Source organism: Apium graveolens, chromosome 7 (genome assembly GCF_009905375.1).
Source record: "Apium graveolens cultivar Ventura chromosome 7, ASM990537v1, whole genome shotgun sequence".
NCBI classification, from domain to species: domain Eukaryota; kingdom Viridiplantae; phylum Streptophyta; class Magnoliopsida; order Apiales; family Apiaceae; genus Apium; species Apium graveolens.
The window spans coordinates 12,451,716-12,523,804 of record NC_133653.1 but is presented as its reverse complement, the minus strand read 5'-3'; the positions used below and the strand labels follow the sequence as shown (position 1 = coordinate 12,523,804).

The following is a 72,089-nucleotide window of genomic DNA, read 5'->3' as shown; positions in this document are numbered from 1 at the left end:
AGGTAACTTTGAGTCAACCTTGGTCTTGGATGTAGTTGGTTGAGGTGTAGGGTTAGTCACAGAATCATTTAGCACATTTGGAATATGATAAGGCATGGATTGTGCATACATGTAATTCCACATAGGCATATTGTATGGCATTTGAGGCATACTAAATGCAGCAAGATAAGGATTGTTAAAATATGGCATGTTTGCAAAATGTGCATAAGGATTCTGTTGAGACATAGTAGGCATAGCATGTAGAGATGATGCAGACATGTTAGGCATGGAAGAGGGTACAGTTATGGGGGTTTTCTTAATAGATTTGCAATTAGCAGATAGATGATTGACACTACTACAATGCACACAGCTTTTTCTAGGAGCATACCTATCAGGTGTGTAATTGTTATGTTTGTTAACACCTACCTTCCCATTTCTGTTAGATTTTCTTTTAGTTTCCTTTTTATCCTCAACCATCTTGAGCCTATTATTTAATTGTTCTAAGGTCATGTGCCCTATATTCACCTTACTGACATCTTTGGATGTGCTTGCTTCTTCTTTAACAAAGTTCTTGGAAGTTGAACCAAACTTTTTGTTGAGTTTCTTTAGATTTTCACTATTAGAAACATCTGCCTGTTTTAATTGAGGAACCTTCAACGGATGCTCATTTTCTTCCTTCAACGGATAACCTTCATCATCCGTTGATTCCACATCCGTTGACAGCCCATCAATTAATTCCAGTTTCATTTTGTTTTTATCCCAGGCAGTTTCACAGAATGATTCAATTCCTTGGACCTTGGCAATTTGAGCACTAACATCCCTAGATGTTTTTCAGGCTTTAATCACCTCTTGCTCTCTCTTTAATTGATTAGAAAGTATTTCTACTTTCTTAATAGATTCAGCTAGTTCATTCTCAACAGATATACAATGCAGCTTGGTTTTCTCTAGGTCAATCAACTTATCTTCTAACATAGCATTTCTATTACTTAAAAACAGATTGTTCTCTTTAATCCTACTATTTTCTTTAGCAAGAGATTTAAGAGACACACGCAAATGATACAATTCAGTAGACATGTCATTAAAAGCATCATTGCACTCTTCTTTAGTAAGTTGTGTTACATCAGTTGTGATTACCTGAGTTGTTACCTGATTGCTTGATGAACTAACTTCATTTTCCTCAGAATCAGCCATGAGAGCTAAGTTGACATACTCCACATCTTCATTCTCTTCCTCTCCATCAGCTGCCCAATCTTTTTCTTGAGTAATGAAAGCCCTTTCCTTTTGCTTGAGCAGATCAAAATATTTCTTCTTGTAATCTACTTGGTCAAATTTCTTCTTTTCAGAAGTTGGCTTTCTGCACTCACTTGCAAAGTGTCCACTTATACCACAATTGAAACACTTGAACTTTGATTTGTCCACCATGTTCTTATGAGGTTTAGTGGCTCTAGTGTTTTTCTTAAACTTCATCTTTGCAAATCTCCTGGACAGAAATGCAAGATGCTCATCAACACTATCAGAGTCATCTTGACTGGAGTTGTCTTCATTCTCAGCAACTTGCTCTTTTCCTTTGCTTGATTCCTGATATCTTGTACCATCTTTGGAGTTTGATGTAGATCTCACAGTTTCTTGTCTGCATTCCCTCTCATTTTCAGCTACCAATGCAACTGAACTTCCTTTCTTTCTCCCCTTCTCCAATACCTCATCCTGTTCCAACTCTAGTTCATAAGTCTTCAAGATTCCATATAATCTTTCAAGAGTGAAGTCCTTATAATCTTGAGAGTTTCTTAAGGAGACAGTCATGGGTTTCCATTCCTTTGGCAAGGATCTTAAGAATTTAAGATTTGAATCCTTCACCTGGTACACTCTACCATACAACTTCAATCCATTCAACAGCTTTTGGAATCTGTTAAATGTGTCATTTAAAGATTCATTTTCTTCAAAATGAAAATACTCATACTGTTGAATGAGAAGCTGCATCTTGTTCTCTTTTACTTGTTCTGTACCTTCACACAGCAGCTGAACTGTGTCCCAAACCTCTTTGGCAGTTGAGCAATTTATCACATTATCAAACATATCCTTGTCAAGACCATTAAACAAAATGTTCATAGCCTTCTTATCCTTGTGGACTTCTTCTGTGTCTTCCATTGCCCATTCTGCTCTAGGTTTTGGAATGGGTTGACCAACAGCAATTGTGGCCGTAGCAACTGTGGCTACTTTGTGGGGAATGTGAGGACCATTCTCAATACAGTTTACATAACCTTCATCTTGGGAGAGTAGATGAAGGTGCATTTTCACCTTCCAGTGGTGATAACTATCTCTGTCAAGAACTGGGATTTTTACTCCAATATCCTTCTTACTCATCTTTGTTAGATTCCAAGATCTTTAAACTCTTTGTTTGTCAAGAGCTTGCTCTGATACCAATTGTTATTTCTAGAGAACTAACAATGAGATTTACAGAAGGGGGGTTGAATGTAAATCTCAAAACTTTTTCATGTTTTGAGCAGTTTATAAAGACTGTGTGTTCAAGATGAACAAGTGTGTGAATTGCTTTAAGCTGATACAGACAGATATATATTCAAACACAAATGTAAAGAACACAATAAACCTTTAAAAACTTTTCTGGTGGATTTGTTGTTCCACCAGAGATGGTATTTCAGAAATTCTGTGATCTAAGAATTTGATCACAGCTGCATCCTAGTACAAACTAGATAATTTTTCTCTCAAGATTTTTCTAAACAGCTCTGGAAAAATTCTCTTCTAATTACTAGCTACAACTTGGTTTATATATTACCAAGTTTACAAGTGAAGACAAGGATATATAAAATAATAAAGTAAGATCTCCACTTGTTTCTTCTCCAGTTCACTCCAGTACTTTGTTGACTTAATGTCTCTTTATACTAGAGTAGAACGGCTGCTTTTTCTGATGTTCCTGAAATTAGGCTGCCACATTTCAGTTATCTCTGTTCACCCACGTGCCTCTGTTTGTAGGTACAACTACCACTTATCAACGGTTAATCAACAGAACATCCGTTGAAGCTTTCATCCGTTGATGCACTCATCCGTTGAAGCTTTAGAGACATCCGTTGAAGCTTAGCTTCTCATCCGTTGAAGGTCTTTAAGTCATCCGTTGATACCACTTCATTTATACAAAATTACAAGGCATGAAATATTTACAATTGGCCTTCCTATCTGCATATCTTCTAGTAGTCAACATGACTCATAGTTTCTCTCAACTTCTAAGAATTACATCTTAAATACAGAGACTGAAATATGCTACAACACTAGACTTATTTCTAAGTAAAGCTACACCATCAACGGATAGCCAAAGTGGTCTTATCCGTTGAGGCTACAGACACTGAATTTCTACTTAAGTGTTTTGTTAAACATATCATCAAACTAATGCACATATATTCCTAACATATGTAATATTTATATTGAAAATTTAAGTTAATAATTTTGGTGTTAAATTCAGATTAAAATGACAAATCTTACAAACTTGTCGTTCGTTGCATTGGACATTTCTGGGGAGAATTATCTATCGTGGGTACAAGATGTAAAGTTGCATTTGGGTTCAAAGAAATTAGGCAACACAATAAAGGCAGAAAACACATCCACAATTGAAGAAAATTTTACCTCTATTATTTTCCTTCGACACCACATGCATGAAGATCTAAAATCTGAGTACCTAGAAGTCGAGGATCCCTTTATTTTATGGGAAAATCTAAAGGATAGGTTCGATCATCAGAAACTAGTTTATCTACCTGCAGCTGAAAATGATTGGGCTAATCTAAGGGTTCAAGATTTTAAGAGTGTTCGGGCATATAGCTCAGCACTATTCAAAATAAGTTCTAGGCTCATTATGTGTGGTGAGATTGTTACTGAGAAAAAAAAGATCGACAAAACATTATCCACTTTTCATCCCAATAATATCAACTTAGCCGAGATGTACAGGGAGCGCAAGTTTACCAAGTTTGGGGATCTCCTTTCAACCCTCCTTGTTGCCGAGCAGAATCATGAATTGGTGATTAAGAATCATCAATCCCGTCCAACGGGATCTACCCCTTTACCAGAAGTAAATAACACGACATTCCAGCAGAATGTACGTGGAAAAGGGCATAGAGGTGGACGAGGCCATGGTCGCTACCGTGGACGAGGCCGTGGTCGTGGGCATTTTCGTCCTTATTATAGCTTTGGTCACCAGAAGTGGCAACCTGAAACACAGAGCAAAAGAAAGGCACCACAAGGAGGGAAAACTAACAATTTATGTCACAAGTGTGGAATGGAAGGGCATTGGTCACGTAATTGTTATATCCCACAACATCTTGTTGATTTATATCAGTCATCTAAAAGATCAAAAGGGAAAATGGTGGAAACCAATTTCGCCAACAACTTAGATGATTCTCTTATAATATCAACCGGGGGAATAAGCGTTAATGGTCCTAATGAGACTAACGAAACTCCCATGTGGGAGGCTGAGGATTAGTTTTCATAAAATTATTAGTAACCGGAGGAATGAGCATTAATGGTCCGAATTACTATAGTTACTAGTGCGTACTGTGTGCTTTATTTTATCTATGTAATGTGTTATGTTCTTATCAAATAAATCATGTTTCTTAATTATATACAGAATGGATTCTGAAGATATATGCATTGCTGATTGTGGTACAACTCATACGATTCTACAAAATAAAAAATACTTTACCCATATAACCAAAACTGAAGCTCAAGTTGGAACGATTTCTGGCGTATCTAATATAATCGAAGGTTTTGGAAAAGCTAGTTTCGTCTTACCTAATGGTACACACATACATATTCCAAATGCATTATTTTCTAGTAAGTCCACTAGAAATCTTCTTAGTTTTAAGGATATCAGATTTAACAATTTTCACATCGAAACCACTTCTGAGGCTGGTAAAGAATATCTCCTTATTACTTCTGCTAATTCTAGCAACAAAAAAATCTTAGAAAAGTTTCAGTCACTTTCCTCAGGATTATATATGATGAAAATCAGAACCATTGAGTCACACAATGTCATTGCTTCCAAACTCATAGATCCAAAATCATTTACCCTTTGGCATGAAAGATTAGGTCATCCTGGAGTCTCTATGATGCGTCGTATTATAGAGAATTCTACCGGACATCCTCTTAGAGATTTTAAAGTTCTTTCTAAAAATGACCTTCCATGTTCGGCATGTTCTTTAGGAAAATTGATTACTCGGCCATCTCCTACTAAAGTTAAGCTTGAAAGTCCAAGTTTTCTAGAAAGGATACAGGGCGACATATGTGGACCGATCCACCCATCATCTGGTCCATTTAGGTACTTCATGGTACTAATAGATGTCTCAACTAGATGGTCTCATGTTTGTCTTCTCTCAACTCGTAATGATGCTTTTGCAAAATTACTTGCCCAGATAATCAAGTTGCGAGCTCAATTCCCAGACCATTGTATTAAGTCAATTCGTTTAGATAATGTCGGTGAGTTCACATCTGCAACCTTTTGTTGACTATTGCATGTCTGTAGGAATTTCAGTTGAGCACCCAGTTCCTCATGTACATACACAAAATGGGTTAGCCGAGTCCTTTATCAAAAGACTTCAACTTATTGCAAGACCGTTGTTATTGAAAGCCAAATTACCTACATCTATTTGGGGTCATGCAATACTTCATGCTGCTAATCTTATAAGGATTAGACCAACTGCCTATAATCAACATTCTCCACTACAGATGGTACTTGGTCAAATCCCTAATATTTCTCATTTCAAAATCTTCGGAAGTGCTGTATATGTACCGATTGCTCCACCACAGAGATCGAAGATGGGAGCTCAAAGAAGAATAGGTATCTATGTTGGTTTTGATTCAACATCTATAATTAGATATCTTGAACCACTAACTGGAGACTTATTTACTGCACGATACGCAGATTGTCATTTTGACGAATCTTTGTTTCCTCCCTTAGGGGGAGATAAACATGTGAATAAGATTAATCCTGACATAACATGGAATGCGTCGGGGTTACATTTTCTAGATCCACGTACCGGTAAATGCGAACTTGAAGTTAAAAGAATCATACATATGCAAAATATCGCAAACCAAATGCCTGACGCATTTAACGATTCTAGAAATGTAATTAAATCTCATATACCTGCAGTAAATACTCCAGCTAGAGTAGATATACCAATTCAAAAATCAAGTACAAATGAATTGGTTACAGATTCAAAGCCACGCCTGAAGCGTGGTAGACCGGTCGGTGCGAAAGATGTTGCACCAAGAAAAAGAAAGACAAAGAAAATTGCCCCTGAAGTGGCACATGCTCCAGAAGAAGCAAATACCCCCGAAGTGGTATTATCTCCTGAAGAGATTCCCGTCCCTGAAGATTCGGGATTAAATAATCATGAAATTTCAATAAATTATGTGCATGATATGAAATTATGGGATCGAAGTAAAGCCATAATCGATGATGTATTTGTGTATTCAGCGGCATTGGATGTCGACATAAATTCTGATCCTGAACCACAAAGTGTGGATGAATGCCGTCAAAGAAAAGACTGGCTAAAATGGAAAGACGCAATTCAAACAGAATTAAATTCATTGCGCAAAAGAGAAGTATTTGGACCTGTTGTCCAAACACCAATCGGTGTGAACCCTGTTGGGAATAAATGGGTATTCATAAGAAAAAGAAATGAAAAGAATGAAATTGTGAGATATAAAGCCCGACTTGTAGCACAAGGGTTTTCTCAAAGGCCTGGCATTGATTATCATGAGACATACTCGCCAGTAATGGATGGAATTACTTTTCGTTTTATATTAGGTATGGCATCTAAAGAAAAATTAGAAACACGTCTTATGGACGTTGTTACTGCATACCTATATGGATCACTCGATAGTGATATTTTTATGAAAATCCCAGAAGGATTAAAAATGGATGAGTTCAAGAAACCTCGTCATATATACTCCATTAAACTTCAACGATCATTGTATGGATTGAAACAATCTGGTCGTATGTGGTATAACAGACTTAGTCGTTATTTACAAAAGAATGGGTATATTAGTAATCAAATTTGTCCATGTGTTTTTATCAAAAAATCACAATTTGGTTTTGTGATTATTGCTGTATATGTGGATGATTTAAACCTTGTAGGAACAGCTACAGAGGTTGATGAAGCTGTCATATATCTAAAGACAGAGTTTGAAATGAAAGATCTTGGGAAGACAAAATATTGTCTTGGTATACAAGTCGAGCACTTGTCATCAGGAATTTTCCTCCACCAATCTACATATACAGAAAAGGTTTTGAGCAGATTTTACATGGATAAATCTCATCCGTTGACTACTCCAATGGTGGTTAGATCTTTAGAACCAGATAAAGATCCATTTCGACCACGAGAAGATGATGAAAAGGTTCTTGGTCCTGAAATCCCATATCTTGGAGCAATTGGTGCACTTATGTATCTTGCGAATAATACAAGGCCAGATATTGCCTTTGCTGTCAATTTATTGGCTAGATTTAGCTCTGCTCCGATGGCCAGACATTGGAATGGGATCAAGCATATATTTCGTTATCTTCGTGGAACCGTTGATTTTGGGTTATTCTCTCCAGAAAACTCGACATCTCAGTTGATTGGATATGCAGACGCTGGATATCTGTCAGATCCTCATTTTGGAAAATCACAAACTGGATATGTATTCACATATTGCGGTACAGCCATTTCATGGAAATCCACGAAGCAAACTACAGTGGCAACCTCAACAAATCACTCAGAACTAATTGCAATTCACGAAGCCAGTAGAGAATGTGTTTGGTTGCGATCTATTATCAAGAACATTCAAGAATCATGTGGATTGCCGGACATCACGAGAAGTCCTACTGTTATGTTTGAGGATAACACTGCATGCATTGATCAACTCAAAGAGGGATACATCAAAGGAGACAGGACGAAGCACATTTCACCAAAATTCTTCTATACTCATGAGCTTCAAAAGAATGGAGAAATTGATGTACAACAAATTCAATCATGTGACAACCTTGCAGATTTATTCACAAAATCATTACCAAATTCAACCTTTGCAAAGCTGCGACATAACATTGGAATGCGTCGACTCAAGAATATGCTGCAACAAAACTCCAGTGATTGATGTTTTCTTCCAAGGGGAGATTGTACTCTTTTTCCTTCGTTAAAGTTTTTATCCCACTGGGTTTTTCTTTGACAAGGTTTTAACGAGGCAATTGATGATCCACACTATCATGACAATTAAAGGGGAGTGTTGTAATATAGTGATTGCCATGCATGTGGTCAATGAATCAAATAGTAGGGCTATGATTTATAGGAGTAGAATTTGTGTATGCATTTAATGTTCTTGGCTTCTTGCAAATTCACATTGGCTATAAATAGCCACACTCGATAATGAAGAAAGATGCACCCGAGCTTTCTTTCTATGCTCAGCTTCTTACCTCCTTCTGTTAAATTTAGTAGCTCTCCGGTTGTTCTTTTATAGCTAGGATATTACAATATATCATAGATTTTTTGGAGTATCTCAAACTCAAATTTACCAAATCAAGAACTTGACCCAAATGGGTGGTTCAGGAAAATGGGTAAAAAATTTGATTGGGCTCAAGAAGCATGATAAAGATGATCAGGTATGCATATTCTTGAATAAAAATCTATCTTTACTTTGTTCTATGTGGTAGCTAAGAAATTTGCGTGTCTGTGTGTGCAAGTAACATTGTGTTTTGGATAAAGATTGCATCTTTATTGTGTCAAGAGTGTAGCTAAGGGGAGAGAGAGAGAGATACACAGAGAGAGGGAGAGATAGATAGATAGATAGATAGATAGAGAGAGAGAGAGAGAGAGAGAGGGAGAGAGGGAGGGGGGACAGAGATGGGGAGAGAGAGAGAGAGTTTTGAATAAAAAGTTAATCTTTGTTTTGTTTTTTTTATATGATAGCTAAGAAGCATGTGTGTACAGCTTTGCGTTTTAAATTAAAATCTCTTCTTGAATGTGTTTAATAAGCTGACTAAAAAGTGTATGTAAATGTGTGTTTTGAATAAAAATGTCAATCTTTTCTATGTTTTATGAGGTAGCTAAAATGTATGTGTAACTGTGTTTTGTGTAGGAAAAAGGTGGGGGAAAGGGCAAGAAATGGAAGCTGTGGAGGAGCTCATCTGGGGATTTAGTGTCTACAGCTTGGGAGGGATTTGCAGGGAATCAACAATATAGATCGATTACTTACTCGGATGGTTCTGATATATCATCAGTAAATAATGGTGATTCTGCTTTCACAGCTGCTGTTGCTACTGTAGTTAGAGCTCCTCCTAGGGATTTCAAGGTTGTGAGGAAAGAATGGGCAGCCATTCGGATTCAAACAGCTTTTCGTGGATTTCTGGTAAGTGTGTTTCTTTAATTGTACAATGTGATTAGTTGTGTGAATGTTATTATGTTGTGGAATCGAATGAAAAGTTGAGTATGCATACATCTACTACTTTTGAGTGAGACATGCCCAGTGTGTTGAATTGTTTTTTTCTGGTTGGTAGAAGTACCCAATAGCTACAGATTTTACCTAAATCAATGATAAAGCATATCTCGGAGCTTCCTAGTTTTATGCATTTGAACTGAACTTCTCCAAAAACGTTTAATTTCTCGTGTGTCTAATTCCTGTAGTGGAGTTTAATGCTAATTCTTCAAATGGGTAAACGTTAGCTGTTAGAATAAAACTTTGGTAGTGCTGCTAATTCTTGTAAGCTACTCAACGTTTTCCATCGCATAGGGGCTACCGTAGTTGCTCCCACAAGGATTGATAAGTTGCATCAATCCGGCCTTCTGCGGAGATAAAAGGAAGAATCTATTTCTTTCAAATATTCTCTTTATTTCCATCTCAAGCTCGGTCATTGGCTATTCTCCTCCTCCAATTGCGCAAGCTCAAATGCTTGCATGAAGCTGGCAGGCCTAAGCAGCAGTACTCCTCCCCAACTCTCGTCCTTCAGTCGTATACGTTATCATGTACTTGGTAGATTAGCTATGATGTTGGTTTTTAAAATTTCACAACTTTTGCTGCATTGTTATATGTTCTATGTTCAGTTTTTGAAACATATTGTTTCTATTTTCACCGGCTACTTGTAGTTTATTTGTTGTAACAGTGCTTTTACTGGTTGATAGTTTAATTTGGTTTTTTAGCTTTCAATTGAACCCAATTTGATAAATGTAGGCAAGGAGGGCTTTAAGGGCCTTAAAAGGAGTAGTTAAGATTCAAGCATTAGTACGAGGCAGACAAGTGAGAAAGCAAGCGGCTGTGACCCTTAAGTGCATGCAGGCTCTTGTTCGCGTTCAAGCAAGAGTCAGAGCTCGTCGTGTGCGTATGTCCATGGAAGGTCAGGCTGTGCAGGATATGCTAAAGGAACGCCGCAGCAAGGCTGAACTCCTAAAAGAGGCCGAGGTATAAATTTTAATTTTTCTTGATTCAATCATTTCAAGTTGCTCCTATAAGCTTGAAGGTTTCTTTATTTCTTTCATAATGTTTGTCAATCTAAATTTTGTTTTCTATTGTCTAACAATTCATTTTAATTCAGGAGGGATGGTGCGATAGTAGAGGCACAATACTAGAAGTGAAAGCAAAGATACAAATGAGGCAAGAGGGAGCGTTTAAGAGAGAAAGAGCCCTTGCATATTCTCATGCTCAAAAGGTATATCAAGTGCAAGATTTGATCGCTAATGTTCTTTTACTTAGTGTTCTATCCCCAAACAATGCTCTAACATCTTCACTTTCTTTCTTTCAGCAGTTGAATTCTATTCAAAGCTCTCACTCCCAGACTAACATTTCGATTGCATCCCGCAAAAATCACTCCCAGACTAACATTTCGATTGCATCCCGCAAAAATGAGTTTAGCAAAGATAGTTTGGGCTGGAGTTGGTTAGAGCGTTGGATGGCGGCAAAACCATGGGAAAACCGATTGATGGAAAAAGTCCACTCTGATCCTTCAGAAATAACTCCACCTCCTAAACCCTATGTAGACGACAGCATCAAAACCAACATTTTTAGATCTTCTGAACCCTCGGTGAAAATTAGAAAAAACAACATAACCACCAGAATTTCAGCTAAACCTTCTCTGATTGGGCAAACCACTCGTTCATCGTCAAGTCCAAGCTCCGAATTTCACTATGACAAGAGTTCTGCATCACCTTCATTCTGCACATCAACTCCTCTTTCCGGATACACAAACATGGCTTCGAGTAGAACAGATGATAACAACAGTGTGAGCAAGCCAACCTATATGAACCTGACTGAAGCGGCTAAGGCTAAGCGAAGAAATATGTCTCATAAAGCACAGCCACAGCCCAAGGATGAGCTAAAGTTTCTTGGAAAAACCAACAACATTTGGTGACAGAAGATTTGAAGTCCGGTCCTGGCGATTTTAGGTTTTGTTGAAATTCTTTCCTGTCTAACGGCTTGTAGTTCCATGTCTGAGATGAGTAGATTATGTTAGGATTTGGCTCTTTTTGTGTGAGTGACTTGATCAGCATTAGTTTAGTTTTATTGTGTTTGCAAGAATTTGGACAATTTTGTGGTGCTTAAAAGTGCTTAAGAACCTGTATGCCCCCTCAAAGGTGAGAACTGTCATTCTTCATTCATCAGAAATGATTATTCCTTAGAAACCAAGGATGCAGCTTCAATCCTCTTTTTGTGTATATCTATTATTAAAGGACCATTTTATAATTTATTCAATTTGGTAAATTTATAAATATGACAGATGCTTCCAACTTCACACAATTCTTTTTAACTACTAATCTCTTATGAAATTTCGGAGTTCAATTCTATCTTCCCTACATTTAAATGCGTGTTACCCATGGAATATGAATATCCAAAAAAGATCACATAGTCTTCATAATCCTTTAAAGAACAAAAGATTCTACTAGAAAATTTGAAGTGGATGTATTCAATTACGATTCTAGAGGATTGATAATATTTCATGAATTATTAAAGATTGTAAAAAACTTCAAATTTACAGATATCGATTTATGTCCAAAAAGAAGGCTAGAAGATAAATAATAAAATGCTCCCAAAATCTTCGTCACATTATAACATGCACTAATGAAACACACCCTTCATATTTTAAGACACTCCTCTACTTGCAACATTACACAAAGACACTCATAAGATACAGAAACCATAGTTGTCTGAACATGAAGTAAGCTTCATATGAGACACTGAGACAGACTCTAACAACATACAAGGACCGTGGCATAGAAATAACCAGAGCCAGGCAAGTAGATCAAGGCTTCCAGACTTTAGTGACAGTACCTTCCTGGTTCCTGCAAAATGCACCAAAAGGAACATAAGCACAGCCACACACACACAATCACAGAATGAAAGAAATCCGAGAGAAACGGAAACTGAAATACAGAAAAGAAAAATTATCATTAATAATCATAAACTATTTTAAGATCCATTCTGATGTCTTCAAGGATGGATTCATGACACATGAGCCTCCATGCAACTTCACCGCCCCCTTCCCTTGCTGTATATGACACAAATTATAAAATTAGCCATGTAATTGAAGTAAAATAAGAAACTAAAAGTATGCATTGATGATTCATACACAAATTAAGGTACAGGGATGAAGTTGCACAGACCAACCAATTTACCGTACCAAAATGCAAACACAAAGTACCACTTCATTCATCTCTATAAAATTTAGCTTTCAAGAATCCGACCTGAGATATTCCAATTGATCAACAAGGTCTTGTAGCCTGTCAATATCCCAACTCGATGATGTTGCCAAATTGTCAACTTTTGATTCAGGTTGATCACCTACTCCAGCTTCTTCCTTCTCTTTGTCCCCAATTCTCAGATCATTATTAAGTAACTCCTCCCACATATTCTCATTGAAAGGATCCAAGTGTTCATCATTTGTAGGTACCTTTGGGGTATTGATATTATCAGTTGACTCGTTATCCGCTGCGGCTGACAAGAATGACTCCACTTCAGTTCCAGCATTTACGGAAGTTTCTTGATGCTGACTTGTATAATCCGAAACCTGGTCTTCAAAATTCTCCAAACTAGGGCTCAGAGTCAACCTTCTCTTCCTTCCAATCTCAATCTTTTTTGAATCCATAATTGTTCCATGCTTCTCCACATACTGCTGGAGGAATAGAGGATTACTAACAGCCTTCGCAAGGAAATTCATCATATAATGTTGCTTAGCCTCTGTTGCCTGAATCCTACTCTCCATTGCTATAATCAGATTCTTGGAATCCTGCTGTTGTTGACGGAGCTTCACAACTTCTGCCATTAACATGTTTTTATCCCTCCTCAATTTTTCAAACTCTCCATCAATGCCATAATGGCCTAATTCAACACAAGGTCCTCCTCCTCTTGATTGCATCCCTCCTCCTCCTCCTCCTCCTCTTGATTGCATCCCCTGCGATACATTCCTTCTCCTTTTTATAGTCTTCAAGAGATGCTTCTGGCCTCCCAAGAAACCTTCATGAGCAAATTCCCATCGATCAGGGTCCACTTTCCTGAAACCCTATATCAATTTACATATTTAACCGAGTCAGAGTTATAATTATTTTGCAGAACAAGGGCAAAACTACAGAACACAACATCTCCGATGCAAAAAAAAACATATGTGCTATTAGTAACCAAAGTACAAACATTTTCAAAGTATGCAATGTTGTACACTTCTTCACATATCATACAGAACCTAGTTAAGTTAAACTATATAGATACCCATATGAAATCAGGTTAGTGACAAAGATCAGCAATCAGACAATCATAAACAAAAGATCAAACGATCTCAAACAATCTTGGAACAGATAGAGAATTTCGTAAAAAAGATGAATCTTTTAGACCAGCCCACATAAAGATAATACATTTCAAGCACATAATGTAAAAAATATGAAAATTTTAAACCAATCCACCTAAACACAACACAATTTAGGCACATAATGTGAAAAAGATGGGATTTTTAGACCTACCCACGAAAAATGATCAGAGAACAAGCACAAATCATGTAAAACAAGTTTTATAAAGAGCATGATCAGAAAGACTCACATAAGTATTGAGCTGACGCACAAAGCTGGGAAAAAATATTATGCTTGAAGAATTTAGCATATAGACACAATTCAAGCACATAAAAAAAGATGAAATTTTTGGACCAACCCACCTATAAATAATACAGTTCAAGCACATAATCTAAAAAAGATCAGAATTTTAGACCTACCCACAAAAAAATGATCAAAAAACAAGCACATAATGTAAAAAAAATGAAATTTTGAGATCAACTCACCAAAAAATAATACAATTCAAGCACATAATGTATACAATTCAAGCACATAATGTAAAAAAGATTAGATTTTTGGACTAACCCAAAAAAATTATCACAAAACAAGCACAAATCATGTAGAAAAAAGCTAAAACACAATGTGAAAAGTACAATTCAAGAACATAATGTGAAGAAGATAAAATTTTTGGACCAACAACCTAAAAACAACACAATTCAAGCACATAATGTGAAAAAGATGAGATTTTTAGACCTACCCACAAAAAATGATAACAAAACAAGCACAAATCATGGAAAAAACCCAAAACTTAAAAAGGGCATGATCAGAAAGACTTACATAAGTATTAAGCTGCCTGACAAAGCTAGAAAAATTATTATGCTTGAAGAATTTAGGAAGCATAGAGACACAAAATGTATGAGAGTCCCAAACAATGAAGCTATTTCTTGCTTGGCTCCAAGAAACCACAGCATCAGTTTTAGGGTCTTCCACCATATCAAAAATCTTGGTTAAAAATGGAGGTGGGCCCACTTCATGTAAACCTTCCATTGGCTGTGGTGGTGAAGAAGATGATGATGAAGATGAAGCAGCAACAGCTTGTTGATTATCATTATTATGTAACATTACACTAGCAGCTTCTTCTTCTTTTATTTTCACTTTCATTTCTTCTATTTTTTGGGTGTAATTTTCCATTTTTTTCAAGATTTTTATATTTGTGATCCGGGTTTTTTTATTATGTTATGAAAGGCATTTAAGTGAAGGGGATATAAGAGGCGGTGTGGAATGTTCTAGAGAAACTAGGATGAGAGAAGGTGTTTTGGTCTGAAATTTTGGGCTTTTGTAAAAATCTTAAAATGTGACGTGTCTCACTGTTTGACTGCACAAGTTAGGCAAGTTATTTGTTGGAGGTCTGTGGAAAGTTCTACAAACTTCTTTGATGATTAGCCCTTCCTCAAAATTTCTTACTTTTCATAAATAAATACACTTGTGATCCAAAATATTTATTTATTAAATGAAATTATTTTTTTATTAAGATTCAAAAATATATTTCGTAAGTATTTAGATAAGAAAAAATTATTTATTGACGAGAATATTAATTTATCAAGTACTATTCATTTATCTAAGTTATGTAAAACCTTTTTTCAAAACACAACATTCTTTAAAAATTCTATACTATATTATAATAGACGAAACATTAAAAGTTTGATAGTCGGTCGGTATCTGCTGAAATTACTTAATTATCCTTACTTAATTGTTCTAATTCTAATTATTGGGTCGATCAATTCTAATTCTAATTGATATCATTTGTTACTTTACCAATTTCAATTCTATTTTATATCGAACTCTATATCATTATAATTTATATTAAATTCAACTTCTTCAACCAATTTATGTTTTAATTCATATTGAATTTTATATTATTCTAATTTGTTACTTCAGACTAAATTAAATTTAAGCAAACTAAATATAATTAAGATTTAGTTGAGACATTATATTTTTACCCTCAATAAAATAATAATTTCTTTATAATAACATTTTCCCCTTACCAATGCTATCCCTTTAAATAAGTTTAAATGTTTTAATAAGTTATGAACATATACATCTACTAATATAATTATTATGAATTCATATCATTTAAAATTTTAAATGAACAAAATGAAGGATCAAATTCATTTTTTTTAAAATAAATATAATATTAAAAAAATATGTGTTATCCGTGCATGGCACGAGTTTTAAGCTAGTATTAATAATGTTAGGTTTCGCCTAAAAGTGTTAACTCCGCGCGGGAAAGTATCATCAAAGCGGTTTATTATATTTTATAAATGTATTTTATTATATGATATAATTAAAATCCATACTCTTTATTAATAAGCGAAACAATAATTTGGTGCTAAAAGTACCAAAGTACCAAATTTGGTACTTACCTCATATAAGTTGACTTCTATTTTCAATTTAGATAGTGTTCATTCAATCGTAATTTTAATCAATAATTAAGTAATATTAAATAAACTATATTGCAAAAGCTAATTATAAGATAATTATCAAATTATATTAACTAATATTAAATTATCTAAAGAACATATACTTTTTTTTGCTAAGCATAAAGAACATATACTTGATTCATAAGATATAGATACAATTCGTTTCACAAAAATAAAACTAATATGTTAGATTTCTATATCAAGTAAAGAAAATGCAAAAATAGAATTAACTGATTCGATTCTTTTTAACCACGTAACTATTTTTTTTTGCAAGTACCAATTTAATATTGATATTAATATATTAATTTTAATTCTTATTTTGCACGGATTATGAATACTTCTCTACAAATATTAATTCAATGTTTTTAGTCTTGACACCTGTGTCACACGGGTTATCAACTATCTATATTAATAAGAAAATCATGTTTGGGTCCTAAATCTTGGTACTCACTAGAAAATTATACAATTATTTTTAAAATTTTATGTAATAAAATCTCGACTAACAAAAATTAACTTTACTCTGAAAATTTTATTTCCCTTCAATTTTTATTTGTTGCTGAATATCCAAGCGTCGGTTTACTTCAAAATAATTGTATTAGTATGTTAACATGTCAGATTTATATAAGTAAATAATTAGGTGCATGCATTACTAGAAGTATATATGAAATTTTAGAGTTATACTTAATTTCAATTTTTTTAACTATATATTTTAACAATATTTTATATATTATATTTAGATATGTATTTTGCATGAATTATGAGTTTCAGTTTTATGCAATTAATAATATGATATTATTATTTTTAATTTCGCTTCCGTACTTCACATGAGTTACCGACTAGTAAATATAATATTAGAAAATGTATTTTTCTTTATGTTTGTGATTGTGACCGCGCGGATTTTTATCTCCAGATCATATAAATATAAAATCCCCTTTTAATTCTTGTCACTATCCGGTCTCCCGTTTACACGAGACAAAATAGTCCAATTCGGATAGATGAGTTCCCATTTATTCATTTAATATTTTCACCTCCCCGTTAAAGAAGCATGTGACATCCATATATATTCTCCGAATTTTTTAGAAAAGGCCTCGTATATCATAAATTTGAGATAAAATGATCATAAATAACGAAGATTTCTATTTTTTTTTGGTTTCCTGATCAAAAATAATTTAAAAACTATCCCACATGTTGGCACATAACAAGCCAATTAAAAATGAATAAGAAGGTACTATTGTTTTATAATAAAAAGTTGATCATGATAACATTTTCCTAAAAATAACATTTCCTAAATAATACTATACAACGTTTTTCAAAAAGTTTTGAACACAATTCGTGTGACACTTTTACCTGTTAAATTTTATTTTTTAATTAATAACTTGACGTGATGTCACATTTTGAGATTGTGATGTTACCTTTCAATCGAAAAAAATTAACTTAAATTTGTATTTTGGGTTTTAAAAATATTTTCGAAAAAAATTAACTTAAATTTGTATTTTGGGTTTTAAAAATATTTATTTTTAATTTATATTTAGAATTTAAGTATGCACTATAATTAGACCTGACAAATCGGATAATTGGATCGGTTTCAGATCGGATCGGTTTCACTTTCAGATTATGATATAACTTGAGGTCATTCGGATCAGATGCGATTCGGTTCGGGTCTAATTCAGATTAAAAGTGGATGAAATTTCAATAGAAATCAGACAAAATTCGGTTCAGATTAAATTCAGTTTAGATATTTTCGGATAATAACTTATTTACTTTTTCCGTTGTGAGACTTAAAAAAATATCTTTATATTAAATTTAGTACTTTTAATATAATATTATATACGTTTACAAAATATTATGATTAAGTATGAATTTTGTTGATTGTTGATTATATTCAATTTGGATAATATATGATTTGGTTTTGTTCGGTTTCAATTTATAGTCGGATCTAATACTTATAGTACTTATGTTCATTTTCAGTTAAATTTTTGGTTCAGTTAATTTTCAGATCAGTTTAATTTAGTTTTTAGATAATTATCGAATTATATGATTCAGATTTCGGGTAGGATCTCGGTTCCATGAATTTTGATTCGGTTTTTTCGGATCTAGACTCATTTTACCAGGTTTAACTATAATTTAACATTTTTTAATATTTTAGGTTAGGCTTTTACAATTTACCATTTAAATTTTTAGAATTATTTAAAAAATTGAAAAAAAACACACACCCATTTTGGGTTTAAGATTGAAGGTATAATATATACTATAGCCTAAACCCTAATTAAATAGATCATAATTTAATAACTCTTAATATTTTACGATTTAAAAAATTTCCAATTGATTTTTAAAAGTATTTAGAAAAATATTAACATAAAACACAAAAATTAGGATTTAGAGCGCTAGATCCTAATTTAGGTTTAGTAACATTGTTTAATCATTAATGTAATTAGGAGGGAAAAAACCTAAAATAATAATAATGAGTAAAACCGAACAACAATGAGGAAAACATTACTTCAGCGACAAGTGGATATAACACACCGATTAATATAGTGTTACTATAATTTTTTGCCTGCTACGTAAAATTTGGGTTATTTTTTTTTAAAAAATAATCCAATAAATTTGATAATGGTTACGTGACAATTTGTGATATTTAAGTATTGTTGTTGATCGGGGAAGTAAATATTTTTTGTTTTTTAAGAGAACAAATAAAATAATAATAAATTGATGATTTACCAGAAATGTAGAAGCCGAAGAATTAATAGTACAATGTACTGGGTCATAATACCATATTAAAATTGGTATTCACTGAAAAATGAGTACAACTATTTTGAAAATAATATCTTCCACCATTAAAAGTATGCAACAAAGATTATGGTACAAATTTATGAGTTATAATGTTATAGTACTAATTTTGGATATTAGCGTGATTGTTGAAGTATAACTTTTTAAAAATAAGATACAAATACAAAAAACTGAAGCACACGTAATGGTAAATAAATTTGGACAAAATTATATTGAAAATTTTGAGAAGAAATAAATGTAATATATACGGAACTCAATTGAAAAGAAAGAGTATCATTAGTAAAAAATTAAAAAATTATAGGATTAAAATAAAGTGACATCAATGTGAAGTTGGTTGGGAGGTTGTATTAGTTGACCAAATTTATTTTTTACTTATGTTTTGTTCAAAATGGGCTCTCTATGTTAAAATGTACAATAAAGATGTAAAATTGTGTAGACTTTTTTAAAATCTCAACACACAACTGTTCATGCACTTGACAGTTTTCCGTAATCGTTAAAAGGTTTAAAATTGGCCTTCTATTTGCAGGTATTACCATTACCATCTGTTAGGTCACACACTGTAGAAGGGGGGTTAAATCCAGTGTATAACACAATCAAATCAAATTCAAAGAACACAAGTAACAGAAAACAAACTTTATTAAACTCTGTTACAATGTGGAACTGTTCTCTCTCAGTGATGAACAAAATATCACGAGAGCTGCTAATGTTACAATAAATATTATTCTCGATAATGATAACACTTATAGTGTAAACCCTATGTCTGTGTTTATATACTACACAGTTACAAGATAATCACTAATTGATATGGAATATAATTCTGTTTCCTAAAATATATCAATCAGATATCTTTTCTTCCAAGTATTCTATTCTTCATAGAATTCCTGCTTCATGCATATCTCTTCTTGCGTTTTTCTTGATCTTCTTTTCTTTCAATCAACCGCCTTCCTTATCTGAAAGTTAAGAAACTTGAAAAGCAATAGTTTCTTTAAACCTATCTTTGACAGAGTTGCTTACATTGAGAAGACCCAAGAGAAGCAATAGTCTCAGATTGATGATATTTTGAAAAATCAAGCTTCTCAGCAATCTCAACTCAATGAAATCCAAGCCTCAGTGGAATTGATTGTCTCTCTTCTCTTACCTGCTGATGCCAAAAAGGGGGAGAAAGTAATTAAGTCCAAATGCAAAACTGATCAGACACTGAAGGGGAAGGATGATGAAAAAGATGACCAGGGAAACTCTGGAATGAGTGGAGGTTATGGTCAAGGTAGAAGGTTCTCATCAAGAAGAACTGAAATTACAAGTCACAGGACAAGTTCTGATGCTGGAAAAAGAATTACTTCTGCTACTGGTAAAATGATAAGTTCTGATGAACTTTTGGATCTTGATGAAGAATTATCAAGACAATTATTTCTTAAGGAGAATCCAGGAATGGACTTTGAGAGTCTGATGGAAGAAGAAGCTAGACTTACGACAGAAAAAGTCAAATCTAAATCTGAAGCTTCTGTTGGTAAAAAGAAACTTCCAAAGACCAAAGGCATTGTGATAAAGGAAAGAACAAATCCTGAAGCAACCAAGGCTAAATCACAACCGCAGATAGATCCAAGGTCCAAGGGCAAAGAGAAATTTGGTGAACCTATCAAGGTTTATGTGCCTCCTGTGGATGAAGAAATTACTATCGAAGATGCTGATCTTGCTCTGACTTCAAGAAAAATTTCTAAGACAACCTCTGACATGGCTCAAGTTGTTCAGAGTAAAGATAGAGTTAGTTCTGATATCTCAAAGAAGCAAGTAACCTCTGACATAGCTCAAGTTAACTTGATATCAAAAGATAAATCAAAGGAAACCTCTGACATTGCTCATGTTAAACCTTCAAAGGTACTCCTACCAGGATTCACCAAAGCCAAACAGACTCAACCTTTGAAGACTGCTGCAAGTGGTTTTGAAGCAAGAGTGGTTACTGGAAAGGAAGCAAGAGATAAAACTGGATTGGGAAGTGCTGATGAAAGAAGAATACAGAACACTACCAATGATCCAACTTCCTTGAGTGAACCAGGTATTGGAGCAACTCCTGAGAGATTGAATCAACTGGAATCTGTACAAATGGTTTACCATACCTACTTGAAAGAACACATCTTGTTGTACTTCATGACAGATGGTAGGGTTTATCATATAAGGCAAAATGCCATTCCATTGAAGTATTTTGAAGAACTGGAGCATGTACTATTCTTACTTCAAGTGAATGACAAAATAACAGAAAGTGCTGCAAACTATTTGAAGAATCAGATTCAGAGACAGAAAAGGCTTTATTCTGTTAAGTCTGACAGCACATATCTTCCAAAGTACAGAGATCACAAGGGTGATATTGTTGACATGAAGCCTAACTCTGTTAAGATTATAACTACCTTTCTGGGTTACAGGGCTGTGGAATTCAATCTTGAGTCTGACAAGGCGTATTTGATCAGACTAGATAAGGACATAAAGAAAGCTAAAATTAATAATCTCAGGGCTGCAATCTTTCAAATTGGTGAAGATTCTGCAGAACTTAAAGATGCTAAAAGGAGGATGATTGATGAACTCAGATATGCTGAGAGATGTTTGTTAAAGAACTATCTCAGAACAACTCCTGACATCAGAGAGATCAGAAGATGAAGCCAAGTCAAGATCTACAACTGCTCAAATTCTGATATGAATACAGAATGAAGTTGTTATCAGAAGTTAAAGTTGGTAAAGCTTTAAGGACTGTAAGTTGTAGTTATCTAGCCAAATTCGCATGCATTTGTACTTAATGTTTTTGACATCATCAAATATCTGTTAACTTGTATATTATGCTAATTTACAAGTTGGGGGAGATTGTTAGATATATTTGATAATGTCATGACTAATGTGATTTATGTTTAGTTTTCAGATCTTACTTAAACATGACAAATCAGTACTTAACTGAAATCAACACTTATACTGAAGTCAGAACTTAAGTCATCAGTACTTAAGGTTCAGGAGATATTTATCAGAAGATAATATCAGGACTTAAAGGAAACATTCAGATAAGGAAGGCAGCTGATTTACAGGAAGAGAAGATTGAGACAAATATAAGAAGAGATATGCATGAAGAAGGAATTCTATGAAGAATAGAATACTTGGAAGAAAAGATACCTGATTGATATATTTTAGGAAGCAGAATTATATTCCATATCAATTAGCGATTATCTTGTAACTGTGTAGTATATAAACACAGACATAGGGTTTACACTATAAGTGTTATCGTTATCGAGAAGATTATTGATTGTAACCCTAGCAGCTCTCGTGATATTTGTTCATCACTGAGAGAGGACAGTTCCATACTGTAACAGAGTTTATTGTTCTGAATAAAGTTTGTTTTCTGTTACTCGAGTTATTAAAGTTCGATTTGATTGTGCTATACATTGTATTCACCCCCTCTACAGTGTGTGTGACCTAACAAACTGCATTGTTGGCTTTACCATTATCTATGTAACCCCAGAAAGGCATCTATTACTTTGTTCTCCGTGTAATCTATGTTCTTCATCTGTAGTTATGTATACAATTCAATATCTTTGTTCTGTACCTTTGTTTTTGCCCCCTTTTCATACACATGATTATTCTGAGTTTGTATACAATAAAGTTATATAGTCTTGTTGAATTAGGTTGCCTTTTTCCTAATTACATTGTCTACATTATTATGTGTTTATTTTCTCACTATTTGTAAATGAATCAGTATGTTGTTGTTCTGTCACGTATTTGAGCAAAAATTGTTACTCTCTCCTTTCTTTTGATTTCTTATCAAAATGATTGGGCACGGAGTTTAAGAAATATGTATAAAGTAGTGAAAAAGAGAAATAAAAGTGGGTGAAGTGGGGTTAAAGTAGTGTGAAAAGGGAGGAATATTGTCAAAATGGTCGGACCTATTGACTATTTTTGGTAAATTTTGAAATGTAAAGAAATGAATGGGACATCCCAAAAAGAAAACTGTAAAGAAATTAAAAGGATGGAGGGATTATGTTTAAGTATAACCGTGTGCATAATGTTTTATTTCAGTGTATTAGGAAATGTAGTAAAATGTTAAATTTGTACATTTGTTCTTAGATATGAAGCCAATTCCACGTTTCACAAAACTGCTCAATGCGACTGACTGTTCTGCAAACCACTTGGTTAGCGTTACGGTCAACAATGTTGTTCATTGTTTACATTTTGAAAATATTGTGTGATTATCAAAATAAATTGTATTATTTTGTTGTGTGATGATATAATTATAACCTTTTAGATCCTGCCATATGCATTAACATTGCAACACGGATCTGATATTCACCGCGGAGTGAAGGTCGCACAATGGTTATACTGCGTGGTTGGATTATAATAGATTGCATGAGAGTTTTGAAGGGATACCATCTTTCTTTCCGTATCTCAATATCCAAGATGGTGAAACATTATTTTTTGAACATTCAGGGGCTTTTGAGTTGAGAGTGATGATATATAACATATTTGGTTGTGAAATTAACTATCCCCAAATGCCTACATCTTATCTAGCTGCAAGGGATGTGTTAGGTCCCGAATTATCATAGAAGGGGGGTTGAATACGATAATCACTAAATTAAAAATTCTTTTGAATCTTTAGCGGATATAGATTTAGTGCTCGATTAGTGTTTTCGTGTTCTTGAGAGGAATAGTGTTTGGAATGATAAAAACAAGGAACACAAGATATTCATGGAACTATATATTCGTATATAAATCCTCGAGGGTGTTTCTACACTCCGGTAAATAAATTAACCGACTACAATCTAAGAACAACAAAGTTCCTAGCTACTACAAAGATTTACAAATCAAATCCTATACAATATTCTAACTTTTGTTTATAATAGGGTTTAATTACAGGATAACGATTATAATGCCCCTAAGAATATAAAAGAGTTAAATCAGACATTATAACGTTACTCCGGTGAGAAATTAAACGGATATTCAAGGTGCCGGAGCATCTCTGTGAATCCCCGCTTATTGTTTTATCAGCTCTCTTTTTGTTGGAGAAGATGATAAACATAATTAATTTAGATCTACTGCAAAGTGTAGACTTTATACACAATAAAATTGTGTGGCTGAGAATTGAGTACTTCTGTGGTGACAGCTTTTCTCTGTGGCGACAAGGAGCTTTGTGACGACAAGGGGGGGAGTTAATCTCTGTGGCGACACCTGCTTATTTACTTGTACATGAATGTACTTAAAACCAAAACTAAACAATTTAAGTTCACCTGTGGCGACCTTATGTCACCCAGGTTATTTTTTCTTTTATTTGATTTTATTTTTCATTTTTATTTTTCATTTTTTGTTTTCCTTTTTGTTTTCTTTTTCCTTTTTCCCTTTTCTATTTTCTTTCTCTCCTTTTCTTTTTTGAATTTTCTTTTTCTCTTTCTCTTTTTTTTGTTTTCTTTTTCTTTTTAAGTTTGAATTGTAATAAAATTAATTTATAAAATAAACTTAAATATAACTTATATAAATAAACTAATTTAGATTTATAAAATAAACTTATTTAAAATTTATAAGATAAATCATTTTAAGTTTATTAAATAAATTATATTAAAGTCCATTAAATAATTTATTTAATTAAACAATTAAACTTTGAGCTTCGCCAGTCCCTTGAGCTTTTTGGCTGTATACCCCGCACAACTCTTCTCGTACTTTAACAGATAAACGTTCAATCCAAGTACGTTCCTCAACTTAACAATTCTTCTATAAATAATACTCAGATTCCTTTCACGAGCTGTCGATGCCTGGTGCAACTGGTCTGATTCACAGACGACTAACCCCGATTCAGGTCTTCGTATTATAGCCTTGATTACATTGTTAAGATTGCTTCAACTTTATTGCTTCGGACACTGACTGTCAATAAACAACTGTACTTTCACTGGAATCCTTTATGGTCCTTTAGACAACATCTTCATTAACCTCTGTCTATACTCTGTCTTCAATTCTTCAAATTTCTATGCTTCGAACACTGTCCATCTTCAATCAATGCCAATACACTGAAATCTTCCGGTGGCACTTGTATACTGAATCTTCAACATTTCTAAAACCCTAAAAGTCATTAACCTTTGTTCTTCACTGAGGCATGATCATATTAATGAACTTCTTTCAGTGACCTGTAGACAGACTTCAGGTTTTCTTCTAATCTTCTGATTCTTTTTATTTGCCTTATCTTTATTCTTCCTGATTTCTTGTGTAGACGTAGTATTATTAACCTGTCATGTTCTAGTGTTGTTATTGTGTTGAGTTATCACGTAACTCTTCATACAGCTAAGTAGTCTCACCAACAATCTCCCCATATTTGATTGTTAAACTTAACAAACAAATTAAATAGAGAGGATAAGTCAACTAACAACTAGAAAAAGTAATGTACCAGGACTTGTAAATAATGCTACTAGTTTTCAGGATCATATACCGCATTTCCAGATTTCTTGAGTAGCTGGAATGAAAGATGCTTGTTCTTCTAGCACTAAACTGATCTTCAAGTAGTTTTATCTTCATTTCCTTGGTTCTTCAAATCTCTGCCAGATTAAACTTCTCAGTCTTGAAGTAATCATCAACAGCTTCTCTTGTACAACCACATTTCCTGTTGAGAAGCGCATATCTCTCTTGCTTCTCCCCCTATGAGAATCAACTGCTTAAAGGAGATCACCTTCGTCTACCACCTCTCCCGTACAATAGGATCCATATATAAGAATTGATGGTACTCCCCTTTTGGAAAACAGCTTATCTCCTTATGAAGAATAGTGATGAACCAAACCACTTCTTCTGATTACCAGGAAATCACCTTGTGTTTACCACATCTCCCGTACAATAGGATCCGTAGTTATAAACAACAATGGTGTGGTGTAGTGTACACGTGCTTTATCTTTTTCCTCCTTCGTGCTATTTATCCCCCTTAGTTGAGGAATCCTCCAAACTATTATATAATCTTTTATCTCCCCCTTAGAGAAGGAATGTATGTTGTTGTCTGAAGGAGTTCTCATATATTACTTGGTTGGAAAAGAAATAACAAGTTATAGTTTGATCAACCATGTCCCTTTAAATGCTGCAAGAATGACTTCAGTGTTGATCATCATGTTCACCAATCTTCCCAACTCCTTATACCTCCCAAATGTGAGATCACCAAGTGTTACCAATTGTGAGTCCCAAAGGTCCCGAAGTATTCTAATCCAATCTGTAAATGTTAGGTTCCTAAGAGTTAAGTTCCAATCATAAACAGAATTAAGACCCGAAGTATCAAGAACCATATTTAGGGATAGGGAATGGGATATGGTGTTTCTGTCTTTCTTCCTCACTGTGAGTGTGTGATTCTGTTTCGTGTACCTCACAAGTGTTTCACTCTTCTCTCCACTCGTGTTTACACTCATTCTCACAAGTGTATCACTCCTCTCATAGCTCCAAAATCCAGCTGTATCTGCAAGGAAAATCACCTTAGCCATCCTTAAGGAGGTCACAGGTGGTGCAATGGGAGTTCACAAATCCCCATCCTTGTTAGACTCGTCAGATGAATCTGAGTCATAATCTACAAGTTGCTAGTTTCCCTTTTAGGGTTCCAGATTTGAACTCTGGGAAGGTAAAAAATGATCCAAAGAATTTAGCATAAAGATCAAAGTTTCCTTTTAATGTCTATGAAGACATTTCCTTGTGACTCACCAGGTAATATCTGAATCATTGTCGACAAGTTGCCGATCTGTACCTATGTCAGATCCATTATCCGCAGATGCATCCAGGTTTATTAGTCCTGGGGAGGTAGACACTGACCACTGACATATGGCTATTGGATCAATATCCTCTCCTAATACCCGTAAAGGGAATTGGTCCATTAAAGAACTTTGAACAATTGAATCTGACCGTAAAATGGTCGAAACTCTTGTTTCCGTCAACTCATCCTTTGTGTGTGTAACATTTCCTTGTGCATCAAGAATTGTTTATGTTTGAGGTGGTGACACTACATCGGATACCCTGGCCGACAATAGAATTTCAATAGACGCACCCTGTTGAGAGGATGAATCTAGTAACTGTTTTAGTGCCTTTTCAGCCATTACATCTTTTTGAGAAGATGTATGGAAGCTAGCAGTTGTCTTATTTTAAATACTACTCATCTTTGTAGGAGACAGAGCTGATGGGTTGACGTCAGAACCTTCCTTATGTGGTGCAGTAAGGCACTTTCTCCCTCACGCTCATTCATACTTCATTTTAGTGATAAGAGAGTGTTGGTTGGTTCTGTTTCTGTGTTTGTCTTTACAGTCTGGGATAGAAGTTGTGGGTTTTCAAACTCATGACTATCAATGAAAGAATGCCATTGGAGGCTGAACCTGTATCACAGAGCATATGGCAATATAGAGATAAAATGCACTTAAGATCTATAATGAATGAAAATTATGCATTTAATCTTTTGAGAAAAATGATGTACAATAGTGATTTCAAAAGATTTTAATGAAATAAGCAATCACTAAAGTAGAAACAAGTTTGATTTTCTCTTAAAACTGTTCGAGTACACAAATCTGTTTTTATGCCTAAAAAGATAAATGATTTGACAAGACACGGACTGATGACCTAGAAGTATTAAGAAGAGAAAAAAAGATTTTGTCTTTTAATATGAATGAGTTTTTGTAAAAGTATTGATCACTTAGGGTAAAGTCTAAGCAATTCTCATTCATGTCAAAAACTCCATAATCTATCTTTATAAGATTATAATCAACAAAATTGTTTATTGATAAATAATCTTAATAAGACTGACTATGCTGCTAATTTTAAATTGTAGTGAATCTGTTAGATGTAGCAACTCATATAAATCCACTATAACTTAAAATCTCACAATTATTCGCAACAAAATATTAACAATATATCATTGTCTGATACTTGTCAAAGTACTTTCGATACCAATATTTATGTTGCATCCTATTTTAAATATTAAAATAAGATATCAATGAATTAAATACCAATTATCTATCAAAAAGACATCAGCATTCAATTTCATATATCGTACAATTGTTAACTCCTAACAACTGTAATATCTCAAACAATATTGGTTCGATAAATAAAGCAACATTAACCAACATTGACTTGTTTGCAATCTTAGAAAAATATTCTAAGTTCCATATACTTTGATCCATTGAGTATTGCATCTATTATCAAAGTGTTTAGGAATTTGCAAATAAGTATAAAAAATTATTCTAGGTGAACAACATATGGTTACTTCTAATAAAGCAAAATCTTCATTGACCATAGTTGTACTTCAAGAGATATTTTTACACTTTTTATATTAGTATAAGTAACTGAGGATAAATATTGATTACTTAGAGGAGTTCTAAGTAATGTCATAAATACTAATACTTCACAATTAGTTCATAGTTAAACTCCTAACTAAGTATCATTGACTGATATGAGTCAATAATTAGCACACAACTAATCATGCTACAATCATGATTCTGATTTCAGTGAATTCTTGAGATATAAGCATTGCTAAATTCACTAAAACTAAAATCTCATAATTAACTTATAACATATAAGTTACAATCAATATACTAGATATCAATTATTGACAGATTTAGTTACAATCAATCATGCTGCTTATTTATTTTAAGTTAGTTTGAATTATGGAGCAAATAAAATCATTGAATTGCTTCAATTTCCATAATCCAAACTACCTAAAATAAATAATAAATAAATAATTACTAAATATCTATGAGTTAGATAATAGTACTTAAATATTTATAATTACCCTTGAATAATCACCAATAGGATATATAACCTATATACATGGCAATCACTCTCTAGATAATTAGTAATTTTAGAAATACTTTCTAAGCATATAAAATATTGAGAGTTTTATACACATGACTTAGAAAATACTTCAACTTTCAATATCAGTGATTTTAGAAATAAGCATTGATTACTTAGAACAAAAATTCTAAATAATATCACTAATACTAGAAGTATCACAATTATTCGTACATGATACAAATAACTATGTTGCATACTATTTTAATGTAATTTAACTTATGAGACTGATATGGAATGGAATTGTCTACAGTCATAATTTAAATCAATTAAAATAGTATTCAAACTTAATGCTATAATACTTAACTACCACAAATATATATGACATTGTAATCATGATAATTAAGCTATTAGCACTAAGTACGAGGTACTGGATTTCTGATAAATTCACAAGTCCTTTAAATATGGAAGATTTAATACTTGTGAACTTATATAAAGAATTCCTTATAGATGCGATTTCCAACTAATATGCAATGAATGATATCCTACACTTACAAACCAATCTTGAAAGATTAATTTTAACAAGTGATTTAATAAGTATTTCTGCAAGTAATTCTTTGACTAAAAGACATGCTCTCGAAAAAAATGATACCTGGTGTGAAGGTGCCTTGTTATAGAGTGTTCACATAGTTGTTGGATTTGAAGTTGTTTCATATCATAACAAGAAATCAATCTTCTTCCACGAAGTTGACAGCTTCCTGAGATGCTTCTCATGTTACTTAGGGTGACAGCTTCAGAGATGTTTATCTTATCTTTTTTACAACCTGCGTAATCTATATTTATATAGCCAAACATGTTAAGCACAATATCCTTAGGGTACTTTACTCCAAGAGTTGGTAGTCCCTTAAGATATCTAATAATCTTGTTAATAGCTATACAATTGGATTCTCTAGGATCCACTTGGAACCTTGCACATTGGCATCTTGAGAACATTACATGTTGTCTATAAGCATTTGAGTAAAAGAGTGAGCTCGTCATACCTCTATAGCTTGTCATTATACCTGAGTTGCACTGATCAGGCTTTAGTGGTTTCTGTTGTTAAGTAGTCTTGGCATGTTCAGAATCTTCCAAATTTTGTATCTTCAAAAGATCCTTAACTTACTTGTATTGCCATCCTTCTTTTGGTTTACTTGTGCTCCTAGAAGAATTGTTCTTTTGGCTTACTTGAGCTCCTAAAAGAATTATTCTAATGGCTTGCTTAAAGTAATCCCAAAAAGAATTACAACCTTTCCAACACGCTCCTCCATACCTACTCTGTAATTACTTAGCAAATAATCTTGCACAAGTCTTTGTTAGTAGACCAACATATAACATTGTCATTATATCACTGCACATATAAAACAATATGTTTGTGCCTAGTGATAAGAGAGTTATTAGTATAACGACTCTACTAGTTTATATTAAACTTGTAACTTCAGTTAGAATGCCATACCATGTCCTTGACGATTGCTTGAGTAGTATACTAGTTCATACCAACCTGAAGTGAGCTTGTGAAGAAGAGGTATACATAGTCCCATAGATCTGCAACTGCAAAGTCCATGAACTGTTGTGCATTGACTACTTCCTTTGACTCACCAACCAGGAGTGCACTTGTACACATCTACTAGAGTCCAATTCCAAGTGTAATGTGCATCAGGTGCCTGATATGTCTTAATATTCTCAAGTCTCGTCACTGGTGCTTTCTGTTGGATACTGCTTCCAGATAATAACCTAACATCCAATTTGGTGCTTTCTCGTCCGGATCTATCAGAGCTTTTGTAACTTTCTTAGTTTCTTCTTTAGATAGAAAACTAGAGAAATAATCATTCACACTCAGTAGCCCTGCTAATCATTACTCCACCATCTGGATCAGTTAAGAACTAGACTCTGGGAATAGACTTGACATCAAACCCTTTGTCTCAGCAGATATGTTCTTGTTGTGTCCTCTGAATTTTCAATGTGGTGTTGTGTCTGACTAGTTGATCATTCTTTTGCTCCCCCTAAGCTGTTGCTGGGATTTCCTGAAAATCCTTACCCTTGTTGACTGGCTTCATTTAAGTAATGAGATGTGTAGATACACTGCCATTCCACTGTTTGGATATGAATTATCAATACCATTATTTTCTCCTTTAACAGCTTGGAGCATGGAGTTGTTGAACTGTGCACTTAGACATTTAATCATCTTCTATTGATCAACCATAAATGCCCTGTAGATTGTAGACTCCACTGAGTAGCCATGAAGAATATCCTCATAAGTCTTAGCTACAAATGCCAAGGTCATGTAGAACATTCTCTCCAAACACTTTCAGGTTATCCAGTGTTTGCTCCTGTTGGCCATTGACTCATTAGTGGTATTCATGTATATATCCTAATCAAGACTTGATCTTACTTGTTGCGAACTGTATTGACTGCTCCAGCCCTTTGGTATATAGAAAGTCTTGATTAGCTTGATATATCTGTTGTAGCTTTAATCAAGTTCCGGTTCTTCTTTTATACCACTCCATCATGACACGGAGCTCCCAGTGCTGAATTTGTCTCAGAATGTTCTTAATGTTACAGATATTAATTAGAACTGCATCTTGAATTCAGTCCCATTATCTGACAACATGATCATTTCTTTTACAGTTACTTCCAGCTTGATCTTCTGATACGATTAATCACTATATGTGATGTCCTGTCTTGAGAATGCACGAACAACAACTTTGTTTGATAAGAGTAGCCATCCACCATCACTAAGATATATCTTTACTTTGATGTGATGTTGTCTTTGACTTCTCTTCTTGACATGCCTCACATTTATCATCCTTCTGAATTCCAGATGAGGTAGTCCTCTCACTAACCCTTTTTATAAAAGAGTTTCTTGAGTTGATGTTCAAGGGTGAAAGCTTCTAATGCCATAACTAAACTTTTGTCAGATGAAGCTTTACAGTAGAAACCATTTACTTCACCTATCCTGAGTTTCCAGTCTAGCCACGGGCATATCATTTCCTTACTCTTAATCAGAGCAAGCTTCTCAACCTTCCTGCTTTAGATGATACATTGATCCTTCATTGAATTGACATTTTTTCCTTTGATACAGAACTGTCTGATAAGAGGATTTGTGCTTTAATTCTCCAGCAAGGAAGTTGCTTCAATTTCCATAATGACATCCATTTTCTGCATAGCTTGTCCCGTAATGAAAACCTTTGTTGTCATCTCCAAAGATTATTGACGAAATAGCTTTTGTCAATCACATTTGATTGTGAGGCTCTTTCTTTGATAATATGCCTTGAGTATAAATTATCAAGAATACATTTGAATCAATTAACCTGTTATGTCCTGCACTCACAAATGGATTAACAGTTTTTGGTACCCAACTTATCAGTTTGGGTCCAATTGGATTAGAGATTTTACTATAAATAGAGATAACAACAGCTACAACCTTATCATGCTAATTATTATCTTTGACTGACCATTTTCTCCATGTTAATACCCTTGACAGATTTATCTCTAGGCTAGGGAAAAATGGTTCCAACCTTACATAAGGAGGACTAGCAGTCTTTGCCCTGTTGTAATCCTAAACATGTTTTGCTATTATTAAACAAGCATTGTATCAAGAATACATGGCATTCATCCAGAAATATGATACATAGGAATTAAGCAATATAGGCATGATATGGAACAAACAAAATTAACAAATAAATCACTAATTCTATCTAGTCCAATCCTGTTGATAAATCTCTTCAAGCTATCTCAATCCAATTATAAACTAACACATCTTAACAAACAATTCAGATTAAATGGATAAATCACATTGTAATAGGATACATAGAGATAAGCATAAACAAAGGTCTTTTGGAAGGAAAACATATATCTCACTAAAGCAATTAATCATGTTCAACAAATATTCAAACACATATTTAAGATCATCTATAGTAACATGCACAAGTTAAACATCAATCCTAGTTACCAGAGAATAATCTAGTGAAATAGTTCAGTATTATCTATGTGTGATGCTATCATGCTTGTGTCAGTGTTAAACATTTAAACACTATGATCTTATCATGCATTGAATATTAAGAACAAAATATTGCAGTGGTTCAAGAATTTTGAAACCTGAGATATGTGAGTTGGATCATCTTCAGAGATTGCTATAAAAGCAAAATATTCATGATTCTCGTCATCTGATCCATCCCAACTCTTTTCCCGTGCACTATAGGTTTTGACTGGCTGTTTCCCTAAGAAAACATTCCACCTTTGTCTCAACACTTCCACTGAATCCCTACTCATCCTTGTTTGTCAAGCTTCTTGTTCTGTTGTAGCAAACCCCCTGATAGTTACTTGACACATATGTCTTGTCATAACTGTAGCTATCAAAACTTGTATTTGTCCCATTCTCAGTCTTGTAATCACCTTTTGAACTGAATTTGTAAGAGTCTCTGCTTCAGAATAGATAGGCTTGATCCTTGGATATAGCTTATGTACTCCTTGTGATTCTGATACGACCAAACTTCCCTGACAAGTGAAACACTGCCCTGACGTCCAGTCCCTCAAGTACTTCTACCTGAGCTTTTTCTGATTCAACTATCAGTGACTCTTACATTCTGTCCCGAGGTTCCAACCTTAATGCTTGTAACTGAGATATTTGTTTGTCCCCACTATTCTCTTTGACCTCCACAGTTCCTATCTGTATAATCTCATTGATTCCCTGATAAATGTAGCATTGGTACAAACCACTTTGTGACTGTATAATCTGGAATCAAAGAGTTGTCTTAAAATCTCCGAGAAAAACGGTACCCGGAGAAATTTCATCCATTTCCTGCGTCTGAAAACCCGGTGTTATCCTATGGAGTAAGCCTTTGAGGATGTTACACAATTTTCGTCTGTAGGTCTTGGAATCAGTTTCATTAGAGTAAGAAAACCATTATCTTCAATTTCCGTCTTCGAAAAATTTCCGTCTGAATAGCACATAGTCTTCGTTTTTTTCGAAAGATTAAAATCCACTTTAAAAGCTCGGAGAAATTCTGAGTCTACCAATACCTGAGTACCCTTAATTTAATATTTAAGAGAAATTTAAGTTTCCAATATTTTTAATTTTCTTAGAAAATAAATTAATCAAAAATAAATATTTACGTAAAATCTAATTTTCAAGAATTTCGAATTTTCTTAAAAATTAAATAAAATGTAAATTATTATTTAAGAAAAAATTAAATTTAAGAATTTTAAATATTTATGGAAAAATAGATTAATAAAAAATAATTAGTTATGAGGTTACAAAATTAAGTGTCTTTTCTCTGGCGACTCCGGCTGTGGCGATCAGATACTTGCGCCGCCTTTTCTGTAGCGACTCCTTCTATGGCGACCAGGTGTTTGTAACAACAGGCTGCCTTAGTTTTTAAAGAAGTGCAAAGTTTGTGGCGACTTAAACAACACAACACTGGATGTACACTGCTGCTCTCCCATATTTCCCCGCGTGAAATACACAGACAGGAGGATGATTGATGCGCTGCAATTATCCCGCGCGTGCTTCCCAGACAGTCAATTGCCAGGTCCAGTCCAGGCGCGTGAAGTTCCCCGCGTGTGGATCTAGCTGTGCTATTTTATTTCTTTACAAGGAATAGCCAGGCGCGTGTTTATTGCATGTGTGTCCCGCGAACTTCACAGATAGTCAACCAAGTTCTAGTACTTGGTTTATTAACATATAATACATGTACTAGATGTACCAACAACCAAGTACACAGAATACTCACTACAATTACTGAGCGAACAAATTGGCAGCGAATTGAATTAAAATTGCACCGAAAAGTTAATTTAAATTAAAAAATTTATTTACTAAAATTTAAATAATAAATTTATTTAAGTCAAATTTATAGTATAAATTTATTTAAATTGAGTTTACAAAATAAACTTATTCAAGTTTAAATAATAAACTCATTTAAATTAATTTTATAAAATAAATTTGCTAAATTAAATTTATAAAATAAATTTATGTAAAATCAAATTAATAAAATAAATTTATTTAAGGATCCTGATTTGTGTATGAATCAGTCAGCCCTGATACCAATTGTTAGGTCCCCAATTATCGTAGAAGGGGGGGTTGAATACGATAATCACTAAATTAAAAATTCTTTCGAATCTTTAGCGGATATAGATTTAGTGCTCGATTAGTGTTTTCGTGTTCTTGAGAGGATAGTGTTTGGAATGATAAAAATAAGGAACACAAGATATTCAGGGAAATATGTATTCTTATATAAATCCTCGAGGGTGTTGCTACACTCCGGTAAATAAATTAACCGGCTACAATCTAAGAACAACAAAGTTCCTAGCTACTACAAAGATTTACAAATCAAATCCTATACAATAATCTAGCTTTTATTTGTACTAGGATTTAATTACCGGGTAACGATTATAATGCCCCTAAGAATATACAAGAGTTAAATCGGGCATTATAACGTTATTCCGGTGAGAAGTTAAACGGATATTTAAGGTGTCGGAGCTTCTTTGTAAATCTCTGCTTCTTGTTTTATCAGCTCTCTTTTTGTTGGAGAAGATGATAAACAAAACTAATTCCGATCTGCTACAAAGTGTAGACTTTATACACAATAAAATTGTGTGGCTGAGAATTGAGTACTTCTGTGGCGACATCTTTTCTCTGTGGCGACAAGGGGGGGAAGTTAATCTCTATGGCGACACCTGCCTATTTACTTGTACATGAATGTACTTAAAACCAAAACTAAACAATTTAAGTTCACCTGTGGCGACCTTATGTCACCCAGGTTATTTTTACTTTTATTTGATTTTGTTTTTCATTTTTTGTTTTCCTTTTTGTTTTCTTTTTCCTTTTTTTTCCTTTTTCTCCTTTTCTTTTTTGAATTTTCTTTTTCCCTTTCTCTTTTTTTTGTTTTCTTTTTCTTTTTAAGTTTAAATTGTAATAAAATTAATTTATAAAATAAACTTAAATATAACTTATATAAATAAACTAATTTAGATTTATAAAATAAACTTATTTAAAATTTATAAGATAAATCATTTTAAGTTTATTAAATAAATTATATTAAAGTCCATTAAATAATTTATTTAATTAAACAATTAAACTTTGAGCTTCGCCAGTCCCCTGAGCTGTTTAACTGTATACCCCGCGCAACTCTTCTCATACTTTAACAGATAAACGTTCAATCCAAGTACGTTCCTCAACCTAACAATTCTTCTATAAATAATACCCAGATTTCTTTCACGAGCTGGTTGACGCCTGGTGCAACTGGTCTGGTTCACAGACGACTGACCCCGATTCAGGTCTTCGTATTATAGCCTTGATTACATTGTTAAGCTTGCCTCAACTTTATTGCTTCGGACACTGACTGTCAGTAAATTATGTACTTTCACTGGAATCCTTTATGGTCCTTTAGACAATATCTTCATTAACCTCTATCTATACTCTGCCTTCAATTCTTGAGATTCCTATGTTTCGAACACTGTCTATCTTCAATCAATGCCAATACACTGAAATCTTCTGGTCGCACTTGTATACCGAATCTTCAACATTTCTGAAATCCTGAAAGTCTTTAACCTTTGTTCTTCACTGAGGCATGATCATATTAATGAACTTCTTTCAGTGACCTGTAGACAGACTTCAGGCTTTCTTCTAATCTTCTGATTCTTTGTATTTGCCTTGTCTTCATTCTTCCTGATTTCTTGTGTAGACGTAGTATTATTAACCTGTCATGTTCTAGTGTTGTTATTGTGTTAAGTTATCACGTAACTGTTCATACAGCTACGTAGTCTCACCAACCGGATGGTATGTATTTTCTATTTAAATAAGTTAAATTTTATGCACAATTCAATATATTAAGATATAAACTTGTTCAATGTAATTGGTTGTTTCTATAGCAGCGGTTGATCACCATGGTTGGGGTTTTATTCAACATCTAAGTTGGGGACCAAAAATATCCGATGCTATTGTAAGTTATAATAGTCATGGTATGAGTTAAATTCCAATATTAAGGTTTAGAGTATTGCTTTTATAATTTTAAGTTAGGGAATTTGTATTATAGGTTGTCCCATTTGAGTTGATGGATGTACTTAGCGTTAACATCCCTCACATGGTCTATTTTTTTGTCTGTACTCTGTACCGGTCATGATACTGTTGGATCATTCACTAAAGGTAACAATAGGCTTAAAGGGCTGCAGAGCATATGTAAATGTTAGATGCTCATGACTTCAATGGATGGTGCATATTGCTATTCATGTTTGATGAGTTCTCAAGGTTTCGGGTTAGGGTGTTTGAGAACTCACAGATTGAAACTCTTATTGGTCAATTTATTTCCGGAATAGGTAACATTTATATCCATAGTATTTGAGACATGGCTTTATTTTTAATCAATAATAGATTGTTAATATGTGAGTTATCTTGTTAGGTGGGTGTCCAGAGGGTAACATAATAGCGTTTTACTTTGAAGTGAAAGAGTGTCACATGGGTGATTATGAGTATGGCGTGGTACGTATGAATATATTTTCATTTCCTTGTTCTGTATATAAGTATGACACTGTACTAATATATTGCGGTGATTAATTTATGACTAGGACATTCCGGCTGAGTATAGGGAGGTTTGTCAGTCATGCCTGAAGGTAGACTATATCTCTGCATATGTGGGATTTCGCTGCCGGAAGTTTGAAACTCACCACATACGCAACCGGAAGGTTACTGCAATAAATAACGGGTGGTTAATCTTTCAGATGGATAATGGGATTGAGGAAGGAGATGTATGCGTGTTTGAGCGGATGAATTACCGTGTACGGAACTTCAATGTTCGTATTATCAAGAGTTATGAAATGATTTGAAATAATACGATGTCATGTAATTGTTAATTTTTATGATCGTAATTGTTAGTTATAGTAAGAGAAAACACAAAAATTAGGATTTAGAGCCCTAAATCCTAATATAAGTATAACAACATTATTTAATCATTAATGTAATTATGAAAGAAAAAAACTTAAAAGAAAGTAAAATTGAAAAGAACAACAATGAGGAAAACACTGCTTCATCGACCAATGGACATAACACACAGGTAAATTTAGTGTTACAAGGGACTAAAAAAATGAATCAGTACCAAAATGCTAAACGAAACTTTTACGTTGTGTTTGGTTCAACGGATGGGAGGGAAGGGGAGGAATTTTAATAGAGGGAAGGGGATGGGAGGGAAAAGATATAATATTAATTCTATTTTGTTGAAGGAAGGGAGGGGAGGGGAGGGGAATTAACTCATTTTTATGTTTGGTATAGGAGGGGAAGGGAGGGGTTTATAATTAAAATTACATATAAGTTTTTTAGGATATATGTAAGTGCTAATAAGGTGTAAGGTCATTTTTGTCAATAAAATTTCTCCACTCCAAAAAACCCCAAATCGGGAGGAAACAAAATAAGACTCGTAAGGGATTCTGGGCCCCTTCATTTCCCTTCCCTCCCCTCTAGAAATATGAACCAAACACATTTTTTATTGTAGAAATCCTCCCATCCCCTCCCCTCATTTTTCTTCCAACCAAACAGGGGCTTAGGATGCAGATAATAGTATAGTACAACTAATTGTAGAGAGATCGGGAATAGTTTGAGCCCATTCCACTCACAACTAAAGCCCAAATATTGCCCAACATCTTCCTCTCAGATTAAGGGCTGTTTGGATGGAGGGATTTGAAACTATAATCTATCATTTTGCATATTCTTCATGCAGGCTGCAGCACCCTCCCCTTACCGTCTTTTTCATCATTCAGCATTCATCCATTATTTTCTTCACATCTGCAATTTCTCTCCGTATATTTTTTATTTTCTCACTAAATACTAATTTGAAGGCACATTATTATTGCATACATGGGTATACAATTCTGATTGTATGTGTATTTAAGTTTTTCACTGGAAATTATGTTCTTTCACTGTGTTCCTAACATGTTTGACCAGAGTCCCCTGAGAACATTATTATAATTTAAAACATTTAAACACAAATTGTATTTATTATAATCTAATGGTAAGGTCTTGTTTATTAATTTATTTTAAAACTTTCAATTTTTTAGCAAAAACTTAATATTTAAAAAAGTTTTTTTTATGATATTCATTCCCATTCCGGAATACAGCAAACATTTTGTAAAATTTCTTCACAATCCTATTTACCCCGTTCCAAGAATCCAAGTTCTTACATTCCCATTCCCAATTCCGATTCTCCGCAACAATGCAAAGGCCGCCTAAGTATTGCTAGTTGCTACATAAACAAATCCTCAAAATAACCATGGCTACGTTGATGGCTCACCAACTTTTTGTTATCTTCTGTTGACGGAGGAATTTGGTAACAACAAAGATTGAGTTTTCTCATCGGAACTAAGATCTGTGACGGTGGTTCTTTGCCGGAAACTTAAGCGGTGTGTAATTGATTGTGGTTGTTTTAGGCTGAGATTGATTAGAGTAAGTGGTGGCTCTCTCTTATCAGCTCTCAACTTCTCACCCTCTCAATGTGCCTACGTACCCTTTATATAGGGATCAAGCCTGACGTAGTTCTTGTAGAACAGGAAGTCTAATGAGTTTAGACTTCTTACTCCTAAGCCCAATAGAAGCCTATCTGATATCCATCTTCCGCTAGCTTTAGGAATGTCCAACTATGAGGCCCAATCGCAAAGGCCCAAGACTCGTCCGTAATCGTAGGACTTCACGGATAGTGCATCTCCCTGCGCAAGGATAACACTCCGCTACAGCTATCTCCCTTGATTTACGAACGCAGGTATAGCCACAGTTGACCCCAAATGCCAGACGCATCCCTGTCCCCCGAATGAGGATAACCCACCAGATAGCAGGACAGGTGATCCCAAGCTCTTGGGTGCAAAGTGCAGGATGATTCCAAAGTTCTCCAACGAGGACACCCGTTGAATACAAGAACAGAGCTCCCAAAGCACACACCAAAGTAAACCCCACATCCCCAACGAGGATACCCGTTGAATACAGGAGGAGGCCTTCAATCATCAGGCATACCCCTGGAGGCCTTCAACCTTTTCACGGACATCCCCCTCCTTGACCGTCTCAAGGAGGGAATTCTTCAAAGAGTACCTGCAACAAATACATTAGTAAAAATAACTCATCATTACTCCCTTCCATGCATGCTTTGTCCTGAGCTCATCCTGGAGAATGCATTTACCACACAGAGGATGCGTCCTAAGCCACTGGGCGCGTCCTGATCTTCATGAAACCAGCATTATTTTTTCCAACAACTACCCCTCACAACATTTCATAGAGACAGGACGCGTTCTAAGCCTTTGGACGCGTACTCCAACCTTCATTGCTAAAAGACCACAATTGCTAGATACTTCCATCACGGTGGACGCGTCTTCTGTTCCCGGACGCGTCCTACACTGGATAGGTGCTTTCAAACCTCCTTATCGCAAAATTATCAATAATAAACATTCCACAAAATGTGGACGCGTCCTACGTTCATGGGCGCGCCTTCTATCTTCCTTGTCCAAGGACCACTTTGGTAAACACTTCCATCAAAGTGGACGCGTCCTACAGACTTGGGTGCGTCACCTCTTTTGCAGTGCCGAGTTTGACTCTAATCAACCCGCGTTTGACCCGAGTCAATCCAATGCCAAATTTTGGGTATAACAACTACCCCCCAAATTCCATTTGCAGTTAAAAACAAAATTGGAATTTCTTTCCAAGCGAAATTTGGCTCAAAATATGTGGACGCGTCATGACAGGAAGACGCGTCTTACTTTCAACTTCTGTATGTGGTGTACAGCTGTCGTCCTTAGAGTTGACCTTCTTCTATAAATACCCTAGTTGCACCATACCACCACCACTATCTCTTTTTCTTTCTCACACAACCGCCATCACCACCTTTTCAAGCAGGAGTTTCGAGGTCCAAATTCCGGTGATCTATCCAGCCATTTCCCTATTTCTTTAGATCAATCCAACCGCCAACTCACAAGGTATACAAATCTTTCTTTACTTTCTTATTTAACTAAGTAAATCGAGTTTAATGAGCAAAAACCCGTTCATATGCTTCGAGTTTCCATGCACCATTCTTAGCTCTCCTTGTATGTATATGTGTATATATCTGTAACTATAACATGTTTTGCTTCCCTGATCTCCCAACTACATGTTTTTAGGATTCTATCATATTTTCCCCAAATTGTCAATAGTCGATTAACATTCCACCATTATAATCATGTTGGACGCGTCTTCCCGGTAGGGCGCGTCCTGTATCTCCTAATTTAAGACATATTTAAGCTATCCCAAACAAAGGTAATATAAGGCCAAAGGTTTATTAGGATGCGTCATTGTAGCACACCCCCTGCGGCAGATTTTTAGGACGCGCCCTTCCAATATCCTTCTTCCATCTTTCTTTTCCTTTCCTTTTTTTTTTTTATAAATGGACGCGTCCTCAAATTTTTATTCATTCTTTTGCAGCTGGAGGACACGTCCTCCTTCTCACCATTTCATCCATTCAAAGCCCTCAACAAACGCCTCGGAATCTACTCCCCACATCTGATAGCTTTTAAACCCGACTTTCCCAACATCCACAGGAGAAACTCCTTCCTTAGAGCAGAAAGACGCGTCTTTCGTTCCCTTAAATCAAAAAACTCTATAATGTCTGATTCCAGCTCCGACTCCATGGACCATGTTCCCATAATTTCAAGAATGGAAAAGAAGGGAGTCAAAAGGCAAAGAACTCTAACTCTCCATACAAGAGCCGCCATCGAAGATTGGACGGACGACGAAATTATCCCTTCTACAAGCCAAAAACCTCAAGGAATGGCCATTTCTGATATGGACACGTCAAATACGCAGGACGCGTCATCTTCCCAGGGCGCGGCTCCTTCTGGGGACGCGTCCCCACACAGTGTAAGTGAATTCGAAAGAAGGATTCCTGACCCTGAGACGTATCCCGTATCTCCTCAAAAGTCTGATCCTCCCCTAGAGCATTGGAAACCTTTAGACATAGAAATAGATTGTGACTGGGCAAGGTTCGGTACCCTTACTAAAGCAGAAAAGAATGCCAAAAGGAAAAGAGAAGGTAAGCTAGCATGTGTTGTCCTTGACTCAACTGCAACCGACTGGGAAATTCAATGGCACATGAAGTACTATGACATGGAGGGCATCTGGGCGCGCCCTCTTCGAACCATGAGGCCACATATTTTTAACATTAAGAATCAAAGGATCCCCCGAATGGTACTTACTCCAAAGCTGATTTCCCTAGGCGTGGGCGCGCCCTTGCATCCATACATTAAGAGAATTTTGAAATGGTACGACGTGGCTCCAGTCCAACTATCACCAAATTCATACAAACTAGCCTGGGCTTTGTACATTATGTACCATAATTTGAGGCTGGGCGCGCCGTCAATGAAAGAGTTCAGCTTCTTTTACAGCATCAGGAAATCAATTCCCGGGTACCATTTTCTGGTAGTCAACAAATGGTTGAACAACAAAGGATTTAACGAAGGCAAAATCAGCCACGAGAGAGACTGGAAGGAACCATTTTTCTACATTTATGACGTCAAAAGGACGCGCGTTCGCTTCAACTTGGAACCAAGTGAGTTCACTGCTCTGGACGCGTCCTATCTTTCAGGACGCGCCTTCTCTTTTATAATCCTTTTCTTTATTTTCCTTGTTGTAACCTATCATCCCTTCTTTTAGACAAAAGGACCCAGAAAGAGCTTACAGGAAAGAAGAAGAAGAGAGCAGAGAAGGTTTTGCAGTACGCTGAAAAACATTTCAACCTCAAAGAAATGATTACTGAGGAGAATTTGAAGAAAATAGGAGCTTTGTCCCCACGAGTGGGTTCTCTCTGCAAATTTCAAGATTTCCACAATGGGAAACCCATCCTCACCGCTTCTGAAAAATCCAAAGGGCTCCAAGCCACAGAAATTATTCAGCCAGACGTCAACAAGAAGGTGGATTTAGAGCAAGGTAAGAAATCAAGACGCGTCACGGATTTAGGACGCGTCATATTTATGCTTACTTTTTTCTTCTTTAGTTTAGCCTAACCTATAAGCGTTACCTTATATATGCATTATCACCTTGGACGCGTCCTAACCCCCTGGCGTGTCTCTTAGGTAAAACGTATCACATCTTTAAGACGCGTCATTCTCACACCCATTTATACATCTTTGCATTCATATATATCTGTCATGCACGTAGACCTTTATATCATGTGATGGGCGCGTCCTACTTTCAGGACGCGTCTTTCTGTACATAACTAATCCCTTTTTATGTTTATATCGCAGATATGGCCTCACTCCCCAAAGGCTTTGCAATTGGGGCTTCCAAAAAACTAAGGGCAAGGAAACAGGCTCCTACAAAAGTTGATCCAAAGGCAAAATTCCCACCTCCTGTTGCAACTCCTTCTCCTCCACCCAAGATAATAGACACTACCGTGTTTGACATTCCTGAGGAGGTAGAGGACGCGCCCTCAAAGCGTCAAAAAACTGTCCCTGATGACCAGTCCTTTGTCCTCAGATATCTGGGCGCGTCCTCAGTGGGTGACTTTTCTGAGGATGAAGTGAGAGGTTGGACCTTCAGGACTGAGCAACAAACAGAGGAGGCTATGGTCAGAGCTGCAGCCGAGCTTCACCTTCATGCCAGGCAGAGTGCCAATATGGCTGCAAGGCTTAGGGCGCGTCTTGCCGTTACTGACACTGCAAAGAGTCAGGCCGAAGACAAGGTCAAATCTATGGAAAAATATATTGCCCTGCTTACCCAAGAAAAAGATGCTGAAATCAGATGCTTGGAGGGGGAGAGGACGCGTCTGGAGATGGAAAAAGCCGTGTTGGAAGGCAATGTCTCCGCAATGGAGAAGCAAATGGACAACGTCATCGCCCTGAATTCCACCATGCAGCTGGAGCTTGACACCCTGAATGATGATAGGTTGCATGGATGGACAGAGGAGAAAAAACTGGTTTATCAGCACGGCTTCCAGGCTGGATTTGAAGAATGGTGCTCTGGGTTCATTGCCAATGATCCAGAGTATACATTCTCAAAGTTTGATGCAGATACCCAGATATGGGTAAATGATTTCAGGGTCAGGGCCGCAGAATCCATCAAGAACAAGAGGATTTTTCTGGGCTTAGAAACAGAGGACGCGTCCCCTGATCCTGCTCCACTTCAGACCCTGCCTCCCCCTGCAGAAGGCCAAGACAAGACACAGGACGTGCCTCCTACTTAGGACGCATCCTTTATCTTTTATGTATTTGAACCATTTAAGGGTGCGGGTCCCTTGAAGCCTTGCAAGTTGTAAAGACTATTTTTGAACATTCACTTGCACTATATTATTTTCATGGGCGCGCCTTGTGTTTAGGGCGCGTCTCCTTTTACTAATTTGTTACTATTTTTACTCCCGTCAAGCAAATATCCATAGTGGGCGCGTCCTCACTAGTTGGACGCGTTTTGTTTGTTTTGGAAAGTGCATGAGCACGGCACTACACTGTAAAGTGCATGAGCACGGCACTACACTGTAGTGTGTTTAACCAAGGCACAAGGCACGATGGGGCACGTCCTAACTGCTTGACATGCCTTAACATTCTCTTAGAAATATTCTTTCAGGGAGGACGCGTCCTCGGTAGGGACTTGCTTTTATTTTTAAATTAAGAGCATCAACCAATATTCCTTGGGCGCGTCCTTGGAAATAGTACACTCCCTAGTTACATTTTTACTCAAGTTCTATTGTTCCTTTTAGCATTCACTACTTCAGCTAACATCCACATAGATCTATCAATCAAGACGCGCCTCACCTTTGATCCAAAATACGTCATCCTTCCCGAAGGACGCGTCTTTGACAAGCACTTTTTCTTTTTTACTCATGTTCTCCATGTCATAGTAACATCCAGTCTAAAGGAGCATCAACCAAGATAACTTGGGCGCGTCCTTGAAAATAGTACATTTTTCTTGAGTTTCATTTATATAAAACCCCAGCTTAGGGCGCGTCCTACATTTAGGACGCGTCATGAGACCAAGAAACTGAGCAAATATCCTTTTCAAAATTTTATTTTAATGCGCTCTGATGTCAAAAGTGCACCAGTCCCACGGCTACTATGCTCTGTGGGGAAATTATTTCTAAAAAATGACCCTTCAACTAGTCCCAAAGTAAGTAGTACATGCACTACCCCCTAGGCTAGGAGGAATTTATTTAATTCTAGACTATAAACTGGGCATAAATCAAAATGATAAAAGAAATACGCAAGGGGCCAAAGCCACGCCTCACTGGTAATACTTTCGGAGATGTTCCGCATTCCAAGCTCGCAGAATTAGCTTCCCGTCCATATCTTCAAGGTGATAAGTCCCCTTCCATAGGATAGACTTTATTCTGTACGGTCCTTCCCAATTAGCTCCAAACACTCCATGTTGGGGGTTCTTTGTATTGGGCATCACTTTCCTAAGTACCAAATCCCCCACCTTCAGCAACTGTCCTTTTACCTTCTTGTTATAATACCTTGTGGCGCGCTGCTGATATGCTGCTAGCCTTAACCGAGAATTTTCCCTCGTCTCCTCTAAGAGATCTAAATGAAGCCTTTGATTAACCTCATCGTCTTCTTTCCCGTAACAGTCTCTGCGAAGTGATCCCGATCCAACTTCCACGGGGACCATAGCTTCGTAACCGTAAGTCAGCATAAACGGCATTTCTCCCGTAGTAGATCGCGGTGTAGTGTTGTATGACCACATCACCTTCGGGAGTTCTTTAGGCCAATTCCCTTTATGTTCCTCCATCTTGGTTTTGAGGGTATGCTTTATTATTTTGTTAACAGCTTCTGTTTGTCCATTGCTTTGAGGATGATAGACTGCCGCAAACTCCTTCTTGATTTTCAACTCCTCACATAGCTGTCGCAACTCCTTGCTATCAAACTGTTTTCCATTGTCGGAGACCAGCTTGTAAGGGATTCCAAACCTACATACAATTGAGTTGAAAACAAAATCTCTGATTTTCTTTGCGGTGATAGTAGCCAGTGGCATAGCTTCCGCCCATTTAGTAAAGTAATCGACCGCAACCACCGCATACTTGACGTCTCCTTTAGCTTTCGGCAATTCTCCGATAAGATCAATTCCCCACATGGCGAACGGCCATGGACTCGCCATAGGCGTCAAGAGTGTAGCCGGCATAGACGAGTAGTTCGCAAAGCGCTGGCAGCGATCACATGCCCTGACGAATTTTGTAGCATCTTCTCTCATTGTGGGCCAATAATACCCTTGGCGCAACACTTTCATTGCCAACGAGCTACCCCCCGAGTGATTGCCACAGATTCCTTCATGCACCTCTCTTAGGATGTAATTTCCTTCTTCTTCTTCAACACACCTGAGCAGAGGTTGGTTGAACCCTCTCTTGTATAGGACTTCATCGTATATCACATATCTTGCGGCTTGATAACGGAGTCGACGAGCCATAAACTTATCCTCGGGGAGTGTTCCCTTGCGAATGTAAGCTAGAATGGGCGTCATCCATGTTTCCTTGGGAGCCTCATCCACTTGCATAGTTTCTATCTCTGGGATACTAGGAACCTCCTGGATTTCAAGAGGGATGGATCCTAACAATACAGCCTCTTGTTGTGACCCCATTTTTGCCAAAGCATCTGCATTACTGTTTTTCTCCCGCGGAACGCATTCCAATCTAACTTCTTTGAACATTCCAATCAGGCGCTGTGCACATCTCAAGTATAATTCTGTTCGCGGGCCTCGCGCTTGAAATCCCCCATTCACCTGATTCACTACCAACTCTGAGTCACTTCTTGCAATTAAGTTTCGCACTCCCATTTCCAGAGCGATTTTCAGGCCATTAATCAGCGTCTCATACTCCGCATCATTATTAGTTGCATAAAACTTGAAATGAATTGTGCTCATCAGGTGGTGGCCTTCCGGAGACACAAGTACTATACCCGCACCTGCTCTTCCATTGTTAACCGCCCCATCCACATGCAAGATCCACCAAGGATGCGGAAACTCCTCCAAAGACTCCTCGGCATGAGGTGGATATAGCATTACTAAAGCTTTATCATCAATTTCAGAATCAAATTCCAACAAGAAATCGGCTAAGGCTTGCCCTTTTATCGCTGTTCGAGGCACATATTCCAAATCAAACTGTCCCAACTCCACAGCCCATTTCAGCATTCTACCTGATGACTCTGGTTTGTGCAGGACCTGTCGCAGCGGGTACGCCGTACGAACTTCAACTCTATGGGCTTGAAAATACGGTCGCAATTTTCTTGACGCAAGAATCAGGGCGTAAACCAGTTTCTCCATATTTGTGTAGCGAGTTTCAGCGTCGTGTAACCGCTTGCTCACGTAGTACACTGGTGATTGCTGCACATCTTCCTCTCTTACCAGAACTGCACTGATCGAATATTCAGACACTGCGAGGTACAATATTAGATTTTCCCCATCCAACGGCTTTGACAACATGGGAGGATGTCCCAGTTGCTCCTTGATTCTTTTGAAAGCCTCTTCACATTCTGACGTCCGTACAAAGTCTTTCCCAGCTAATTTAATCGCCTTGAAAAACTCCTTGCATCTATCAGACGACTTGGAAACAAATCGATTTAACGCGGTGATTCTCCCAGTCAAACTCTGCACCTGTTTCACATTGGTAGGTGACTTCATGTCCAATAATGCCTTGATCTTCGCGGGGTTGGCCTCAATTCCCCTGTGGTTGACAATGAACCCGAGAAACTTGCCCGACTCCACGCCGAACACACATTTCTGCGGATTTAATTTCATACGAAACCTCCTCAGAATATTAAACATCTCCATCAGGTGCTTGATATGGTTAGTTGTCGCTTCAGATTTCACCAGCATATCGTCCACATACACTTCCATGGTTCTCCCGATTTGATCTTTGAACATCATATTCACCAACCTCTGGTAGGTTGTGCCAGCATTAATCAAACCAAACGGCATTCCTATGTAACAGTATAATCCCATGTCCGTAATAAAGGATGTATGTTCTTGATCGGGGCCATACATTGGAATTTGATTGTATCCGGAGTATGCATCCATAAAACTCAACAACGCATGCCCCGCCGTCGCGTCAACCAACTGATCGATTCTTGGCAGCGGGAAGCTATCCTTTGGACAGGCCTTATTGAGATCCGTGAAATCCACACATGTCCTCCACTTCCCATTCGGTTTCTTCACCAGTACTGGATTTGCAATCCATTCGGGGTAGAACGATTCTTTGATCAACCCCACCTCCAACAACCGGTCTACTTCTTCTTTTAATGCTATCGCCCTTTCTCCACTTACTGGGCGGCGTTTCTGACGTATACATTTGCAATTTGGGAGGATATTCAAACGGTGACACATTACTTCCGGGTCGATCCCTATCATATCTGAATGACTCCATGCAAAAACATCAAGATTTGCAATTAGAAAGCGGGTAAGACCTCCTCTCATCTCATCATCCAACTGAGATCCCACTTTCAAAACCTTGCTCGGGTCATTTTTATCAACTGGAATAGATATTGTGTCTTCGGCCGGTCCCGTTTTTTCGGTGGGCATAGGGATCCTGGGATCCAAATTGAAATCAAAGTCTCGGGGGTCTTCAACTTCCACTTTTTCATCTGAGGGCGCGTCCTCGTTTGGAGGAGCATCAACCTCAACTTCATTCAAGGGCGCATTCTTCTTTTGAGGAGCATCAACCTTGAAGTTATTGCCGAGACCTTGCAAAATCTCACTTCTTCCTTCCAACTTTTCCCCGTTAACCTCTTTCTGTATGATTCCCTCTGTATGACTCACCACCACTTCTTCTACACTACGGATTTTCGAAACACGTCCCTGCGTCACAAAAGAGTTCCCAGAGGTATTGGTTTCTTCCTTCCCGGGGTTTTCAATAAAATAGTGAGCATGGACCTCTCCACTTGGTTTTGTATGAATATCTTCTATATCTTTGAATGGGAGACCTTTCCCTTCATACCTTCTTCTGCAAAATTCCTTGACAGCCTTGTGATAGCAGTCGCGTGACTCATACTGTGACCCTCTCAGACTGCCAACTCTGTTTGGCGTTGGGAATTTTATCATCAAGTGGTGTATCGATGTTATCACCCTGAACGCTCGCAACCAAGGTCTGCCGACCAGCACATTGTGCGCGGAATCCTGATCTAGCACCTTGAAATCTATTATTTGAGTAACCGACAAAGCTCCTTCCCCGAGCGTGACGGGAAGCCTGACCGAACCCATAACTCTCACGGCTTCCCCAGTAAAGCCATAGACGTGTGCATCTTCGAAATTCATGTCGCTATCTGGGAAACCCAGCTTTTTGTAGGTGCTGTAGTACAAGATGTTTGTAGAACTCCCATTATCCAAGAAAACTCGATGTACGTTCATTGCCCCAATAAGCATGGTAATCACCAACGCATCGTTGTGAGGATGATGCACCCACCTAGATTCTTTTTCCTTGAACGTAATATCAGCGGACTCCCCCTTAAAGATCTTCGGGGGTCTGTCTTCCAAGCTGTGGATGTTGGTGAGCGGTGGATGTCTCGCTTCTCTCGCGTTTCTTTCCAGTGCTCGATTACTATCACCAACGAAAGGGTGTCCTCCAAAAATTGCCCTAATACTGCCGGCCCTCTGAAACTTGACCTCTGCTGTTTTCTCAACATCCTCCGCCCGCGGGGGCTGTCTTTCATCTTTACCCTTGCCATCAAGCCCCCTACGTCGCTTCACCTTGTCAATCCATTCTCCCAGGTGTCCAGCCTTGATCAATTCCTCAATCTCATCCCGCAGGTGACGACACTCGTGGGTGTCATGGCCAGTAGACTCATGGTAGTCACAATACTTCTTTTTATCTATGCTTCGCCATGATGTTAGACGGTCGGGCTTCTTGAAGATTCCCCTATCCTTATTTACCTCGAAGATATGATCAATGGACGCTGCCAGCGGTGTATAATTGCTGACTCTTCTCTCGTAGTTCGATGGTGGGCTCCATTCTCTTCGCGAGCTCACAGCATTTACCCTGTTAGGGCTTCTGGCGTTTCGCCGATAATCCGGGCTCACGGATCTGTCCCTTCTCTTGGATCGCCCCTTGGAGTTATAAGTATTGTCATTCTTTTTTGTTTATGTAAGCAACTGCTCGATTGCTTTGAACGACTCTGCCTGCGCAAGCACATCAGCCAACGATACTGGGTCCTTCCCTTGTAGGTGCTTCCAGAAATCCGTCCCCACACGCAACCCAGCTATAAGCAATATTTTCAACGTTTCATCAGTTGCACCCCTCACCAAAGTAGATTCTGCGTTAAACCTCTTGAAATACGAAGTCAAACTTTCTCCTTCCTTTTGTTTCACATTAGCCAGCGTGGTAACAGGTGGTGTGTACTTCACCGCGGCTTGGAATTGTGTCAAAAACAAAGTTTTCATCTGTTCCCAGGATGTAATTACACCTGGACCAAGTTTTTGGAACCACTGCTGAGCGCCTTCTCTGAAAGTGGCTGCCAAGAGACGGCATCGAGCCAAATCAGGTACTTGATATACATCCATTTCAATGTTAAAACTCCCCAAGAATTCCACAAGATCAGAGTTCCCGTGGAAACGCAAGTCATTGGTTGTGTTCCGGTATCCCGCGGGCAATTGCGCCTCCCTCACGACAGCAGCAAAAGGAGAAGGAACTTGCGCAGTCGCTGTCACTCTTCCTCCCTCAAGATGGTTGAGCAACCTCTTAAGGTCGTTCACATTAAACGTCCCTACCCCAGGAATGGTTTGAACATTAGGCTGCTGGGGTTGCTCTGCGACTTGCTGAAATTCCCCTTGATTACCCCCCGGGTGTGGCGGAGGATCTCGCCGCCCTTCGCCCTGAGGTTGCGGCGGTGGCGCGTTACCATTTTGGTCCTGGATATTTTCCCGTGCGCGAGGTTCATCTTGACCGCGTCTCGGAATTTCATCATTGTTCTGCATTCTTATTTGAATTCGCCTGTCGTCATGGTCATGAGGACGCGCCCCAGACCCATTACCAGTAACGGCGGGGGCATCTCCAGCGGAGTGCGCTCCACCTCTCCTACCATTGTAAGGGGCTCTTCCGTATTGATATCCCATTTTTCCTCATCCATTCCTCTGATATCCCCGGTAGAAATTCCCGGGCCTTCCTCGCGGAGGGGCACGCTCGTGCTCGCGGTGCCGCATCCCGTCATCCTTTTGGAATGCGGGGGGCACACGCGTCGTATCACGGGGCCTCGCTTCTCCGGCGTTTCCTTCCTTTTGCCATTCTACCAGCAACATCCTCAAATCGTCGTCCTCCAACCTTATGCCAAGCCTCCTTTTCAAGGCTGAAAGATCCCTTCCTCCCTCGTCTTGGTTTTGAATGTCCTCCGCACGACGACGCTCGTCCATCGTACGCCCGGACCTATGCGGGTGTGGTACTACCTGGTTGCCTAGGCGTGGCCTTTCTTTGCCTTCAGTGTCCTCATCCGCAAGCTCCACAATAGGTTCTACATCATCCGAATACTCCAAACGTCATGGAGTGATTCGCGGGTTTTCCCGGCTCCCTTGGGTATCTCCTTCAACTACAGGGGCTTTCCCCAAGGCATGACCATGACGGGGGAAACGGCGACCTCTCCTCGTCTTTCGACGCTCCACCGTGTTTAGTCTTGAGTTAAAGCTGTTAAGAGTATCCCCCATGCGATATAATTGCTCCAATATATCAGCGTTACTGATGAGAACTGGAGGTGTCCCCCCTACATTCGGAGCCCTTGGTGGATCCGCCATGTTTCTGGGAACGTAAGGTTCGTGGCGAGTATAGCGCCCCCCGCCTTCTCCTTCAGACCTGCTGTCACTTCCATCATAAGAACTTCCATCACGATTGTAAGACATCTTTTCCTCCTAAGATTATGACCTTAGTTAGCCCCCTCCTTCTAGCGCCAATTTGTTGACAGAGGAATTTGGTAACAACAAAGATTGAGGTTTCTCACCGGAACTAAGATCTGTGACGGTGGTTCTTTGCCGGAAACTTAAGCGGTGTGTAACTGATTGTGGTTGTTTTAGGCTGAGATTGATTAGAGTAAGTGGTGGCTCTCTCTTATCAGCTCTCAACTTCTCACCCTCTCAATGTGCCTACGTACCCTTTATATAGGGATCAAGCCTGACGTAGTTCTTGTAGAACAGGAAGTCTAATGAGTTTAGACTTCTTACTCCTAAGCCCAATAGAAGCCTATCCGATATCCATCTTCCGCTAGCTTTAGGAATGTCCAACTATGAGGCCCAACCACAAAGGCCCAAGGCTCGTCCGTAATCGTAGGACTTCACGGATAGTGCATCTCCCTGCGCAAGGATAACACTCCGCTACAACTATCTCCCTTGATTTATGAACGCAGGTATAGCCACAGTTCACCCCAAATGCCAGACGCATCCCTGTCCCCCGAATGAGGATAACCCACCAGATAGCAGGACAGGTGATCCCAAGCTCTTGGGTGCAAAGTGCAGGATGACTCCAAAGTTCTCCAACGAGGACACCCGTTGAATACAAGAACAGAGCTCCCAAAGCACACACCAAAGTAAACCCCACATCCCCAACGAGGACACCCGTTGAATACAGGAGGAGGCCTTCAATCATCAGCCATACCCCTGGAGGCCTTCAAGCTTTTCACGGACATCCCCCTCCTTGACCGTCTCAAGGAGGGAATTCTTCAAAGAGTACCTGCAACAAATACGTTAGTAAAATTAACTCATCATTACTCCCTTCCATGCATGCTTTGTCCTGAGCTCATCCTGGAGAATGCATTTACCACACAGAGGACGCGTCCTAAGCCACTGGGCGCGTCCTGATCTTCATGAAACCAGCATTATTTTTTCCAACAACTACCCCTCACAACATTTCATAGAGACAGGACGCGTCCTAAGCCTTTGGACGCATACTCCAACCTTCATTGCTAAAAGACCACAATTGATAGATACTTCCATCACGGTGGACACGTCTTCTGTTCCCGGACGCGTCCTACACTAGATAGGTGCTTTCAAACCTCCTTATCGCAAAATTATCAATAATAAACATTCCACAAAATGTGGACGCGTCCTACGTTCATGGGCGCGCCTTCTATCTTCCTTGTCCAAGGACCACTTTGGTAAACACTTCCACCAAAGTGGACGCGTCCTACAGACTTGGATGCGTCAGCTCTTTTGCAGCGCCGAGTTTGACTCTAATCAACCCGCGTTTGACCCGAGTCAATCCAATGCCAAATTTTGGGTATAACATCTTCCAACAGTTCGTGTACTTTAATCATCTGCTATTATCTACTATTTAAAACTTGCTAATCATTGTAGTTAAAGTATATTAAATTTGAGACGTACTCGTTTTCTTACGTATTTCACTCGTTTCTGCCATTTACTTAATCATGTAGCATTGACATTTGACTGCATTCTAAGTTGTATTCCAGATGATATAATTACCTCTACTTGTTCATCTTCCCAGTTTTCTTGTTTTCAATCTTGATATTTAGTTTGTCAAGTTCGATCTTAATGGCTTCTACAAGTCATAATCCAACTCCAACCTCTTCTGCTTTAACTGTAGTTCCTACTAAATGGGACGTTTTCATAAGTTTTAGAGGCAAAGACACGAGATATACATTTACTGATTTTTTTATACGATTCCTTGAAGCGCAATGGTATTCGAACATTTAGGGATGATCCTGAGCTCCGCAGCGGAGAAGTTATCTCTGATGCTTTGATCCAAGCTATAAAGGAATCTAAGATTTACATTGTTGTCTTCTCGGAAAACTATGCGTCTTCCATATGGTGCCTTGATGAGCTTGTAGAGATCCAATCAATGGGTAGATTGGTCATTCCTGTCTTTTACTACATTGAACCGATGCTTGTGCAGCACCAAATCGGGAGTTTTCATGAAGCTTTTTGTCAACACGAGATTCGTTATAACGCCAACAGGTTGGTTAAGTGGCGCGTAACTTTGAAAAATGTGGCTGACCTTTCAGGATACCATGTTCTTAAAAACAGGCAAGTTTTTGTAGCCTTGCATTTCCCTTTTGTCAACTAATTATATGGTAATCACACTCTGTTTTCATTGTGAAGTAAATCGTCACACATTCTACTATTTCATTTTTCATTGTGAAGTAAATCGTCACACATTCTACTGTTTCATTTTTCTTACATTCTACTACTAAGATAGAATTCTCGAGTCTAGGCATCTGCTTTACTATAAATGTATGCATCCATTTGGTTTTTTTAATTAAGATTTAAAAATGTATTTTAATTAATAAATTGTGTTGCAGCTCTCAAGTTGATGTTATCAATGAAATCGTTAATAAAGCTTTACAAGAAGTAAATCCTGTGACTTTGGATGTCGCCAAATATGAAGTTGGTTTGGATTCTCGTGTTAAAGACATAGCAACATTATTTAGCAATGTCACAGAAGGTGTCATTAAGATTGGTTTGTATGGTATGGGTGGAGTTGGCAAAACAACTCTTGCCAAAACCGTGTTCAACCAAAACTATCACCACTTTAATGGAAGCTGCTTCTTAGAAAACGTTAGAGAGGGTTCACAAACAAGAGAAGGAATTGCAGGTTTACAGAAGAAACTTGTCAATGATGTTCTTAAATGTACGAACATTACCATCGACAATGCTGATCATGGAATTGAGTTGATAAGAGCTAGGATTTGTTCCACAAAAATTCTTGTTATTATTGATGATTTGGACAGCAGGGACCAATTCGACTTTTTAGTAGGACCATTTGCTTTGGGGAGCACAATCATAATAACAACACGAGATGAAGGTTTGCTGAACTCAATCGATGTAGAAACCAAATACAAGGTAAATGAACTAGGTGATGTTGAGTCACGTCAACTTTTTTGCGAACATGCATTTGGAGGAGATAACATAATGCCGGATGCATTCAGCGAATTGTCCAAAGAAATTATAGAACGTGCAGCAGGGCTTCCGTTGGCTCTTAAGGTTTGTGGCTCGGCCTTGTTCAAGAAATCTGAAGAAGGATGGAGAGATTTTATTGACGAACTGAGACGAGTTTCTATTGTCAATGTTGAGAAGATATTGTTGATCAGCTTCAATGCGTTGGATACCCCAAAGTTGAAGGATATGTTTGTAGACATTGCTTGTCTTTTTCTCGGATACGAACAAGACAAGGCCGTCAACATAATGGAAACTTGCTATACATCAGTCAATTATAATATTGACATATTAAAGGAACGATGTTTGCTGAGTGTCGATGGTGGTAAAAGATTTGTAATGCATGATCTGATTGTGAATATGGGAAGGAAAATTGCATGTAACAATCCCCTCGTGCCATAGAAATACATAACAGATTGTGGAAATTAGAGATCATACGAGAGTTGTTGGAGGAGTATTGAAAGTATGTAATACTAGATTTAAAATATTAAATTAGTATTGAAATCTATGCTAAACAGATATAAATAAAATATTCATAACAAATATTAAATTAATACATGTTAAATGCTATTAAATTATACTTAAAATATATATATATTTATATGATTTAAAATTTTAACATCTCAAAATATACTTAAAAATTGTGAAAAGAATTGGCCATAAATGGAGAAGTAATATTATAAGAACTAAATTACTTATCGTATTAAAAATTGTGAAAAGAATTGGCCTAAAAAGTCTTCTGCATTCAATTGACCGTCTTATTAAGTTTATTAAACTGAACTTATCGTATTGCCATACCTTATAACTCTTCCGCACACTATAAGCAATCTGAGGTCACTGAAAAATCTAGATATTAGCTGTTGTAGTAGTCTGGAAGCATTGACTACAGAATTGGAAAACCTTGCATCCCTGGTAGAGCTCCATGCGAGGGGTATAAATGTTTCAGAATTACCGCAATCGATTGGTCGTCTTAGGAAGCTTATTGAGCTGGACTTGTTTTTTTGCCCATACCTTAAAACTCTTCCAGACACTACTTGCAATCTAAGATCACTCAAAATTCTAGAAATTGGGTGGTGTGGGAGTCTGGAAGCATTGCCTATAGAATTGGGGAACCTTGAATCCCTGGTAAAGCTCGACGCGCTGAATATATTTGGTTCAGAATTACTGAATTTGCTCGGACGTCTTAGTAAGCTTGTTCAGCTGAACTTGTCTTTTTGCCGAAAACTCAAAACTATTCCTGAAACTATATGCAATCTGAGATCACTCAAAATTCTAAATATGAATCGCCTATATTGGATATTTCAGAATTGCCTGATTCTTTCGGGCTCATTAAATCGTTTGAAAATTTCAGCCATAGAAGTTTTTTCAACTTGTTGTCTATTGGAGAACTTCCTTCTAGTTTGATAGAGATATTTCTTCAAGGGCCGGGTGCACCGCAGTGGAAAGGTTACCAAATTTATCGAATATGAAGCAATTGCAGAAACTAGTCCTTAAAGATTGTAGTGGTTTGAGGGAGATTCAAGGTTTGGAGGAGCTTACTTCTATTAGGAAACTTTATATGGGAGGTTGCAACTTGTCTCTACTAAATTCCACTTTCACAAAACGTTTCTTTCAGGTTTGTTGCTCTCATACTCTTAATGAACATAAGTTACTTGTTGCTTAATTTTTAGATTTAGGTCTCACTTGTTTTGTTTTCCATTTAATGTATCTTAATTGATTATCCGAGTGTGGTTCATAAAGTGCTTGTTTGTTTATCACATTTTCTTTTTTGAAAGCTTCAGACAGTACAAGAAAAACGGCTAAATATGACCGAAAAATTTCAGTCATATTTAACCAAATATGACCGTCAGCGATCATATTTCAATAAATATGACCGGATTATGTCGGTCTTTTTTAGGCTGGTCAAATTTAGCAAAATCGATCATATTTAGTTTAATATGACCGACTAAATTTGACCGTTCATTTTTGACCGAATAAATTTGACCGACTAAAATTGACCGAAAATGGTCATTAAAAATTTTTGACTTTTGACTTTAAATTTTTGATGAAATTTGAATTTCCCGTCTCTAATAAATAAATATGACATACTGCAGTCGAATTTATAAATTTGATCGACACATTATCAGTCATTTTTATAAATTTGACAACTGGTTTAGTATATTGTCAAATTTATAAATATGACGACATTTGAGTTTGGTCAAATTAATAAAAATGATTGATTTTGGTCAAATATAACAAGTAAAATGTGACTATTATTAGCAAAAAAATTACAAGACTTTAGAGCATACCAATACATTCACAATATGAATTGACTTTTAATTTCAAAAAATAAGTTGCTAGACATTAGTTGTTGTATCCCAAAAGATTAGCTACTAAATGACACTAGATTTTAAGAAAAATAACTCTACAGCATCTTATTTTTGTCTTCATCTTTGTTGCTTTAAAAATCATTGTGGTTCTATTCACATTATTGATTCTAGTACCTTGCACTAAAACATATAATCTCCATTAAATGCAATTTACTTTATAGCAAACAACACAAACTTTTAACAAACCTGAAATAAAATCAATTATAAATTGTAGCATTTGCACAGTTGGAGTAACTGCAAAGCCGAAGAATCAAACAAGCGCTAACCAATTCAAACATTGTTGTAATAATGATGCAAAGTTTGTGGGATCTTTTTAGCAACCTACTGTTTTCATTTCATTGACACAAACAGATGGTTGCTTTACAGGTGAGAAATTTTTAAAAATAGGTAAGCTATAAGAATAATTATCGGAATAATGATAAGAAAAATAATGGCCAACCCCATGGACTTGAATTAATTTAAAGGACTTCATAAAGTTTCGCAAAATATCTTATGAAAAGGTCTTAGCAGTAAAGTTTAAATTCACGAGACAAATATGAGACAAACCTGCGGAACAATATGTTTCTTTACCCATTGTGGACCAATTTTCCTGTATGCAAGGCACTTCAAGTTACTGGCAGCAACATCTCAAACTGAGTAAACCTGCACCAAAGAAGAATATATTTACTATGCTCAAAATATATTCCAACGAATGACGTATCTGACGAATAGAATCTTCAGGCAAATTTGGAAAATGCTTCAATTTACGGTGAAATACATAATAATGCCCTTGTAAAAAGGAGGACCCTCTAGTTCCCCTAAATAAAATTTGTCTGATAGATCTTGTTGTATTAACTGAAATATTTTATATTATTATTATTATTATTATTATTATTATTAGGCATTTAGTTGAATCATTCCCCTAAAAAATGTGTCTGGATGATCTTGTTGCATTAATTTTATTAATAATAATAATAATAATAATAATAATATTGTTGTTGTTAATTTATGACATGTATTGTTTATAACTAATAATATAAAATTTTAACTTATATATGTTGATAGGATTGACTTCTACCAAGTAGTCAAGTAGTTAAATGTATAATATTTTTGTAACATAAGATTTAACTTTTAAAAAGAAAGGAAAATCATTTTTTTTTATCACTAACTATCTCCTTCTATATATTAAACGAGGACAAGGGGTAAATTGAGCCATTTTAATGGCTGTCAAATTATAATTTTGCCATTTTATGTTGAAAAATTATAAAAATGTCATCCTCCTATAATTTATTATTATTATTATTATTATTATTATTAGGCATTTAGTTGAATCATTCCCCTAAAAAATGTGTCTGGATGATCTTGTTGCATTAATTTTATTAATAATAATAATAATAATAATAATAATAATAATAATAATATTGTTGTTGTTAATTTATGACATGTATTGTTTATAACTAATAATATAAAATTTTAACTTATATATGTTGATAGGATTGACTTCTACCAAGTAGTCAAGTAGTTAAATGTATAATATTTTTGTAACATAAGATTTAACTTTTAAAAAGAAAGGAAAATCATTTTTTTTATCACTAACTATCTCCTTCTATATATTAAACGAGGACAAGGGGTAAATTGAGCCATTTTAATGGCTGTCAAATTATAATTTTGCCATTTTATGTTGAAAAATTATAAAAATGTCATCCTCCTATAATTTATGTTAGGAATAAGTATAACATCAAGAATCGAACACTAGAACTCCTACTCAAACATTTCATGTCACTACCATTGTGCTACAAACCTTCTTGTGTTAACTTTAAATTTTTTATTAAATAACCTACATACTCTCTTTTTATCAAATTCATTTTTATTACTTTAATTTTTGAGTAAATAAAATATTGGTTTATATCATTTACGTGCCTCCTTTTTATTTAGTTTTTATAGTTTTATTATAAAATTTTAAAAATGACTCCACCTCATATTTGTTTCACTCACCTCATATTCATTTCCAATTTGTTTCACTCACCTCATATTCATTTCCAATTTGTTTCACTCATTTCACATTTATAAATTTTCTTAATCAACCCCGATTTGTTTATATCATTTACGTGCCTCCTTTTTATTTAATTTTTGTAGTTTTATTATAAAATTTTAAAAATGACTCCACCTCATATTTGTTTCACTCACCTCATATTCATTTTCAATTTGTTTCACTCATTTCACATTTATAAATTTTCTTAATCAACCCCGATTTGTTTATATATATACACACACACACACAAACACACACACACTCATATATATATATATATATCAGGATGAGGTTTATACTTTTTTTATATTTTATTAAATAAAGTTTTATAAAAAACAGTATTTAAAAAATTATAATAATTTTAAAATAATCTATAATTTTATTGATCTATTTTTTTTACATTATATGTAATATATATTTTTAATTTGTCATTCATTTACATTATAAATCAGTTTTATATGATTTAATATTAAAAATATGAGATATTATTAATGTTTTTAGGGAATTTGCCAAATATACCTATTTTTGGAAATTTATTTGCAACTCTACTACCTTACTTAAAATCTTGCAAATTTACTATCTTTTTAAACATACAAACAATTAAATTGCAAAAATATCATCTTTATCTTCCCACTCTTTTTTTTTTACTTCTCTACCCTCTCTCTCATTGCCTCTCTCTCCTCCTCATTACACAACCTCATCCTCCACAATTTCATCAATAACCACCTTCTCCACTCATCCGCCACCACTCACCTCCGATAACCACCTCCTCCACTCATCCGCCTCCGTAACCACCATCACCTCCCTCTCTTCTTCCACTATAACCACCACCGCCGCCTCCATATCCACCGCCACCGCCTTCACGACGACCTCCATATCCACCTCCACCGCCTTCACGACGGGCTCCTCCATATCCACCGCCACCTCTATAACCTCTGTCGCCTTCACGACGTCCGCCGCCGCCGCCTCCAATGGATGTTGTTTATGCACTTAAGAGGCAGGGTATGACTCTTTATTGGTGTTACTGTTGATAGTGGTTTGTAGATCGTAATGCTTCTCGCTAATGTTTTATGCTCTTATCAATCAAGATCAGTCTATTTACATGAATCATGATTGTTCCTGTAATTGAGTTTTAAATGTTTTGTAATTCGTGGTTTGATACAATGTGTAAACCCACTGGAACTATTGAAGATGAATTAGTTTAGTTTTATTTTGTGAAGGTGTTTAGTGGTCATGGGGAGAGGAGGAGGAAGATTAAAGAGATGGATTTTGGTTGGTTTTTAGTTGATTTCATGGTTACTTTTGTGGTATTAGTACTGGCCCCGCAGGGGCATTCATTTTTCGCTATTTGCAATCACCCGGATAACTTATTTTGCAACTAAATGTAATTTTCAACAGATTTTTTCAAATTTGCATTTGTGGTTGCATTTTTTCAAAGTACGGGCTTTTACGCTACTTTATTATTTTAGAAATCTACCACTGAATTGAATGTTTTATTTTTTTTAAGCACTAACGTTACATTTCTTTTTCATTTTAAACCATTCCGTTAATTTTATGTGGCAAACCTTAAATCCACGACCCTACAGGCCCGTATTTTGAAAAAGCTCTGGAGTGTTTTTTGTATTCTTTAAGATCAACTGGAATGAAGTTGAAGTCCAAATTCAGAGTTTATGTATAATTTGTGTTACTAGTGGAAAAGGACCGGGAGCTAGTTGATATTTTTGTTGATCAACTTTTTACTTGGTCATACTTTGCGACAGATATACTCTGGTTTTGGGCATAAGATTGAAATTTTTGCGGAGTCATCGGTGTTTCCGCATTGGATTAGTCAATCGCCAGATTGGATCAGTGACACGGTGTTTCCCAAGAAAAGTGGACGTAAATGTCCAGCTTCTTTAGATTTGCCATCAAATCTGTCACGCAATTTCTTGGCGATGATCCTTTGCTCGGAATTCTACAGAAATGATGCTGTCTCTAGTGTTGTTGCGACAGCCACAAATAGACTTTCATGGAACTTTAAGTTTGCTACCTGGACTTATGATCATGATTATAAAAATTCCTCATCTATGATTATAGTAGTACCGAGAAGAGAATTCTGGGTCACAGAAGACGATAGTAGAGTTGAATTCCATGCAGGTATAAACATAGCCAAAGACAATCAAGTAAATTCAGGTTTGGCAAAAAATCTTGGGATTTATCTACTATACAAACCGGAGATCTCAACATTGGACGAGTGCAACAGCACCACCATCGATGTTGATGAAGAAATATTCTTTGACGCGGTTGAAACATTTGAAATGTGACAAGAACTGGATATCTCTCAAGTTGTTGGGAAAGTGACGAGTACTGAAGTACTTGCTCTATATCACAAGAAATAGATGGAGAAAAAGGTGTTTTGTTTGATAGACACAAGCTATTTGTTTCACTCCTACAGAAACTGGAAATCTGTGTCAGATGCCTCAGGCAGAAATCTGGAAAGCATACTTAATCACGTACAGGTGACAACAGTGTCTCTAGCATTGCCACCATAGGTGTCTCACAATTTCTTTGGGAATGGTTCTTTGCTTTTAACAATCCGTGGACATGAGGTTTAATAGTACCATTTATTCAGTCAAGACTCCCGCATATTATTTTAATTGGACTGAGAAATTTGTATTCTTACTATATATAACTCATGTATACTAGAAATTTTGTTGGCTTTCTATTATTGAATGTTAAATTAGTTTGTTATGTAGTATGCTACAGGACAGCCGTCTATCTAGTGGTAATCTTATTTTGACTTTTCCTTTCCAGTTGCTATATCAAGAATTCTCAGGTCATGAAATCCTCTGTTACTCTTCTTTAGTGCTGAATTATTTCCTATATACGCAGTACTTCGGTACTCCTCTGTAGTACCAAATGAAGATTCAGTACCGGATTCGAATAAACAAATTGCATTGCAGGTCTCAAGTTAATATCATCAATGGAGTTGTTGATAGAGTACTACTAGAAATAAATCATGTGACTTCGGATGTTGCCAAATATCCCGTTGGTCTGGATACCCTGTGTTAAGGACATAGAAATGTTGTTGAGCAATAACACAGAAAGCGTCAATAGGATTGGCATACATGGTATGAGCGGAATTGGCAAAACAACTCTTGCCAAAACTATCATCTCCTAGCAAACGTGAAGAATGTTTTAGAAACAAAGAAAGGTCTGGAATGCTTGCAACAGAAACTTATCTACGATGTTCTTAAATGTAAGAACATTACCATTGACCACGTTGACCAAGGGATTGTGTTAGAATTTGTTCAACAAAAAGGAATTTGGACAACTGAAACGCCATTGTGTTAGAACTCTCAATCTTCATCATTCTTACATCAACAAAGCTAATCAGTTATAGAGTAGAGAGATTGAGAGAGAGAGAGAGATTGAATGAAATGTTATGTATATTGTTCATTAAGTTGCTCAGTACAGTATATGAGTCTTATATACAGACTCTAAAATGAGAAAGTTTGTTACAAGAGTTTGTTACAAAAGTCAACGTAACAAGGTCAACTCCAACTAGCCTGCATTAGACTCACTAGTCTCACTAACATCCCCCTGCAAGTTAGAGGGTGAAGTGCAAACCCCTAACTTGGACAGTAAATATACAAGCTGAGCTGAAGCAAGAGCCTTAGTAAACAAATATGCAGGCTGATCAGAAGTTGAAATATGATGCGGGGAAACAAGGCCAGAAACAAACTTTTGACGAACAAGATGACAGTCAATCTCAATGTGTTTCGTACGCTCATGAAACACAGGATTTGATGCAATATAGAGGGCAGACTGATTGTCACAAAAGAGTGGAACATGAGTCAGATTAGAGATATGAAGTTCAGTGAGCAAAGACACTAGCCAAGAGATCTCACAACAAACATCAGCCATACTACGATACTCTGCCTCTGCAGAAGAACGAGATACAGTCGACTGTTTCTTACATTTCCAAGAGATAACATTAGAGCCTAGAGTAACGCAGTAACCTGTAAGAGACTGACGAGTGCGCTTGCAACTGCCCCAGTCGGCATCACAATAGGCAGTTAAAACGGGATTAGGCACAGCAGGATAAAACAGTCCTTGCCCTGCAGTATGTCTCAGATATCGAACTAACTTGAGTGCAGCATGCCAATGAACAGCTTGAGGAGTGGTCATATATTGTGCAAGAACATGTACAGGATAGGCAAGATCCGGACGAGAAATTGTAAGATAAATCAGACGCCCAACCAACCGTCTATAAGCAGTGATATCACCAAGAACAGGACTATCAGACTCATCCAACAACGAATGATGTTGATCCATTGGTATCACAGAAGTCCTATCAGTGGTAACAGGAAAGTCGAGAAGGAGATCATGCAAATATTTTTGCTGATTGAGAAACACCCCATCAATAGACCTAGAGATTTGAATACCCAAAAAATAATGCACAGCCCCTAGTGCCTTTAACTTTGAATTGAGTACTCAAAAATTCAGTAACATGCGTGATTAGATCAGAAGAGTTACCGGTTATGACCATGTCGTCAACATAGACAAGTAAATACACACAAACAGCCTCTTGAGAATAAACGAACAAGCTAGGATCACCAGTGGTTTGTGTGAACCCAAATGAAATTAAAGCAGCAGCCAAGGCAATGAACCACTGGCGTGGTGCCTGTTTTAACCCATAAAGCGACTTAAGCAACCGACAAACCAAACGTTGATTAGGATATCGAGCTTGAATGTGAGCAGGAACAGTATACCCTGGAGGAAAAGACATATAGACTTCTTCATTCAATATCCCATGTAAAAATGCATTTGTTACGTCAAGCTGTGAAACTTCCCAATTATGCATAGCAGCAAGAGCAATCAATAGACGAAAAGAGGTCATCTTTGCCACTGGGGCAAAGTTTTCAAAGTAGTCCATATTGGCAGTTTGGGTGAAACCCTTCGCCACCAATCGTGCTTTGTATCGATCAAGTTGACCATCAGAACAATATTTTACTTTATAAAGCCACCTGCAACCAACTGGCTTTTTACCGGAAGGCAATGGAACTACTTCCCATGTCTCATTAGCTTCCAGAGCAGCCAACTCGACGTTCATAGCCTCACACCACTCGGCAACATTAGCAGCTTGTTTAAAAGTTTCTGGTTCAGGTAACACAGAAGGAATCGAACTGGTGATATAAGGAGATCTTTCAGCAGAAAACTGACAATCATCGGCCAGATGTATATTAGAAATCAAATTTGGAGGTAAACCTGTATAATCACCATACTTTACAGGTACTTGGCGATTTCTGTGTGGTCGTGAAACAACAGGCACTACACGAAGTGACACAGGGGTAACAGGCAAAGTAGAACCCTCATGAGTAACAGGAAGTACCTCAGTGTCACCAGAATTAGCTGGAGAATCAACCATTGATTCATTAACATCAGAGAAAGAAGAATCATCCTGATGAACCTCTAAGGGATCATCATCAACAAATATGGATGACCTTGGAAACATCAACTGAGGCGGAGTAGCCTCAATATCTCGAAAAGGAAACACAGATTCAATGAATCTAACATCCCTGGACACAAAGACATTCTTTGTATTCAAATCTAAGACTTTGTATCCTTTCTTTGAATATGGATACCCAAGGAAAACTCCTTTAGTTGCACGAGCAGCAAACTTGTCACTGGGTTGTGGGACAATTGTAGCATAACACAAGGTGCCAAACACACGAAGTTCTTCATAATCAGGAAGACATTTGAACAATATCTCAAAGGGACTCTTTCCATGCAACAACATGGAAGGAGTTCTATTAATAAGGTAGACTGCAGTTAGGAGACAGTCACCCCAGAAAATAATTGGCAAGGCAGCATGAAATCGAAGAGCTCGAGCACAGTTTAATATATGTCTGTGCTTTCGCTCAACCCGACCATTTTGCTGCGGAGTATACACACAGCTGAACTGATGAATGATCCCAAGCTCCTTTAGGAAAACACTCACAGTTTTGTTACAAAATTCAGTTCCATTATCAGTGTGTAACACTTTAATGGTTGTTTTAAACTGATTTTGTATAAGAATCACAAACTCTTTAAGCAACGAGGAAACAACACTCTTATCAGACAACAAATAAACCCAAGTAGCTCTTGATTTATCATCCACTAATGTGAGAAACATATTACAATTGTTATGAGTGGTGTACCTATACGGACCCCACAAATCCGCATGCACAAGATCAAAAATACAGTCACTTTCATGTTTACTACTTAGAAATACAAGTCTGTGCTGCTTTGCTAGATAACAACTGTCACAAACATTTGTCATCTTGGATTGTATAGAAAGTGGTAACAATCTAAGTACATTAGCAGGTATGTGACCCATTCGAGCATGCCAGAGATCACTATTTGTTGTATGAGCAGCAATCATACAACCCTGAGATGAACCAGAAGAGGATTCCGCATTTGAAACATTCACAGCTTTATGACCATCGGCTTGTAAGATGTATAATCCATTCACCTCCCTACCAATTTCTAGAGCCTTCATCCAGGCAGGGTCCTGAATATAGCAAGTATCAGCCAAAAAATGTACTTGATGAGAGGTATCTTTTAGCAACTTAGAAATGGAGAGGAGATTATATGTAAAAGATGGTACACAAAACACATTTTTCAAGGTCAGCTGAGAAGTAAGACAGAGATTACCAACATGAGTGATGCTGGCAGTAGCACCATTAGGTAATTGTAAAGTAGTGTCACAAGATTGCACATTGTGAAGTAAGTGCAAAAATGGAGTTATATGATCAGTAGCACATGTGTCAATGATCCATCTGTATTGACACAGGTCTACATTATGTACATGACTAACAAAATATCCTGTCATACCTGCCATCTTAACAGTATTAATAGAAGGTTGAGGAGGCCAGGGCTCAGAAGAAGGAACTTGAGGGAGACCAGCACTAGAGGAACCTGTAGCCTGAGATGCAAACAAATTTTTCTGAAGTATTTGGATTAAGTGCCTGCACTGTCCCTCAGAAAGATTGAAGTTATCTGATTGAGTAGAACTGTAAGAAGTCATAGATTCCCCATTGTCAATAGTAGAAACACTGGCCACCACAGAATTTCTTTCCCTTAGAAACTTTGGCTTAGGTTTTGGCTTTCCAAATAATTTGTGCCATGATGGATAACCATGAATGCAATAACACTTGTCACGCAAATGGCCAGTCATGTGACAGTAATCACATACAACAGAACTCTCTGGCCCTTTCTTAACTCCATATGATATATTCTTTGTTCCTTGAGCCTTATTATTAGGATAAGCCTTTACCATCATAGCCATAGTTTCAGAACTGAAGCCTCCACCACCAGAATTTTCTCTCTGCTTTTCTTCTTGCAACAACATACTATAACTCTGGTTCAAAGAAGGCAGTGGTGTCATCAATAAGATCTGACCCCGAATACCAGTAAAAGAGTCATTTAAGCCCATCAAAAATTGAGTAAGTTAAAGATTCTTATCAAACTCAGCAAGTTTGCTGTTGACAGTACAGGTACAAAGATTGCAGACACACTTTGGTTTAGTGAGTAGACACTCTAATTCATCATGAAGTGTTCTGAACTTAGTAAAGTAGGCCGAGATACTCAAAGTTCCTTGAGAGAGATGTGCAATCTCCTTCCGTAAATGAAACAGTTTCGGGACATTGCTTTGAGCAAAACTTACCTCTAAGTCCAACCAAATCTCTCTAGCGGACTGAATGTACACAATGTTGTTACGTATATCTTCTGATACAGAGTTCAGGATCCAAGATGTGATCATATTATTACAACGATTCCAGTACATCAATAGTGGAGAAGTAGATGCAGGTTTGACACAGGTTCCATCTACAAAACCTAGCTTAAGTTTTGAAGATAAAGCTATCTCCATTGATTTATGCCATTGATTGTAGTTATTTTCAGTTAAAACTATACCAATAATCTGCATACCAGGACTATCCGAAGGATGAATGTAATATGGATGATTACAATCCATAACTGTACTAGTAGTATTAGTTGTACTAGTAGATCCAATAGTTGCATATGCATAAGTTGCTCCAGTAGTCATAATTGCACTTATCAATTGACAATTCTGAGGATTGAATTGCAAATAAACCCTAACTTTACACAGATACTCACAAAGACGTCAATTTTGATCAATTGAGAACACACAACACTTGTGATATCAAACACTTGTAGTAATTCAACATTGTAATTGAGACAAAACAATGAAGAAGATCTGAACAATAAAACCTGATAATTCAATAATTTGTGATATTCTGGAGTATTGGCAGCAAATCGAAGCGTAGTAACGATTAACGCAGCTCTGATACCATGTTAGAACTCTCAATCTTCATCATTCTTACATCAACAAAGCTAATCAGTTATAGAGTAGAGAGATTGAGAGAGAGAGAGAGAGAGAGAGAGAGAGAGATTGAATGAAATGTTATGTATATTGTTCATTAAGTTGCTCAGTACAATATATGAGTCTTATATACAGACTCTAAAATGAGAAAGTTTGTTACAAGAGTTTGTTACAAAAGTCAACGTAACAAGGTCAACTCCAACTAGCCTGCATTAGACTCACTAGTCTCACTAACACATTGCAATTTTTAGAAGGACCATTCGCTATTGGCAGTGCCATTATCATAACAACAAGATACGAAGATCTACTGGATTTAGTTAAAGTAAAAGCCAAATATAAAAGTACAAGGAACTGGGTGATTCTGATTCACGCCAACTATTTTTTCAACATGCATTTATCTGATACATTCATGAAACTATCCGAAGATATTCGAGAACATGCTGGAGGGCTTCCACTGGCTCTTAAAGTTTGTGGCTCGAACTTGTTTAACCACTCTGAGGAAGGATGAAGGTGGTTCATTGACAAATTAACACGAGTATGACAATTATCAAGTCCACACACGTCATTTTCTGGGAAAATTGCTCGGTACTCGATCATTTTCCGATATTGAATGACACAATGTAAACCAGAAGACTTTTTATACGAGTCCTTGAAGCGCAATGGTATTCGAACATTTAGGGATGATCCTGCGCTGCGCAGCAGAGAAGTTATCTCTGATGCTTTGATCCAAGCTATAAAGGAATCTGAGATTTACATTGTTGTCTTCTCGTAAAATTACACTTCTTCCAGATGGTGCCTTGATGAGCTTGTAGAGATCGAATCAATGGGTAGAATGGTCATTCATGTCTTTTATTACATTGACATATTAAAGGAAAGATGTTTGCTAACTGTCAAAGATGAAAAAAGATTTGTAATGCATGGTCTTATTCTGGAAATGGGTAGGAAAATTGCATGTAAGAATTCCCCTCATGCGTTCGAGAAACATAGCAGATTGTGGGTATCAGAAATTATTCAAGAGGTGTTGAAGGAGAACAAGGTAATTCCTATATGTATCTAGTAGTCTAAATTTTCTTTTAGTTATCTTTTAACACATGTTTAAGTCTTTTAAAAGAAAATCACAAAAAGATTAATTTCTTACCTCTCAAAATATGTGTAAAAATTATGAAAAAACTGCCAAAGAAGGAGAAGTAATAATTTAAACAAACATATGTTTAATACATTGTGAGGAACGTGACCTATAAAAATTGTGATAATGATGGGATTAGTTATTCCAGATTATTGTCTTAGGGGTCATGTTTGTTTCATCTATTATATATATAATACTGTAACATCAAGTTTTTGGGGAAACATTTTATTCGTAAATACTATTTTACCCCTGTATTTTATTAAATGTTAAAAATTGTTGTTTTGGATGGGTTTTGGATGGGAATCGAAAAGTCAAATATTTGTAAAGTTAGTAAATCAACCACTTGAGCTAGTGACACATTTGTGTAACTCTTGATAACATTAAGTGTTGAGGTAAATTTTATTTATTTACGCCGTGTCTTACTCTATATTTAATTTGATATTTATTTTAATATATCTATAAAATATAACGATTTGAGGCTTGATTAATTAACTCATTTCTATATACTAGCTTTATACTAGGGCAAAATAACAAGAGTATATATATTTTAATTGTACAACTTTTTATTTATAGTTAAATTTAGAGTTCATAGAACCGAAGCATGATCTTCTAATCATAGTAATTTTAAAAATATATTTTTCTTTGTAACCATCGAACCATGTTAGCCTCTTTATACTAATTTTATAAAAGAATAATGTAGAATATTCATAAGCATAAAATATACAGTATCGATAGACGAACATTCAATAAGTAAATAAATTCATCAAATAAATTAATAATCTCGGTAAATAAAAAAAATTAAATTCCCGAATGTATTCATTCATCGAGAGTTTATTGTACATGTTTGTGACTGTTCTAGGGATGAGCAAACCCGGACCAAAAACGGAAACCGAAACCAAGACCGAACAAAACCGAACCAAACCGCACCATTAAAAATCAAACCCATTAATAACCTAACCGAATAAAAACATATCCGATAATATGGTTGCGGTTTGGTTTAAATATTTTTTAAACCGAATATAAACCGACCGAACCAAACCCTTCACAAATTTTTCAACACATCTGTAATTCACATGTCAATTGATTACCCTCCATATTCATTACTTTGAGAATTTATACATTTGGTTGATTACTTTTTTACCATCAAAATTGACGTATAATTTATATATGCCTTACAACACAATCAAATGATCATGTTTATCCCAACAGGAGCAAAATGACAAGGAGATAGGCCGGTACAAAAATAACTCGGTACTTTTTTTAGTCATCTATGGAGGGAGGTCGTAAAGAAATAGATTTGAGACAAAAATATTTAAAGAAGAAGATTTTTCTCTTTACCAGAATATATGTATATCCATTCACGATCTTATAATAAGAGCAGAGTATCATTCCCTATGAATCGATAATTAGTTAAAAATTATGAACATAAAATCATATTTATGAATAAAAAATTTAGAATCAATCTATACCCCCGTAAGCATATAATATGTGACGTCAAGTATGCCCATGAATTGCATGGGGGAAGTAATTAATACCGTTGATATTTGAACATGGTGAGAAGATAAAAAAACTCTTAAAACAACACACATAACGACCATCGCTCATTTCACGATAATTTTAAAATTTTCATTACTGTTAAAAACTAAAAATATCGCAGTATGAAATGTTTAGCTACCATCATTAATAATAATCATGCTCTGTTTCAATGATTTGGATCAATTCTTATTGCGTAGTTAATTCAAATCATTTATTTTAAAGAGTAAAATGTTCGATAAAAAAATTTAAAATAATGTTTTCCTTTATACTACAATCACTTTGAATATTACACGTTCTTGCATATTTTTTATAAATATACCTATATTTTTCAGCTAAAAATATTTGTAAAATATATATTTAATAAATATTAAAATATTTAAAAATTAATAGATAAGAATTGCTCGTGTCTTGTACGGGTTTAGGGGCTAGTTTGTAATAGAATTATAAGACATAGAAATCAAGAAAGGTGAAATGAGGTGAAATCATATGTATACCGCTAAAAAAGGTCTTACTTCATAGATTTGTTGTGTGTGTCAGGGAACACAAGCAATTGAAGGTATCATCCCCAGCAACTTTAGACTCCCTAGGCACTTTGTCGAAGGTATCTCCGGACTAGGATTACTCAGGACTCCCTCAAAACGCAATTATTTTGCTGCTGAAACCTTCAAGAAGATGAGTAAACTAAGATTTCTTTATCTCAATAACGTGAACCTCACTGGAATCTTTAAACACACATTTAAAGATTTGAGGTGGCTCAATTGGGATCATTGTCCCCTGAACTGTTTACCTTCTGACTTTAAACCGAAAAAACTTGTTTTCCTTGCGTTGCTTGGTAGTGAAATGAGAACATTGTGGAAGCTCAACGCCGTAGGCACTGTGAGTACGTTAGTGGCATATACTTTACTTAATAATTTTGGATATAATTGCACTTTATTTTACAGGTTTTTGAAAACTTAAAGACTCTAGACATGTCGTATTCCTGTAATTTAACTACAGCTCTAGACTTCACAAGATTACCGTGTCTTGAAACTTTAAATCTCTATAATTGCCAAGGTTGGAGGAGGTCCATATATTAGTCGGATGCTTGTTGAGGCTTGTTTTCTTAAATTTGGGGTCGTGTAAGAACCTAAAAAATCTTTCGAACAGCATTTGTAACTTGACAGCACTGAAAAACCTTAACATTGATGGTTGTATAACTCTGAAAGCAATTCCTCTGAAATTTGGCAACATTGAATCTTTAGCAGAGCTCAATGCGAAAGATCTAAATATTTGCAAATTACCGCAATCAATTGGCCGTCTTAGCAAGCTTATTCAGCTGAACTTGTCTTCTTGCAAAAACCTTAAAACTCTCCCTGACACTATTTGCAATCTGAGATCACTGAGATCACTGAAATTTCTATATATTCGTAGGTGTAGGAGCCTGGAAGCATTGCCTACAGAAACTGGGAAACCTTGAATCCCTAGTAGAGCTCCAGCGGAAGGGACTAACTATTTCAGAATTACCGAATTCTATCGGACGTCTTAGTAAGCTTGTTGTACAGAACTTGTATGGTTGCCACAAGCTTAAAACCCTTCCAGACACTATTTGCAATCTGAGATCACTTAATATTCTAAATATTGATTGGTGTAGTAGTCTGGAAGCATTGCCTAAGCATTGCCTATAGAATTGGGGAACCTTGAATCCTTGGTATCGCTCTATGCGGGGACTTCCAAATATTTCAAAATTATCTGATTCGGTATAATCTTAAATTTTAAAAATATTAAATAAAAAGAAATATCGAAAAACATAATGTTAAATGATTTTTCCGGGCCCCTAAATAATTCAACAAAAACAACTCAAATAAAAAAAAAAAAAAAAAATATAAAACGTTAGTTCATCTAACGTTTTACCTTTAAAATATATAAAAAAAAGTAGCAAAATAGTACATCGTGTACCGTTTTACCCTCTTTTCAAAACGGTACACGATACCCCGTTATAAAATGACATTTTGGGTCATAATTCTGCAAAGTGACAATTTGAACATTTTTTAGT

At 36.4% G+C, this 72,089-nt stretch overlaps 6 protein-coding genes across 7 annotated transcripts; 3 read left to right on the top strand and 3 right to left on the bottom strand.

The window, feature by feature from the left end:
- Positions 1 to 3,457: 3,457 nt before the first annotated feature.
- On the top strand, positions 3,458 to 4,462 carry LOC141673270 (uncharacterized). The gene has a single exon (XM_074480002.1). It carries the CDS (start codon positions 3,458 to 3,460, stop codon positions 4,460 to 4,462), a length of 1,005 nt encoding a protein of 334 aa, XP_074336103.1.
- A 4,029-nt stretch (positions 4,463 to 8,491) lies between these two features.
- LOC141670811 (protein IQ-DOMAIN 6-like) lies at positions 8,492 to 11,642 on the top strand. Of its 2 annotated transcripts, none has more exons than XM_074476818.1 (5): positions 8,492 to 8,614; positions 9,091 to 9,360; positions 10,180 to 10,407; positions 10,541 to 10,654; positions 10,751 to 11,642. In XM_074476818.1, the coding sequence occupies exons 1-5, from the start codon at positions 8,549 to 8,551 to the stop codon at positions 11,351 to 11,353; spliced, it is 1,281 nt and encodes a 426-aa protein (XP_074332919.1). In that variant the 5' UTR covers positions 8,492 to 8,548; the 3' UTR covers positions 11,354 to 11,642. The 2 variants fall into 2 exon arrangements, with proteins under 2 accessions (XP_074332919.1, XP_074332918.1); XM_074476817.1 differs by having other exon boundaries at positions 10,748 to 11,642.
- A 369-nt stretch (positions 11,643 to 12,011) lies between these two features.
- On the bottom strand, positions 12,012 to 15,044 carry LOC141672121 (heat shock factor protein HSF30-like). The gene is made up of 2 exons (XM_074478615.1): positions 14,592 to 15,044; positions 12,012 to 13,498 (listed from the first exon to the last, which is right to left on the bottom strand). Exons 1-2 carry the CDS (start codon positions 14,943 to 14,945, stop codon positions 12,671 to 12,673), a joined length of 1,182 nt encoding a protein of 393 aa, XP_074334716.1. The 5' UTR covers positions 14,946 to 15,044; the 3' UTR covers positions 12,012 to 12,670.
- A 29,976-nt stretch (positions 15,045 to 45,020) lies between these two features.
- LOC141673269 (uncharacterized) lies at positions 45,021 to 45,407 on the bottom strand. The gene has a single exon (XM_074480001.1). It carries the CDS (start codon positions 45,405 to 45,407, stop codon positions 45,021 to 45,023), a length of 387 nt encoding a protein of 128 aa, XP_074336102.1.
- A 250-nt stretch (positions 45,408 to 45,657) lies between these two features.
- On the bottom strand, positions 45,658 to 50,926 carry LOC141673268 (uncharacterized). Its single transcript, XM_074479999.1, has 9 exons — positions 50,750 to 50,926; positions 50,265 to 50,456; positions 49,899 to 50,159; positions 48,354 to 49,469; positions 46,925 to 47,843; positions 46,314 to 46,798; positions 46,111 to 46,223; positions 45,810 to 45,957; positions 45,658 to 45,705 (listed from the first exon to the last, which is right to left on the bottom strand). The coding sequence occupies exons 1-9, from the start codon at positions 50,924 to 50,926 to the stop codon at positions 45,658 to 45,660; spliced, it is 3,459 nt and encodes a 1,152-aa protein (XP_074336100.1).
- Positions 50,927 to 53,246: 2,320 nt separating this feature from the next.
- On the top strand, positions 53,247 to 55,087 carry LOC141673267 (TMV resistance protein N-like). Its single transcript, XM_074479998.1, has 3 exons — positions 53,247 to 53,294; positions 53,386 to 53,669; positions 54,014 to 55,087. The coding sequence occupies exons 1-3, from the start codon at positions 53,247 to 53,249 to the stop codon at positions 55,047 to 55,049; spliced, it is 1,368 nt and encodes a 455-aa protein (XP_074336099.1). The 3' UTR covers positions 55,050 to 55,087.
- Positions 55,088 to 72,089: the final 17,002 nt, after the last annotated feature.

Bases quoted from the DNA above. Each gene is read 5' to 3' on its own strand.
- LOC141673270 (XM_074480002.1), top strand. From the start codon at position 3,458: ATGACAAATCTTACAAACTTGTCGTTCGTTGCATTGGACATTTCTGGG.
- LOC141670811 (XM_074476817.1), top strand. From the start codon at position 8,549: ATGGGTGGTTCAGGAAAATGGGTAAAAAATTTGATTGGGCTCAAGAAG. The intron at 8,615-9,090 runs GTATGCATATTC...TGTTTTGTGTAG, and splicing joins AGCATGATAAAGATGATCAG to GAAAAAGGTGGGGGAAAGGG. The intron at 9,361-10,179 runs GTAAGTGTGTTT...TGATAAATGTAG, and splicing joins CAGCTTTTCGTGGATTTCTG to GCAAGGAGGGCTTTAAGGGC.
- LOC141672121 (XM_074478615.1), bottom strand. From the start codon at position 14,945: ATGGAAAATTACACCCAAAAAATAGAAGAAATGAAAGTGAAAATAAAA. The intron at 13,499-14,591 runs GTAAGTCTTTCT...AAATTGATATAG, and splicing joins TCAGGCAGCTTAATACTTAT to GGTTTCAGGAAAGTGGACCC.
- LOC141673269 (XM_074480001.1), bottom strand. From the start codon at position 45,407: ATGGTCCCCGTGGAAGTTGGATCGGGATCACTTCGCAGAGACTGTTAC.
- LOC141673268 (XM_074479999.1), bottom strand. From the start codon at position 50,926: ATGACGGGATGCGGCACCGCGAGCACGAGCGTGCCCCTCCGCGAGGAA. The intron at 50,457-50,749 runs GTAATGGGTCTG...AACGACCTTAAG, and splicing joins AGATGCCCCCGCCGTTACTG to AGGTTGCTCAACCATCTTGA. The intron at 49,470-49,898 runs GCAGAGTCGTTC...TGGATTGACAAG, and splicing joins TGGCTGATGTGCTTGCGCAG to GTGAAGCGACGTAGGGGGCT.
- LOC141673267 (XM_074479998.1), top strand. From the start codon at position 53,247: ATGGCTTCTACAAGTCATAATCCAACTCCAACCTCTTCTGCTTTAACT. The intron at 53,295-53,385 runs GTAGTTCCTACT...GATTCCTTGAAG, and splicing joins CAACCTCTTCTGCTTTAACT to CGCAATGGTATTCGAACATT. The intron at 53,670-54,013 runs GTTGGTTAAGTG...ATTGTGTTGCAG, and splicing joins ATTCGTTATAACGCCAACAG to CTCTCAAGTTGATGTTATCA.